At 38.0% G+C, this 71,192-nt stretch overlaps 4 protein-coding genes, 1 long non-coding RNA gene and 1 pseudogene across 11 annotated transcripts in view; 1 reads left to right on the top strand and 5 right to left on the bottom strand.

Moving 5' to 3' along the window:
• LOC146513630 (kinesin-like protein KIF1B) overlaps positions 1–206 on the top strand; it is a 14,336-nt pseudogene extending 14,130 nt beyond the window's left edge. Inside the window, exon 15 of the transcript XR_014875217.1 lies at positions 1–206. This exon is cut by the window's left edge and continues 1,232 nt beyond it. The product of XR_014875217.1 is annotated as a kinesin-like protein KIF1B (transcript).
• LOC146513629 (uncharacterized) overlaps positions 1–12,797 on the bottom strand; it is a 101,816-nt gene extending 89,019 nt beyond the window's left edge. The window contains exon 1 of the long non-coding RNA XR_014874981.1: positions 1,882–12,797. This is a non-coding gene — a long non-coding RNA (uncharacterized LOC146513629). The remainder of the gene's footprint in view (positions 1–1,881) is intronic.
• Positions 12,798–19,781: 6,984 nt separating this feature from the next.
• On the bottom strand, positions 19,782–30,289 carry LOC146513628 (E3 ISG15--protein ligase HERC5-like). 2 transcript variants are annotated; one of them, XM_085165661.1, is made up of 24 exons: positions 29,690–30,289; positions 29,480–29,600; positions 29,280–29,356; positions 28,931–29,152; positions 28,690–28,781; positions 27,714–27,844; positions 27,389–27,513; positions 26,655–26,713; positions 26,409–26,527; positions 26,242–26,301; positions 26,043–26,148; positions 25,731–25,929; positions 25,097–25,245; positions 24,873–24,980; positions 24,646–24,744; positions 24,072–24,239; positions 23,835–23,975; positions 23,562–23,731; positions 23,323–23,386; positions 23,163–23,233; positions 22,883–23,066; positions 21,524–21,626; positions 20,499–20,607; positions 19,782–19,928 (listed from the first exon to the last, which is right to left on the bottom strand). In XM_085165661.1, exons 1-24 carry the CDS (start codon positions 29,904–29,906, stop codon positions 19,808–19,810), a joined length of 3,015 nt encoding a protein of 1,004 aa, XP_085021787.1. In that variant the 5' UTR covers positions 29,907–30,289; the 3' UTR covers positions 19,782–19,807. The 2 variants fall into 2 exon arrangements, with proteins under 2 accessions (XP_085021787.1, XP_085021786.1); XM_085165660.1 differs by having other exon boundaries at positions 19,854–20,607; positions 29,690–30,286.
• A 468-nt stretch (positions 30,290–30,757) lies between these two features.
• LOC146513627 (putative E3 ubiquitin-protein ligase HERC4) lies at positions 30,758–41,020 on the bottom strand. The gene is made up of 23 exons (XM_085165651.1): positions 40,481–41,020; positions 40,264–40,384; positions 39,320–39,396; positions 38,605–38,826; positions 38,416–38,507; positions 37,993–38,123; positions 37,294–37,418; positions 36,902–36,975; positions 36,696–36,811; positions 36,511–36,570; positions 36,240–36,345; positions 35,838–36,033; positions 35,576–35,724; positions 35,357–35,473; positions 35,064–35,162; positions 34,802–34,972; positions 34,084–34,224; positions 33,738–33,904; positions 33,567–33,633; positions 33,415–33,485; positions 32,240–32,423; positions 32,007–32,109; positions 30,758–31,699 (listed from the first exon to the last, which is right to left on the bottom strand). Exons 1-23 carry the CDS (start codon positions 40,704–40,706, stop codon positions 31,482–31,484), a joined length of 3,033 nt encoding a protein of 1,010 aa, XP_085021777.1. The 5' UTR covers positions 40,707–41,020; the 3' UTR covers positions 30,758–31,481.
• A 1,099-nt stretch (positions 41,021–42,119) lies between these two features.
• Positions 42,120–50,507, bottom strand: LOC146513626 (putative E3 ubiquitin-protein ligase HERC3). 2 transcript variants are annotated; one of them, XM_085165650.1, is made up of 23 exons: positions 50,169–50,507; positions 49,952–50,072; positions 49,659–49,735; positions 49,210–49,431; positions 49,021–49,112; positions 48,757–48,887; positions 48,399–48,523; positions 48,241–48,314; positions 48,034–48,149; positions 47,844–47,903; positions 47,367–47,472; positions 46,599–46,794; positions 46,353–46,501; positions 46,131–46,241; positions 45,050–45,151; positions 44,764–44,931; positions 44,506–44,646; positions 44,200–44,366; positions 44,029–44,095; positions 43,867–43,937; positions 43,263–43,446; positions 43,074–43,176; positions 42,120–42,728 (listed from the first exon to the last, which is right to left on the bottom strand). In XM_085165650.1, the coding sequence occupies exons 1-23, from the start codon at positions 50,392–50,394 to the stop codon at positions 42,511–42,513; spliced, it is 3,027 nt and encodes a 1,008-aa protein (XP_085021776.1). In that variant the 5' UTR covers positions 50,395–50,507; the 3' UTR covers positions 42,120–42,510. The 2 variants fall into 2 exon arrangements, with proteins under 2 accessions (XP_085021776.1, XP_085021775.1); XM_085165649.1 differs by having other exon boundaries at positions 42,127–42,728; positions 44,200–44,372.
• Positions 50,508–64,951: 14,444 nt separating this feature from the next.
• The window catches only part of wt1a (WT1 transcription factor a), a 64,069-nt gene continuing 57,828 nt past the window's right edge, over positions 64,952–71,192 (bottom strand). For 2 of the 4 annotated variants that reach the window (XM_085167465.1, XM_085167467.1), the window contains 4 exons: positions 69,835–69,979; positions 68,436–68,525; positions 67,964–68,056; positions 64,952–67,718 (listed from right to left, as the gene is read on the bottom strand). In XM_085167465.1, the coding sequence (XP_085023591.1) occupies positions 67,597–67,718; positions 67,964–68,056; positions 68,436–68,525; positions 69,835–69,979 (450 nt within the window). In that variant the 3' untranslated portion in view covers positions 64,952–67,596. The remainder of the gene's footprint in view (positions 67,719–67,963; positions 68,057–68,435; positions 68,526–69,834; positions 69,980–71,192) is intronic. The other 2 variants (XM_085167466.1, XM_085167468.1) reach the window with 1 other exon arrangement.

Genomic DNA, 71,192 nt, shown 5'->3' with positions numbered 1-71,192 from the left:
AAGTTTATGTATGTAGCACCAAATCACAGCAGGCGCTGAACACTGTAAAGACTCTAGAATAATTATGGAGGCACAACATTTAAAGCTCCCATCCTTCCATCCCACAGACCTAAAAGTTAGTTATATGATAAACAGCCCCGTGTTTGTTTACTTGATTTGTAAAATGCAAAGTGGTGACTTTTTCTCTTCAAGCACGTCCTCATATGGAGACAGTTTTTTTAATGGCATAAAGCAAGTCATAATTGTTTACAAATATTAGCATATTTTATTTGGTAGAATGAGGTAAACAGTGAAGAAAAGTATGAGAAAACAGAGCACGTCTCCGGAGACTGTGGCAACTAGAATTATTGTATACATGTGTGTGTATTAAGGACTGACACAGACAAAGAATGAATCAGACAATGAAGCAATGTCCTTTTTAAATGTTTATTTATAAACAGGATAAAACCATTCAAGTATTGAGTCATGAATAAAACATCAACCTCTGATCTGCTAATTGGGAAACAGAGGATGTCAGTGTATTTTTCAGTGCTAGTCCAAATTGAGTGAGAGGACTTTACATTTGAATAGATTCGATTACAAGTTATATTTGGTTTTAATTGAATGAGTTCAATTTGATTTAAATCAAGCCAATTCACAACATATAAACTTGAAATATATGGTAAGATAAAGGTTGTGCAATAATACAGAGAAAGCCCCAACAATCAAATGACCCCCTATGAGCAAGAACTTGGCAACAGTGGGAAGGAAAAACTCCATTTTCGGCAGAACCAGAATCAGGGAGGGGCCATCTGCCTCCACCGGTTGGGGTAAGAAAATGAAACTAAACTACAGGAAGACAAAGAGGAAAGATGTTCATGATATATATGAAACTTTCCACTAGCCCTGACTAAAATATTGTTTTTGACAGGAAAGTATTGTTTCATTCATGTTTATTCCACGAGGTGGACAGCAGGAATAAAACAAACCAGATACTAAGAAATAAAGTATACAATGAAATTTTCTCGATATGCTAAAATTCCCACTGAGACTGGATAAGATTTTTCTAAAACTGGTCAAAATACAATTCTCTTCATGCACAGAAATCCCACCCAGTCCCACAACCCAAGATGAATATTCCTTGTGTGTTCTTGAGCTGGACAGAAATTCCTCTTGCTGAGCGGGGTCCACGCCAGCCTCGTGTCAGGCAGACGAGGAGCCTCCTGTCCCAGTCTCGTCCGTCCACTGGGCCCATCACATCCCAGCCCAGTTCGCATTCTGCATTGGAGTCCGTCGCTCGATACCACCGCGGCTCCTCTCACGTCATCACCTGTAAGTAAAAACAAATAGGAGCCAGAACCATCATCCCGGAAGCTGCCCTGGCTTGTAGCCATGGCGACCCTCTCCCAACACGGCTGCACCCAGTGAACAACAGTGAGACACTACTGACAAATGCAGGCAGTGGTATACATCTGCCCTGCTGTCAATCACACACGTTGTCTCCTACTGTCGCCGTTCCTGCTGTCGGGACTGGGTCACCACATCACGCTGACCGATCTCCAGACGAGGCGTCGCACCCCCCACGATCACGCAGCGGCTCCCTCTTTTCCACCTGGCCTTCATGCGTTCCACTTCCAATCTAGGGCCTCTCTCCTTCCAGTGCTCAGCTTGCTTCCTTTTAATACGACCTTTAAACAGCTGAAAGGACACCTCTGGACACACCCATGCCTCAACATGTGATCACTATCAGCTAATTTGTCCCGTTGCCAGCCAATCCACAGTGGATTAAAACAATGTAAAATAACACACTGAAACAATGTGATACAAACAGAGTAAAATCATGCAAATAAAAACTAAAATCAGAAAAAAAAAACAATATAAACGATGAATACAAATTTCTACTGTGTGAAACATTTTCACTCTTTGAATATTTTTCATTTCTTACAATCAGAATTCTCCAATAGATTTGTAGAAGAAAATTATTTTCTTTCATGCATCACCAACTGAACCTTTTATGTTAACGTCTCAATCTCCAGCCTAACCTCATTGAATTTTGCTTAGCAAAGTACTTTTCAACTCTAATAATTAGTAAGATTATATTTCTTATCATCTGTTGGTCGTCTGACCTGATAAACTTCAATGAACATTATAACACAGGAGTGATTGTCTCTAAAAATGGGCTCCTGCATTCTTGCAGACATTTTTCCATCACAACTTATGGATGATGAAGGATTTGATTAAAGCTGTGAAACATTACTGATAAACTTCATGTGATGTTGCATTAAAGCCAAATTTCTATTAAAATCAGGGACTTTTCTAACTGACCTCTGACCTTTGAGCAGTAGTGTGTACTGTATGCTTGTATGTAACTGTATCTGACCTGGATTTTATCACCAGTTTCAAATAAGAATCTTCTTTAAAGTCTGTCTTTCAATACAAATGAAGTTAAACTTTATCAAGGCTGATGGTAAACTGTCCCTAACAAGTCCACTTTATTGCGTGCTCATTGACTTTCTCCTATCAGAGCTGTTTAACAAGTCCACCTTATACATGCTTATTAATCTATCACGCTTATCAGTGGCTCATGGTTGCTTAAAGCCTATGTCTGAACTTGAGCACAGAGGCAGAGCATCATTCAATCTTGGCAGCAGCTCCAGGATGACAAACTCCACTTTCTCTGCATCAGACAGCTCATAACTTTTTAACCGTCTCTCCTGATAGTCTCATATCATCTGCTCTAATCAATAACCATACACTATCATTACAATGTAGACTACAGCTCAAAAGTCTGAGGTGAATTAGAAATGTCTTGTTTCCTGAATAGACTCAAATTTGGTTTCAGATTGAATCACAGCAATTTATCAAAATAATCATATAAATGCTTAATATTAACACTGATCACAAATCATGAATGATTTTAATAGAATATCTACAGAGGTGTTTAGAGAGCCATTTTCAGCAATAATCCCTCCTGTGTTCAGTGGTACATTGTCTTATCTAATGCAAGCTTATGTGGGGAAATATTTTGCTGCTATTGTTAATAATCATCATTACCATTGCATTAATAATTAATATTGATATTGTATTCAGATGTTTAAACATATTGGTACCTAATTAGCCTTTATCACAGGTGCAGTTATAACCACGTTAAACATTTGAGTTAAATCAATAATCTTAAATGCTTTTGAATGCTTGTTATAATCTTAAATGTGTATGTGCTGATTCTGTTGGGTTATAAAAGAAAGGCCTAACTCTGAGTACACTCTGTGCCAAAGTAGACACGAAGCGCAGGCTTTTGCAGAGCGTGTTTGTGAAAGTGAAACTAAAGCAGAGTCTAAGTGTGAGTTACTTTGAGGAGCTGTTTGGATGATGCTATTTGAATAACCAGGTTATTCATTATTATCTTTTATACTTTTATATTCTTTGATTAAGCTTTTAGTAGAGGTTCTTGATTAAAACATTTATTCAACATATTACAGATATAGTTTCAGTTAGGTTATTATGCACATGAGAATTGGCCTCTCTTCTCATAAGACAAAGTTCGTGTGAGGTCGAGCCACACATACACACACACACACACACACAGTAGATAGACTCATTTATAGGTGAGAGGTTAATCATGTTTTGCTTGCAACTGCAAAATTATGCTTGCAAAAAAGAACAGTTTGTTGCAGAATGTGTGCCTGATGTTCCAGACGATAAGTGAGCGTCCGGCAGCGACAGGAAGACACCTGGCAGGGAGACGAGGCGAAGTTCTTTTCAAACTGTGTTAAAAGTCATTGTGGTTTTGATTTGACGTATGCATATATTGTATCTGATGACGCATGAGGGGGCGTTAACCCTGATGAATCAAAAGCAATCTGAAGTGTCTTTTTGGGCAGAGATCTGCAGCTGATGTTATGCAGTGTACATCTCACCACGCGTGTTCATTAAAATCATCGTTTGACTCCACCCGGCCGGATCAGTGTTGTTATTTTGGAATTCCTCCTATATCCCTCCTTAATATTTGAACCCTAACACTTAACACATTAAAGCCTAACTTATCACTCAAAACTGCTTTTTAAGAGATTTTTGCACAAACTGAAACTATTGTGGTGATTAAAGAAACAATAAATGTGTCTGGATCATCCCAGTGTTTGTTTTTAACCTCATGAAACCAAGTTTCCATTTTCCTCTAAAGGGGCTGCAACACCCAGCTGCACAAAATCTTCACTTTTTTTTTTTTTAACATTTTCACTCTTTGAATATTTTTCATTTCTTACAATCAGAATTCTCCAATAGATTTGTAGAAGAAAGTTATTTTCTTTCATGCATCACCAACTGAACCTTTTATGTTAACGTCTCAATCTCCAGCCTAACCTCATTGAATTTTGCTTAGCAAAGTACTTTTCAACTCTAATAATTAGTAAGATTATATTTCTTATCATCTGTTGGTCGTCTGACCTGATAAACTTCAATGAACATTATAACACAGGAGTGATTGTCTCTAAAAATGGGCTCCTGCACGCTTGCAGACATTTTTCCATCACAACTTATGGATGATGAAGGATTTGATTAAAGCTGTGAAACATTACTGATAAACTTCATGTGATGTTGCATTAAAGCCAAATTTCTATTAAAATCAGGGACTTTTCTAACTGACCTCTGACCTTTGAGCAGTAGTGTGTACTGTATGCTTGTATGTAACTGTATCTGACCTGGATTTTATCACCAGTTTCAAATAAGAATCTTCTTTAAAGTCTGTCTTTCAATACAAATGAAGTTAAACTTTATCAAGGCTGATGGTAAACTGTCCCTAACAAGTCCACTTTATTGCGTGCTCATTGACTTTCTCCTATCAGAGCTGTTTAACAAGTCCACCTTATACATGCTTATTAATCTATCACGCTTATCAGTGGCTCATGGTTGCTTAAAGCCTATGTCTGAACTTGAGCACAGAGGCAGAGCATCATTCAATCTTGGCAGCAGCTCCAGGATGACAAACTCCACTTTCTCTGCATCGAGACAGCTCATAACTTTTTAACCGTCTCTCCTGATAGTCTCATATCATCTGCTCTAATCAATAACCATACACTATCATTACAATGTAGACTACAGCTCAAAAGTCTGAGGTGAATTAGAAATGTCTTGTTTCCTGAATAGACTCAAATTTGGTTTCAGATTGAATCACAGCAATTTATCAAAATAATCATATAAATGCTTAATATTAACACTGATCACAAATCATGAATGATTTTAATAGAATATCTACAGAGGTGTTTAGAGAGCCATTTTCAGCAATAATCCCTCCTGTGTTCAGTGGTACATTGTCTTATCTAATGCAAGCTTATGTGGGGAAATATTTTGCTGCTATTGTTAATAATCATCATTACCATTGCATTAATAATTAATATTGATATTGTATTCAGATGTTTAAACATATTGGTACCTAATTAGCCTTTATCACAGGTGCAGTTATAACCACGTTAAACATTTGAGTTAAATCAATAATCTTAAATGCTTTTGAATGCTTGTTATAATCTTAAATGTGTATGTGCTGATTCTGTTGGGTTATAAAAGAAAGGCCTAACTCTGAGTACACTCTGTGCCAAAGTAGACACGAAGCGCAGGCTTTTGCAGAGCGTGTTTGTGAAAGTGAAACTAAAGCAGAGTCTAAGTGTGAGTTACTTTGAGGAGCTGTTTGGATGATGCTATTTGAATAACCAGGTTATTCATTATTATCTTTTATACTTTTATATTCTTTGATTAAGCTTTTAGTAGAGGTTCTTGATTAAAACATTTATTCAACATATTACAGATATAGTTTCAGTTAGGTTATTATGCACATGAGAATTGGCCTCTCTTCTCATAAGACAAAGTTCGTGTGAGGTCGAGCCACACATACACACACACACACACACACAGTAGATAGACTCATTTATAGGTGAGAGGTTAATCATGTTTTGCTTGCAACTGCAAAATTATGCTTGCAAAAAAGAACAGTTTGTTGCAGAATGTGTGCCTGATGTTCCAGACGATAAGTGAGCGTCCGGCAGCGACAGGAAGACACCTGGCAGGGAGACGAGGCGAAGTTCTTTTCAAACTGTGTTAAAAGTCATTGTGGTTTTGATTTGACGTATGCATATATTGTATCTGATGACGCATGAGGGGGCGTTAACCCTGATGAATCAAAAGCAATCTGAAGTGTCTTTTTGGGCAGAGATCTGCAGCTGATGTTATGCAGTGTACATCTCACCACGCGTGTTCATTAAAATCATCGTTTGACTCCACCCGGCCGGATCAGTGTTGTTATTTTGGAATTCCTCCTATATCCCTCCTTAATATTTGAACCCTAACACTTAACACATTAAAGCCTAACTTATCACTCAAAACTGCTTTTTAAGAGATTTTTGCACAAACTGAAACTATTGTGGTGATTAAAGAAACAATAAATGTGTCTGGATCATCCCAGTGTTTGTTTTTAACCTCATGAAACCAAGTTTCCATTTTCCTCTAAAGGGGCTGCAACACCCAGCTGCACAAAATCTTCACTTTTTTTTTTTTTAACATTTTCACTCTTTGAATATTTTTCATTTCTTACAATCAGAATTCTCCAATAGATTTGTAGAAGAAAGTTATTTTCTTTCATGCATCACCAACTGAACCTTTTATGTTAACGTCTCAATCTCCAGCCTAACCTCATTGAATTTTGCTTAGCAAAGTACTTTTCAACTCTAATAATTAGTAAGATTATATTTCTTATCATCTGTTGGTCGTCTGACCTGATAAACTTCAATGAACATTATAACACAGGAGTGATTGTCTCTAAAAATGGGCTCCTGCACGCTTGCAGACATTTTTCCATCACAACTTATGGATGATGAAGGATTTGATTAAAGCTGTGAAACATTACTGATAAACTTCATGTGATGTTGCATTAAAGCCAAATTTTTATTAAAATCAGGGACTTTTCTAACTGACCTCTGACCTTTGAGCAGTAGTGTGTACTGTATGCTTGTATGTAACTGTATCTGACCTGGATTTTATCACCAGTTTCAAATAAGAATCTTCTTTAAAGTCTGTCTTTCAATACAAATGAAGTTAAACTTTATCAAGGCTGATGGTAAACTGTCCCTAACAAGTCCACTTTATTGCGTGCTCATTGACTTTCTCCTATCAGAGCTGTTTAACAAGTCCACTTTATACATGCTTATTAATCTATCATGCTTATCAGTGGCTCATGGTTGCTTAAAGCCTATGTCTGTACTTGAGCACAGAGGCAGAGCATCATTCAATCTTGGCAGCAGCTCCAGGATGACAAACTCCACTTTCTCTGCATCGAGACAGCTCATAACTTTTTAACAGTCTCTCCTGATAGTCTTATATCATCTGCTCTAATCAATAACCATACACTATCATTACAATGTAGACTACAGCTCAAAAGTCTGAGGTGAATTAGAAATGTCTTGTTTTCTGAATAGACTCAAATTTGGTTTCAGATTGAATCACAGCAATTTATCAAAATAATCATATAAATGCTTAATATTAACACTGATCACAAATCATGAATGATTTTAATAGAATATCTACAGAGGTGTTCAGAGACCCATTTTCAGCAATAATCCCTCCTGTGTTCAGTGGTACATTGTCTTATCTAATGCAAGCTTAACACATTAAAGCCTAACTTATCACTCAAAACAGCTTTTTAAAGATTTTTGCACAAACTGAAACTATTGTGGTGATTAAAGAAACAATAAATGTGTCTGGATCATCCCAGTGTTTGTTTTTAACCTCATGAAACCAAGTTTCCATTTTCCTCTAATTTATTTATTTATTAACCTTTATTTAACCAGGGAAATCCCATTGAGATTAAAAACCTCTTTTTCAAGGGAGACCTGGCCAAGATAGGCAGCAGCAGGTGTCTCACAGTTACAGAAATTACTCAAACACAGGCAGCAACAACACACATGCAACCTAAGTGAAAGAATACAAATAAAATAAAATAAAATTCAATAAATTTCAAATAAAAATAAATTTAAAAAAAAAATCAGTTAAAATGACAATCAATCTAATTGAAACAGTAGCATGTTATGGACTTGGACTCAAGGATTCATAGTTTAGATTTAAAAGCACTTAATGAAATAAATTCAGTCATTTTCCATTCCTTCTGCAGTTTGTTCCAAGCCGAGGGTGCTAAATGGACAAAAGCTCTTTTACCAAGTTCAGTTCGGGCAAATGGAACAGAAAGCAACAAGTAACCATGCGGACGAAGAGAATACGGACCAGCATGTTTCATTACAAGCAGGGAACATAGATAAGAAGGCAGCAACCCAAGTATCGCCTTAAATATAAAACTGTATAAATGAGAGTTCCTCCGACTTACCAAAGCAGGCCATCCTACCTGAGAGTATAACTCACAGTGGTGAGTCTGAAATTTACAGTTAGTGATGAACCTCAGAGAAGCATGATACACAGTATCAACCATTCGAAGACATTGAGCAGAAGCATTCATATATAGAATATCACCATAATCCAGCACAGGCAAGAATGTTGCAGCAACAAGCCGTTTCTCTGTATTAAAAGAGAAACACAACTTATTTTGAAAATAAAATCTCAGTTTTAACTTTAGGTTTTTCACAGGATTCTCTACATGTGGTTTGAAGGTAAGCGAGTCATCAATTAAGATTCCCAGATATTTATAGGTGTGAACCAACTCTATTTTATTACCTTCAAGAGTGGTTACTGATGGGATTGTTTGGGCTCGTCTCCTTGATTTGGAAAACAACATGAGCTTTGTTTTGTCTGCGTTGAGAACAAGTTTAAGCTGAAGTAATGAGTGCTGGACAGCAAAAAAGGCTTTCTGCAAGGAGTCAATGGCTTGGACAAGAGTTGAACCACAGCTGTAAATAACTGCATCATCAGCATAGAAGTGCAAGTTTGCATCTGGCACATGTAGACTAAGATTGTTTACGTAAATGATAAATAGAAGGGGACCTAATACAGAACCCTGTGGCACTCCGTTGTGCACTGTAACAAAGTCAGAACATAGACCGTTAGATTTAATGCACTGAGTCCTGTTACTGAGGTAGTTTGAGAACCATGCCACTGCTCTCTCAGAGAGTCCTGACTGGAAGAGTCTAAGTTTTAAAATACAATGATCAACAGTGTCAAATGCTTTTGACAAATCAATCAAAAGGGATGCACAGTGTTGTTTTTTATCAAGTGCAATAGTTACCACTCTAATTGCAGCTGTGATAGTACTGTGATTCTTCCTAAAGCCTGATTGATATTCAGATAAAATGGCATTGGTGTGTAAAAACTCCTTTAACTGCTCACACACAAGAGCTTCAAGAACTTTGGCCAGCACAGATAGATTAGATATTGGTCTGTAATTAGTTAAATTACAGATTAATTAAAGGGGCTGCAACACCCAGCTGCACAAAACCTTCACTTTTTTTAACAGTTTTACTCTTTGAATATTTTTCATTTCTTACAATCAGAATTCTCCAATAGATTTGTAGAAGAAAATTATTTTCTTTCATGCATCACCAACTGAACCTTTTATGTTAACGTCTCAATCTCCAGCCTAACCTCATTGAATTTTGCTTAGCAAAGTACTTTTCAACTCTAATAATTAGTAAGATTATATTTCTTATCATCTGTTGGTCGTCTGACCTGATAAACTTCAATGAACATTATAACACAGGAGTGATTGTCTCTAAAAATGGGCTCCTGCACGCTTGCAGACATTTTTCCATCACAACTTATGGATGATGAAGGATTTGATTAAAGCTGTGAAACATTACTGATAAACTTCATGTGGTGTTGCATTAAAGCCAAATTTCTATTAAAATCAGGGACTTTTCTAACTGACCTCTGACCTTTGAGCAGTAGTGTGTACTGTATGCTTGTATGTAACTGTATCTGACCTGGATTTTATCACCAGTTTCAAATAAGAATCTTCTTTAAAGTCTGTCTTTCAATACAAATGAAGTTAAACTTTATCAAGGCTGATGGTAAACTGTCCCTAACAAGTCCACTTTATTGCGTGCTCATTGACTTTCTCCTATCAGAGCTGTTTAACAAGTCCACTTTATACATGCTTATTAATCTATCACGCTTATCAGTGGCTCATGGTTGCTTAAAGCCTATGTCTGAACTTGAGCACAGAGGCAGAGCATCATTCAATCTTGGCAGCAGCTCCAGGATGACAGACTCCACTTTCTCTGCATCAAGACAGCTCATAACTTTTTTACAGTGTCTCCCTGTCCTCATACTTCTATATATTCTTCTGTAATAGATAACTATACACTATCACTGCAATCAATCTACACTACAGCTCAAAAGTTTGAAGTCAATTTTCACCTGGTTTATAACCATGTGATCGGTCCACACAGGAGCGATTGTTACTAAAAATGGGCCCATGTTTAAGTGTGTAGACATTTCCTAATGCATCATGGGTGATTTAACGTAAATGATTCATTAAACACACATCTGTGAAAACATTACTGATAAATTTCATGTAATATTATGTTAAAGTAAATGTAAATTATTAATTAAAATACGACTGATTCAATCTGACCACAAACTTTTGAGCAGTAGTGTGTGTTGTATGCATGTGTCTGTCTGTATCTGATCAGGATTTTGTCATCGGTGTCAACAAAATGCTCATTTTTTTAGCTGTGTCCATCATCAAAATTGAGTTGGAGTGTTTTAACTCTGATGGCAATCTCTCCCTAACAAGTCCACTTTATTGCGTGCTCATTTTCTCCTATTAGTGGCACATAGGAGTCTAACTAATGAACTGTATGCATGTTTCCTAATCTGTCACGCTTATCAGTGGCTCATGGTTGCTTAAGGCCTATGTCTGTACTTGACCACAGAGGCAGAGCATCATTCAACCTGCCAGCTGCCTATCTTGGGAGCTTTTCAAGGATGACAGACTCCACTTTCTCTGCAGCAAGACAGCTCATAACTTTTTTACAGTGTCTCCCTGTCCTCATACTTCTATATATTCTTCTGTAATAGATAACTATACACTATCATTGCAATCTACACTACAGCTCAAAAGTTTGAAGTCAATTTTCACCTGGTTTATAACCATGTGATCGGTCCACACAGGAGCGATTGTTACTAAAAATGGGCCCATGTATAAGTGTGTAGACATTTCCTAATGCATCATGGGTGATTTAACGTAAATGGTTCATTAAACACACATCTGTGAAAACATTACTAAAATTGAGTTTATGGCAAACTCTCCCTAACATGTTCAGTTTATTGCGTGCTCATCAATCTACTCTACAGCTCAAAAGTTTGAAGTCAGTTAGAAACGTCTTTTTTTCTTAAAAAACCAAGATTTGCTTTTAGATTTTGTAAATTAATTGTGAATGCAAATAAATATTATTCCTTAAAACTTGCATAGATCACCAATTATGAATGATGATTGATTAAATATTAACTGGTGTATGGATGCAACAATAATAGCGAGTGTGTAGATTATATTACCTTTCCTCAGTTTATCGTATTAAATCTCAGCTTACTAGTGACCCAGCAGTTTTCCAAGTACAGAAGCGCTAATCAACATATTTTTTTCAAGTAATATAAAAATCAATTTTATATATTACCTTTTTAAACATCCCATTTTTCTTTCTAATGTCATTAAAACAAGTTTGCACATTTGTATAACAACAGTTGGACCTCCAGATCTTTCAAGCTTTCAGTTTTTTTCTCAGTGTCACACATGGATTAGTTTTCGTCTCTTTCAATAAGAAAGTCAAATCTTCAAACCCTAAAGCAATCTTTGTTTCTTTCAATCATTCCAATATTTTTCATCTCCTGTTATATAATTGCAGTTAACCAGGGCTTAGCTACTCTGATCTACAGTGATTTTGGGGGTGTGGATACCTATTTTTTTTCACAGGTGCAGAGCCTTTTTCTACAAAATTATGAATAAACTGCATTTTTTAAAAGTACCATTAACATAAATGTAGACTGACAAGTAACTCAACCTTTAACACAGTGATCAGTAGAGAAGAAAGAAAATAACCCATTTCAACATTTCTAGTTCAGATCAAAATTATTGTTCTGATTAAGGAAACAGTAAATCTGGCCGCATTATTGTCCTGATCCTCCAATTTTCCCTTTCCAATGTGACTAAATAAAATTCAACTTTTTTTTTTAAAATAAAAGCAGTTGCACACCCAGATATTTCTTACAGTAAGAATCCTCCAACAACCTTTCAAAAGAAACATTTTTTGTCTTTCCTCAATTTTGAGACCAACTGAACCCACAAAGCTGAAGCTGCAGACCCCAAACTAACCAAATGTAATGTTTCCTTAATCAGCACAGTCATTTTTAAGTCTTTATGTGTTATGTTTACTCACAGTTTTGATGCTTGCTTCTTCGACTTGATCCACGATTAGCTCTGCACCATCGCTCTGCTGTTTCCTCTCTCCTCATGCTTCTCCTTCATGCGTCCTGTCCTCAGATATAATCCAACCAGCCTCCTTGTTTCCTCCTTGACTTGTATTCGCAAAATTTCCAGTTAAATTAAGAGAAATCCAGAAAAGTTTTCTTGCTTCAAAAGCTCTTCCAGTTGCCTGTCTTCTTGTCCTCCTTCAAATGTGCATTTTTCTACATTTGTATTTATTTGACTTCATATTGCCATGACAACACAAAAGCAGGTGGTTCTGTCCTCTGCTGGTGTTCCATAATGATGTAAAAGTATGTTAATAATCTTTAAACAGACACTCACTGATCCTGTAAGAGCAGGAATTTAACTACAAACCCTCATAGTTCCCATCAGTATCATTCGTTCTGCTCTGCTTTTCAAGGATGACAGACTCCACTTTCTCTGCATCAGGACAGCTCATAACTTTTTAACAGTCTGTCCCTGTCCTGATACTCCTACATTGTTTTTTTTTTTTTTTTTTTATTGATTAGCATTCAAATATCTCAGTGAAGACAGAACAAAGATCTACCACAAAGCAAGAAAGCATGAGACAAGGCTAATCAAAAGGTATTGGCTGAAGCATTTGCTTATTACGCCAACCCTTTTAACAAAAGATCTTTTAGCATGCAGCTCCTGTACACAGGGCTCGAAGCAAATAATAAAACAAAGCAAAAACAAAACAAACAAACAAACAAACAAGAAAAAAACAAAAAAACAAAAAACTTTCCACCTTAGATAAGTAACTACATCAAAGCAAAAGAATCAAGAGGTTTTTTTTGTTTTTTGTTTTTGTTTTTTTTGCTCTTTTCATTCTTGATATATATATTTTTCTAATACTCTATTTTTAAACATATTTTTAAACAAGGAAAATGAACTACACCTTTTTAAATCACTGTCATAACTATTCCACAGGTTAACTCCTCTAACAGAAACACATCTCTGCTTTATATTTGTCCTTATCTTGTTTTTTTTTAAAGAAATCTGTTCCCCTTAAGTCATATTGACTCTCTCTGACTTTGAACAGCTTCTGAGTACTGGGGCAAAGCAAGTTATTTTGTGCTTTATACATTATCTGTGCCATTTTATATTCAACTAAATCATAAAATTTCAGGGTATTCAGATTAATAAACAAAATGTTAGTTGGTTCTATATAGTTTGATTGGTTTATAATTCTTATAGCTCTTTTTTGCAACTTGAAAATAGGAAGAGTGTTCGTTTTATATGCATTACCCCATATCTCCAGACAGTAAGTCATATATGGAAGCAACAGAGTACAATAGAGTGTGTATAATGATTTTTTGTTCAGGACATGCTTTGTTTTATAGAGAATAGCAATGGTTTTTGACATTTTTGTTTTCACATGGTTTATATGAGACTTCCAACTCAGCTTATCATCAATTATCACTCCAAGAAATTTATTTTCGTACACTCTTTCAATTTCAATTCCATTAACCCTGATTTTAGATACATTTTTAATTTGTCTAGTGCCAAAAATAATCAATTTTGTTTTCTTTATATTTAATGATAACTTATTTACATCAAACCAGTTTTTTTTAATATATTTAACTCCTTTTCCGCTGTAGTCAGAAGCTGTTCTAGGTTTTTACCTGAGCAATACAGAGTAGTATCATCAGCAAACAATACACATTTTAACAGTTTGGAAATGCTACATATGTCATTTATGTATAATATAAATAATTTAGGGCCCAGCACAGAGCCCTGAGGAACACCACAAGTTACCTTCAACTGCTTAGATTTTACATTATTGAATTCGACATATTGATATCTGTCATCCAGGTAACTTTTCATCCACTTGTATGCTAACCCTCTTATGCCATATCTCTCTAGTTTATTCATTAATATAGAATGATCAATCGTATCAAACGCCTTTTTTAAGTCTATAAAAACACCAACAGTATATTCCTTATTATCTATAGCATTAGATATCCCTTCTACAAGTTCCATCACTGCCATCGAAGTGGACCTTTTCACTCTAAAGCCATATTGGTTATCACTTAGGAGATTATGCTTCTCAATATATTTATCAAGTCTATTAACAAATAACTTTTCTAAAATTTTTGAGAACTGTGGGAGCAGTGATATTGGCCTATAATTGGTAAACTGACTTCTCTCTCCATTTTTATGGATTGGAATAACTTTTGCTATTTTCATTTGTGAGGGAAATACACCAGTTTGAAAGGACAGATTACAAATGTATGCGAAAGGTTGCACTATATATATTCTATAATACTTTTAACTAATATCATGTCAATACCAAAACAGTCAGTGGACTTTTTATTTTTAAATGTCTTCACAATGTTAATTATTTCTCTATGAGTTACAGCACCAATAAACATGGAGGACACATTCTGAGTAATATGTTTATTTAGGTCGTTATTATTTCTTGACTCTGGAATTTCTTTTGCTAAATTAAAGCCAACATTTACAAAGAAATCATTAAATTCATTTGCAATGTCTTTAGTTTTATCAAGCACAATATCTTTATCTTTTTTAAAATAATCTGGATAATTCTTATTTTTTGAGCCCTTTTTGATTATACTATTTAATATCCTCCATGTTTCTTGTGTGTTACTTCTACTTTGCTCCAATAATTTGTGGTAATATTCTTTCTTACTTGTTCTTATAATATTTACTAATCTATTTTTATATAACTTGTACTTTATTTCAGCATCTTTTGTCCTCTGTTTTATGAATCTCTTATATAGATTATTTTTCTTTTTACATGCATCTTCTATCCCCTTTGTGATCCATGGCTTATTTGATCTGTGATGCTTTCTAGTGATTTTCATTAAAGGACAATGTTTTTCATATAGTGAAATTACAGTTGATAAGAATGCATCATATGCACTATTTGAATCTTCATTTGCAAAAACCTCATTCCAATTGTGTTCCTTTAAGTCCACCTGGAGGGCAGCAATGGCTCTTGTTGTTCTAAGTCGTATCATATCAAATATTTGATTCTTTTGTTTAGTTTTAATCCCAAAATAATTTTGAAAAATTGCAAAAACAGGAAGATGATCGCTTATATCAGTTATAAGAAGTCCACCTACTATTTCATGGTCAATTTTATTTGTGAATATATTATCTATCAATGTAGCTGTATCAATTGTTATTCTACTTGGTTTTATAATTACAGGAAAAAGGGAGTTACTATACATTGTATTTATGAAATCTGTTGTTTTCTGATGTCCATTTGGGTTTAGCAAATCTATATTAAAATCACCACAAATTATTTGCACTTTTTTATCATTTAGGTTGCTAAACATAGCAGCAAGTTTTTCATTGAATGTCTCAAGGCATGAACCTGGTGTCCTATAGATGCAACTTATAATTATATTGTTATATAATTCTTTGAAATCCATGCTTTTTCAACATGGATTTCAATAGTGACACATTCCAATACGTTATCTATGGTGCTTGACATACATTCAATCAGACTACATTTCAAAACTTTATCTACATATAAGGCAACACCGCCTCCTTTTTTATTCACCCTGTTCATTGTAAATAATTCGTATCCTTCCAGTCCCATTTCACTAATTTTCTCATTATCGAGCCATGTTTCTGATATTGCAATTATATTAAACTTTTTTAACTTACTTAAACATTCTGTAATTTTAGAAAAAAATTTATACAGGCTTCTACTATTGAAATGTATGACCGACAATGCATTTGCCATTTTAATATTCATATTGAATTGGTCATCTGTATAGTACTCACAAGTATTATTGGTGTTATTGTAGAAGTGGGTATCTGGGTCAATGTTACTTTCAGGGTCATGCATGTTGTGCTCTGCATAGTTAAACGTTTTGAAGTTCGTTTTCTCAGCGTGTGTGGCAAAATAACCACCTTGACAGTCCTTTTCATAATCAAATTCTTCCTCTTCAATATCTCTGAATGGAAACCTATAATCTGTGTCCAAACTTGTCATTTATGTGTTTTTGTTTTTGTTGTTGTTTTTTGAGCCGTAAGGCCAGAAACACTTTCCATACCCATTGTTCATTATCCAATCGTCACTTTTCCAATAGATTCCAGAGCAGATTCCTGATTATTTATATTGCTCTAAGTCTACATCATCTGCTATAATCAAAAACCATGGACTCTCACTGCAATGTACGCTACAGCTCAAAAGTTTAAATACAATTAAAAACGTCTTGTTCTATGACTACAATTATTTTTAGTTTAATGTTGAGGAACACAAAATTAATCAGAGAATTAAAGCAATATGAACACTTAATAGTAACACTGACCATAAATCATGAATGAGGTTTAATGGAATATTAACACAGATGTACAAAAGCCCATTTACAGCAACAATGTCTCCTGTCTTCCAGTGGTACATTTTGTTATCTACTGTAAGTTTATCGTGTTAAATCCCAACTTATCAGTCAAGAAAAGTTTTTTCCAAAAATATCAGCACAGACCAAAACTACTTTGCTGATTAAGAAAATAACACATTTGGACTCATGACTGTGTGGATCATCCCATTTTCTCTTTTCACACTGATTAAACCAAGTTGGCACTTTTCCATCAACAATGTGAACATTTGGGTGTGCCACTGCCTTCAACTTTTTATCAGCTTCATTTATGAAAGAATTTTCATGTCTAAACACCATTTTTTTCTGATATAAAATTTAAAAAATCCTTTACTTCCACCTATTTTAAGACGATGTGACAACAAATTCAACAGATGCCAAATGAAATTATTATTTTTTAATTACAATTTCTTTTACGTTTGTTATTGTATTTCCTGTCGTTCAAAGGGCTAAGCAACATTGAACGACTTCAGAAGCTGTCTTTTTTTTGTGTTTGTCTTCAGAGTTTAGGAGCTGTGTCTCCATTTCACTAAGGCCTACAATTCTTCAAATAAACTACATTAATTAAATGTACCATTACAATGGAAGACTGCCGAGAACTGACTAAACATTTAACACACTGAGCATAAGGCAACCCATTTCCAAATGTTTTTAGTTGAGACCTAAACTGTTGTGCTGATGAAGGAAACAAGACATTTTTTGCCACATTAATGTCACGATCATCCTATTTTCTTTTTCTGCTGTGAATAAACCACCCAGATCTTTAAAGCCTTCTGCACTTTCACACATAATATTTCTCCAATTCTTTTTGGAAATAATTTCATCTTCATTTTGAAAACAACTGAACCCACACAGCTGGAGCTTCAGAGCCCAAACTAACCAAATGTAACTTTTCTTCAATCAGCGCAACAATTTTGAGCTCTTAGTTTGTTTTGTCTGCTCACAGTTTGCTGTCTGCTTCTTCTACTTGGTCCACGATTATCTCTGCACCATCTTTCTCCTGTTGTATTTCTCCTCATGCTGCACCTTCATGTGTCCTGTCCTGAGATGTATTTTTCCTCCTTGAAATCATCTGGGTAACAAATGAAGCCTTCATACTTATCAGGCTGCAGGAGTGGGCTCATTAATGTGTTAGCTATTATCTCCATCTCATCCAAAGCTTACATAACACGGGCATTTTCTTCTTGTTCATTTTAATTGACTTTCTTTACATGCACAAATCAAAAATGTTGTCAGGTCAATCAAATCTGCAATGTTTTCTTTGATTTCTGATGAACACCTGTCTGTGCTCATTTTTACTGTACATTTCATGTTGACATCACCCAGAACAACATGTGTGTGTGTGACAACATGTGTGATGGCTCTTAGACATCTATATCCACTTCCAGGGTTTGGTGGCTACTTGTACTAGGGAGTGGCTTGTTTAGAGCAATATTTGTCACCATGCTTAGTTACTCAACTGAGACTATATATGGACGTCTGCAACCTCAGTTTCTATCGCTCATTCTTCCAGGTCATTTGGGATTATTAGAATTTTATTTGCCTTACACACCCATCCACACACTTCACATATTACAGACATTGACTTTGTTTTTTAAATACATTCATTTTTTCAGTGAGGTGTCCATTTCTGTCTTTCCCCTTCAGCCAGGGGTGTGACATGAATGGTGGATGATGCATGTGATGACAGTCACACATAATTAAGGGTAAACGCTGAACTTAATCACCTGAAATCATCATAAAACTTAGACTGAGAGGCAACAAAGACATTTATTATTTGTAGAGTAGTTTAAAAATATGTACAGCGCCCTCATTTAATGTAATTAAAGGATGAAAGAGAGAGGGATTGGTTAATCCATAATGTTACAGATTTAGGGGCTTTCACACAGGACAGATCAACAATTGAATGACTCTATAAAATATATTGAGTCTTTGTATGCTCTAATGAAGCTCTGAGGTGTGCTGGATTTGATCGCTGTCAATAGACACAATTAATCTGACTGACAGAGAGAAGGCCAAGACCTCAGGAGGACAGTTCATCATCTTCTTATTCAGCTTGTTTTAGAACTGAAGATGAAGATGAGAGGTGAAATGTCTGCATGCCCTCTGCTGGGAGTGAGTGAAAACACTTTTACTGACGGCTGGATCTAAATACTGAGTTTGGTGCCAAACGCACCATTAAACAGGGAACATGTCTATAGAAGAAGAAGATCTTGTCTTGTTAGGAACTTAAATTGTAAATTTCGAGTGTTGGAGCTGTTTGCCTGTCAAACCACGGACCATGAGCATGGAGCGGGAGTCAGGAGCACGTTCACCAAAACCACTTCTTTCCTTCTGTTTCACGATTGTTCACATTTCTCACTGTAAATAAACACACTGACTCTGATGGGAAAGTCCTGCATTTGGTCCCGGTTCTTGCCACAAATAATAAACACTTTGATTTAGAAACTGCATTTTGTGTTCACTTGTGTTATCATTGTCTTATATTTAAATTTGTTTAATGATCTGAACCAGTTTTTCACATCACTGTACGTACGTAGAAGTTCTGCTCAAACTCCATGAACAGAATCATTCTAACAATGTGAACCAAGCTGTCACTGCATCTGTACTAATGCTCAGTTTGTAAGAACAGACATGCTACAAAACAACCCCAAGACATGCGGGGTTCTTCAGAGGATAAAGTGCTGGTGCCGTGTTCCACCGCCAGACTTGCACACAATGTTGCAGAGATGTGCCAGCCAGGAATGCACAGGAGCCTTAAAGCCATTTCCAGAACTTTTTTTTTAAAGTTATTTGAAATTGAAATGTTTAATCATGTAGATTAAAGAAAATAAGAAAGTTACAAAGTATATTTATATGAAACATGTGAACACTTACTGCATTTGATGTATTTTAACGATATATAATGCGTGTTATGGAATGAAACACCTGAATATGTGTAATTTTGCCACCACATTTGTTTTTTTATGCCACCCTAAGAAAATTTCTATCCGCCCCCTTCAGTGTTACAATGTTATGTCTTCTGTTCAGTACAGTAAAAAAAAAACCCATTTATTTTTGATCACTTAAGGATCCACTTATTGTTGCTCAGGGCCTCTGTGAGTTTGGTTTGCATGATCTCCTTAGTTGAATATGACGGCAGCTCCAAGGTTAAGAAGCACGTGTGTGTGTTTGACTTGCATCTTGATTTTGTCCATACTGAGAATGGGCACGCGGTCAAATCCTGTCACAAACCCCAGAGGAGGAAAAAAGTCAAACTCAAAGAATAAAGTGATAAATAATACAGAAGTGCTCTATTGGATTGTATTACATAGTCAGATGTTTATAGCAATATAGTAGTTATAAAGCAATACATTCTCCTGTTCATGTTTGTCTGAGCATAAAAATTAGATTTGATTCATAAGAATTATAATGCAGCCGTAACTTAAATTATTGGATAAATTATGACATATTAAGAAAAGTCAGATAATTCTAAAGTGCCTTATGATGCTGATGCTGTTACACAGCTGTCTTATGTAGGGATGTTGAATTTTTTGCATTTGCTATAGTGTAATATTATTGTAATGCACAGTGTAAATTATCCTGAAATTATCCTCAGCACAGACACAGTGCACGCTCCTTTAGAGCTGCATATGATCCACCATCACAGTGTGAAATCTGTATCTGCTAGCAGGGCCTCTGTCAGTCTGTCTCGCAGGATCTCCTTAGTTGAGTAAAAAGGCAGATACAGATTAGAGTGACATGTCTCTGACTCAGGGAAGTGCTGATCACAGGTGCCGCTCTGAATTTGCTTAACCCGAACCTCCATATGGACCTGGTCCATGCCAAGAATTGGAGCTCTTCTAAAACCAGTCAGGAACCCTGAAGAACAACAATGGAAAGAAAATATAAGTTTACTTAATTAATGATAGTTAGACAGCTATCAAGGTCAGTATATTGTGAAAAAGCTCATCAATATCCAAAAAATTCTCACAATTCTATATGAAGATAGCACTGCTCATCATTTTTGGTCATTTGGTTGGCTCACCTAAGCTAGCTTATACTAAAAATGTTATCTCATTAAGCAAATAATTAACAACTTTTTAGTGAATTTGAAAACTTTTGCATACATCTTATCATCACATCACAGGAAAAGTATTTTTGCATATTTGTCACATTTATGTGTAATAAGTAAACACAATTGTTAATTTATAATTTCCTTCATTAAGGGAAAAAAATATTCAAGCCTAGCTGGCCCTATGTGAAAAAGCAATTGACCTCTAAATGTATTAACTGGTGGAAGCATCCTGGCAGCAAGAACTGCAGTCAAGTGTTTGTGATAACTGGTAATGAATCTTTACAGAGCTTTGGGAGGAATTTTGGCCCACTTTCCTTGGCATACGTTTTTGTACTTTGAACAAGCATAATAAAAACAGAATCAGGGCCCAGTGCAAAAACACATGGCTTTTTAAAAAGGCTTAACCAGGCTATGAAGAATCTTTAATTTGACTGAAATATTGTTATTAAGGTATATTCGTCAGATCTACTGACCTATTCAAATTATAGTAAGAGAGTCACTACGTTGTCATTATACTTAAAATCATCTGTCAGAATTTGAGGTGTTGTGTCTCTTTTGCATTTGATGACTAACTCAACCATAAAGCAGCTTTACAGTATATTAATCAGAACAATGCTGCTCTCTAATATATCTTGGTAAAGTGCAGAAAAATCGAATGTTTTATATGATACAGTGTGATTTCAGTAACATATCATAATGGAGGCTTCAGCAAGTACTTACGAAGGAAATCTTTCCTCTGCTCTTCAGTTAGTTCATCAAATACCTCCCAAAACATCTGTATGGTGGGGTGGCGGTCATGATATTTCCAATCATAACTTGTGTTCTGAAAACAGTGAAAATGACTGTTATAATCATAGAGTTTGTAAGGTCAGGCATATATACACTATGTTGCCAAAAGTATTCTCTAACCCATCCAAATCATTAAATTAATGTGTTCCAATCACTTCCATGGACACAGGTGTATTAAATCAAGCACCTAGACATGCAGACTACTTCTACAAACATGTGTGAACGGATGAGTCGCTCTCAGGAACTGAATGAATTCCAGCATGGTAATGTGATAGGATGCACCAGTGCAACAAGTCCAGTCATGAAATTTCCTCGCTATTAAATATTCCATAGTCAGCTGTTAGTGATATTATAACAAAGTGGAAGTAATTGGAAATGACAGCTAGTCAGCTGATGCTAAGGCTCATAGTGCACTTAAGTCACCAATATCTGCAGTCTGCTATTGTTACAGATGTCCAAACTTCATTGGTTTCCATGGCTGAGCAGCTGCATCCCAGCCTTACACTGACAAACACAATGCAAAGCGTCAGATTGAGTGATTTAAGCATCTCAACACTGGACTCTAAAGCAGTGGAGATGTGTTTACTGGAGTGACGAATCACACTTCTCTGACTGGCAATCTGATGGATGTGTCAGGGTTTGGTGGTTGCCAACTTGTCTGACTGCACTGTGCCAAGTGTAAAGTGTGGTGGAGGAGCGGTTTTGTTGTGGGGCTGTTTATCAGGAGTTGGGTTCGCCCCCTTAGTGCCGGTGAAAGGAACTCTCAATGCTTCAGCATATCAAGACAATTTCATGCTTCCAGTTTGGGGATGGCCACTTTCTGTTCCAACATGGCTGGGCACCAGTGCACAATACAAGGTCCATAAAGCCATGGAAGAGCGAGTTTGGTGTAGAAGAACTGGACTAGCCTCCACAGAGTCCTGACCTCACCCTGATAGCACATATTTGGGATGAATTAGAGCAGCAACTATGAGCCAGGCCTTCTCCTCCAACATCAGTGTCTGACACCACAAATGCACTTCTGGAAGAATCGTTTAAAAATTCCCATAAACACAATTAAATCTTGTGGAAAGCTTTCCCAGAAGAGTTGAAGCAGTTATAGCTGCGAAGGGTGGGCTGACTATTATATTATACTATCATACAAAAGTCTGGATTAAGACTGAGATGTGACTCAAGTTCATATTTGTGTTAAAGCAGCCGACTGAGTGCTTTTGGCAGTATGCAGTACACAGTTATTGTGCTACAGGACAGCTGTGAAACTACAGCCTGTGTCTGTTTGGCTGACTGTACCTGTTTGAACTTTTCCCAGTCATACACGTCCTGGCCGACCAGCACTCCCTGCAGCTCCTCTGGTCGAAACAGCCTCACCAAATCCTGGTCACACACCAGGAAGAAGCCTCGCTTGAACTCCTGGAACAGACTCTCCACTGATGTGTTGAAGGCATGATTCACATAGGCCTCCACAAACTCCTTCCTGTTTAGTAGGGAAAATTTTAAATCAGCAAACATTTCACAGAGACAAAGGTGCTGCAGATGAACCTCACAAGCATGTCATGTTTTATATGCTTACTTATTTTGACCTGTCAGTGGCTTTCCAGGAGTTTGAGGATCCAGGTCAACTTTTATCCCATCCCAGTTTATCTGTAAATTAGTTATAAATCAGATGAGTTTAGCTGCAAAACCTGAGAATGAGACAGATTACTGATCATCTTCTATAGTAAAACACATACCAAAAAGTCCATGTAGAGATTATCCAGAACATCATCTTCATAGTTTAAGATGGTCTGCAGACTCCTTTAAAGAAATTCAAACAAAAAGTTGTATTAAAAGAAGTTCAACTATGTACATTTTACAGCAGTCACAAGTTACTGTAACCACCACAACTTGAAATACATTTTCTTCTGCTTGTCCGGGGCCAGGTTGTGGGACCAGCAGCAGCTTGTGTTACTGAAATGAAATGGATACTTACCGTCCAACAGTCGGGCTGAACTCCATCATATCCTCCAGTGTCGGCTCTAAACTGAGTAGCTTCTTGAACAGAACCAGTGGGAATGGTAAGTGTATGATACACTGGTTGTACAAGGCCAAGCCACACAGTAGTCCAAACAGGAAGAAGTTTCTCTTGCTCTCCTCTGTTGCCTGCATTAATAAAAGTTCACTTTGGTTCATTATTGCTTATCGTTAAAACTTTAATCCTTTAACCAATTTTATACAGTTGGTGGGCTCAGTTTTAAAGTCTTACATTGGAGGGAAACCATGCCAGGGTTTTGGAGTCATTGAGCATGAACATCCCAGATTCTTCTGACACCATTTTAAGAAACAGGTGGTGAAAAAGGTCTCGTTTGTAGACATCTTTGATGTTTGGATCCTCATCAAAATGGACCTGAGAAATATAAATATTAGAGATGCTTCTGGAAAGAACAGTTGCAGAAGAATGGCTATGCATTAATCATCAGGTGAAAATCACTCAAATATTCACCACAAGTGGCTTCTTGAAGTCGCTGTGAGCAGCAGCTGCCAGCTCTCTGAAGGTGCTTTCGAAAAGTGATGCGCGCTGCAGCTGCAGTTTAAAGAATTTGGGTTTTGGCTGAGGAATCCATCCGTAAGGAAAAACAAAAACCATCTGTGGAGGCGCCTGCTGTTCCTTCTGCAAGACAAAACAAAGTGTCATGATTTTAAAATAAATTCTCTATTTAAATTCCAATTGTGATGTATATAAGGCAGCTGGTGAACCAAGTGAGCTAGACGGGCTCTTGCTTCTGTTCTGAGGTTCTGAAACTGACGCCTGCCTGAACTGTGAGAGAACTAAAACAAATAAAACAACAAAATGTTGGAATCTTTTGCAGCTCTGAGGGCAGCTGCTGATTTATGATTGTATTCTGTTAGTTTATTTTCTGTTGTGACTCCTTTGTTTTTTATAGATGGTTGTTTTGTCTGTTATATAAAACTGCTGAATAGTGTAGCTTTAAAGTGCGATCACTAATACACACTAATGCAGACTGGAAAATTACAAATTCTGCTTTTGTTTTCCTATAACAGGGTGGTGAAGTTACCTGAGTGAATGCAGAATTCATGTCAAAAACCAGTTTCTTTGATTTCAGATCCATCACAAATGGGTACTTGCAAAGAATCACAGGCAGATCATCTGCATTCTGGAAAACAAAGAAACAACCCACATAAACAGTTAGTGAGCTTAACAGTGTGTTAACATGAATGAGTCGTTTTCTGGGTTGACTGCCATCTTAGCAGGTTCAACGTACTTGTTGTCAGCTGACCTCACCTTGAGTTTTGACTTTGTTCGCCAACGTTTGAGATCCTCCTTTAGAAACATCTGGCTAAGCTCGAGGCAAAAAGTTGTTTCTGGGATTTTCTTGTTTATCTCATTGGTCTTAAAACAACAAGTGGTAGTATTTGTTATACTGGCTGTGTGAAAATCCTACTTTTTTTGTTGAAAAGCTGAGCAGTAATACATTTAATTAAATTTTGATAATTTCTGATACTGACATTGTACATATGCTGGAGGATTAGCAGTACGTTTCTGGCTTGAGAGTTGCAAGAAGCAGACTTAAAGATTGGGATCCACGAGAGGGCCGTCTTCCACACCTGAACATATCTGATCGTGTCGGAGGGTGACAGTGAGGACCACCATTCCCCTGAGGATGACAAAGTTACAGTCAGCTCTTCACTGGCTGATATCATGGATTAAGAAGTCTAGAGTGTTCGTTAGAATAAAATGCTATCATTTAATACATTGATGCATTTAAACAATCTATATTAATCCAATAAATACACTTTTAATAGACATGCTGAAGATTTTAAAGTTGTTAAAGTCTGCCTAAATATATGCCTGAACAACAGACTTTAAAATTGCTTTAAAAACAATTAAATTACATTAAATAATAATTGAGTTGTGACATAATTATGAGCTCTAAATCGCAAAGCTTCAGCAAGGTTTTGAACTAATTCCTCAGATTTGTTAAATTAGTTGTTAGTTTAGTGTTTTTTGCATAGGTGAGATTGTGTTAGGAGAAATGCATTAACTGCTTTGAGAACTGTTGGAGTTGGATAGAATGATGTTGATGTGAGAACGGCACTAAAGTCGGGACAGCCAGTAAGAAAATAGTAGGTGTCACCGTACCTAAAATCTGGACGCTTTCATTGGGGAGTCGTTGCATGGTAGCAGCGACTGCATCAGCAAGCTTTTTGCTCTGTTGCCATCTGCATTTCTGTATGCATGCATGCAGAAGTTCATTGAGAAGCAGGAAGATCCTCAATCCTTCCACTCCCACAGGGTTCATATCAACAGATGGAAGCAGCTGCAGAACAGCAGTCTCAGCCTGCTGATGCAACTTGTTATTAATTAAAGGTTTAATTAAAGTCCACTTCTTACTTTTTTAGTTAATTACTCATCAGGTTACAAACGTGTGTTAGTCACATTCCAGTTCGATACCTCTGCAAAAACAACATCTTGCATCACCAGCTTCTCAAAACTTCGCCGTGCAAGTGACAAGTCCAAACCGGAGTACGTTGGTGAAGTTTGGAAATGTTTATCTTTGCTGACATGAAGAAAATGACAAATGTGTATATTCAAATGTTAAATTCAACAGACATAAAGAAGTCATGATCATGCTCATAAATGGTGTTCTTACCTCCTGTCAAGAAAGCTTTGATTCATACAGGATGGAGATGTGAGCATCCTGTGAATTTCCCTGTGAAGAGTTCATGAGGTCAGTAACACTAAGGCTACAGTGTACATGCTGTGCAGCAAACCAGTTACATACAACAACAATAACAGCTGCTTTTGTGTTAGACTTACTCTTTTAGATTTTTCCACAGCTTTGGATTATATGCAGAGACCCATTTGTCAATCATGTTATCAATAGAGTGTTCTGTCATCTTGTTCTTTGTGCCACTGCCTGACTCGTTATCAGCGCCCTGTGAAAGAAGCAAAGGTTCATGTTTGGTTTAGACACATGACCTCACATGTAGATATAACTGGTAAAGCCATGTTTACATCCTCCCACAGGTATCCTTACTGCACTGTATGCATTTGTGCTGGTACCTCATTAGGCGTGCATGTTGCAAATGAGGTGTTTCCTCCTGCATAGATGTTAGAAATGTCTAGAATAAAAACAGATGAGAAATTATCTACCTAAGAGTCAACTGTACTGTATGGGATGGTTTTTCAGTTCCAGAAAGAAAGATAAGATATAGCGACTTGCTCTTACAGCTTAATTTGTGACATTTAGGCAATAAACCTTTTTGTTGTTAACTGTGGTTAACTTGGTTATTTGGATCAAATTCAGGTCCAGTTTTATTTGCTTAATATATTTTTTCATCAGCACTTTAAAAACATACAGCAGAAAACCTAAAACGAGTTCATGACATTTATTTTTAGATTATTTTGAGTTTTCCAGTATTTGATGCGTGGCCAAACATTTTGTCTATGATTATATTCAAGCCCTTATAGTCAGAATTACTAATTATTTTAAACTAAAGGTATACCCAATTATCTATTGGGCTATTGGCTCATCTGTGTTACACCTGCAGCAAGTGCAAAGCCCAACAGTGCAGCTCCTCACTGGTTTCAGAAGACTCAGTACCCCTGAGTAGCACTTTTTATTGCTGCATAGTGAATATATGTGTGTGTCATTGTCAGGTTTATAACCTCTATCTATACAGTTGGATGTGACACACCTTAATTATTACTCTAATAATAAAATTCTGTTATTGTTACTGTTATTTTTGTGTAATTGTAAACTGAATCGACTCTTCTGTTCAGATAAATGTATTTACCATGTGGCAGTTGCACAGGTAGTGGCACTGATGCCTGAGTCTCTTCTCCACGTCCCAGCTGCCCTTGTTCATTACACCCAAACGAGTAAACCTTCTTGGATTCTGTCAGTACCAGTGTGTGATAGCTGATTGAGAAAAGAGTGCACGAAAAGGAAAGTCCACAATGTAAAACATGCTTTTTCAAAGGTTTTAAACATCTGTGTTGTTGGTGGACCTCAGTGTGATCACTCTGAAGATATAAGACAGAAGTTGAAGTTTCCGTTCGCTCAGCAGTAAACGCTTTTCTTTTTCAATTATTTATGATATAATTATATTTAAATGTTACCTCCCACATGCAACCTTTGTGACCTTTGCCCCCCAGAGCTCTGCAACAAGCCGAGGACGCAGTTCATTTTGTAACAAGTTGTGGCCAAGCTGTCCATATTGACCAGAGCCAAATGTAAACACTGCACCGTCCTGAGAACCAGACAACAGTCCATATTCATTTTTGCCATTTACATATAGTTATCTCAGGAGTTTGTGGAAAAGCAATCAGAAGCCAAAGAATAAGAAACAAAACGGCTCTTTCATAATTAACCTCCTAGGACCTGGCGTCCATATATGTGGACATCACATTTTATTTAGACCAAAATACTCAATTTTGCTCTACAAGGGCCTGATATCCACTTACGAGGACATTATACTGCCACTGATCTATCGAAATTTTAAACGAATGTCCTCATATGTGGCTCTTATTTTTCTTAGAAACAAAAATCAGGTTAAAAAAAAATCTGGTAATTCTTTGTTTTTACATTAATCAGGTCCCAATCAGCCCAAATATCAAAGAGAAATTAAAAATGCATGCCGTGGAAGAGTTCGGGTCTTAGGAGGTTAATGCAAAATGATCAATGATGGCATGAAAGTACTGGAATTTCTTTCAAATTATAAAACAGACAAATAAAAGAAACGTCCATATAAATAACTGGAGTCAACTTTGAACAAACAAAATAAGACACAGATCGAGTGTATATCAAATATCATGCATTCATCTATTATTTCTTCCTGTAAAACAACCTTCAAATTAAAGCGTGAAGTAATTTGAAAGATGCGCAAAGAAAACAAAAAACAAAGATTATGGAAATAAACAAGGAAACAACGACAAAGACCACAACTGAAATACCGAGTTCAACACAAAATCCATCTTCTGACATCTATCAATGTTTTAATCACAGCTCATTTAAATCATAGTCAGCATTTAATTGTTTCGCTGCTTGTTCTGGTGGTAAAATTTTATGTGAGTCTGTTAACTGTTGTTGACTCACCTTTGTCAGAGCGGCAGTGTGGTCCTTCCCACAGGAAATGGAAACAGTTTTCTTCATGTTTAGGTAATGAACCGGAGTCGGTGTATGTCTGTCTATGAGAAAAACAAAATACTGAATACTGCATGTATATTTTGATACCTGCACCTTGAGTACATATACATCAGATTCCTTCTGGGAACCACACTTCAGTGCGATATTGACAGATACTGAGAGTGAGAGATTTAAACTTTCATTGTAGTACCTTTGGTGTCACCCAGTCCAAGCTGTCCACAGTCGTTTCTGCCCCAGCTAAACACTCCTCCAGAGACAGAGAGGGCGAAGCTCTGCTCTCCACCTGCAGCGACCTGGACCACTGGGATCGCTGACAAAGATCTGACATGCTGGGATGAATTCACGTATTGCTCGTTTGTGCCCAGACCCAGCTGCCCCCTGGAGTCCTGGCCCCAAGTATACAACTGACCATCTGTGAGGAAAATCAACATAATACTTCTCTATCATATTAAACCCCTAAATCCACTAAACCTGTGAAAAGGATTCATTTTCATTCAGGTTCACAAGCCAGTTATTGCTTACTACATACTTCACGCTACCTTTTGTCAGGGCGACTGTATGCTGGCTCCCACAAGTCACCTGAGACACCCGTTTGTTGCGCAGTGCTTCTGGTGTGCTGACAGAACACACGCAAGAAGTGATCAAACTCTTCTGTGATTACAACAGCAGGTTATTGTGAATTTAACTGGAAATTGAAGGACGATCCCTTAAAAACTGAAGCTGCAAATCTTTGACTCACCTGGGACTGAAAGGAGGGCGATCTTGATCCACACAAAAAACGATGCCACTTTCAGACAGAATCCTCACCACATCTTCACCACAACTCACAGCTTCAATCTTCTCTTCGCATTTCACAATCTCTGCAGATTTACACACACAGAGCAGGTCATAGTGGATCAACACAGGCAGAGAAGTGAAATTGAGACAGAGACATAAAGCTGATACTCACTCTGTTTCCCTCTCACTCTTCCCTCATCTTGGCTCTCAACTGTGTGAATGATGTAAGCATCCCCATTTCTTTTAATGAAGGCAAGCAGTCTGTGACCTGCTGAAAGATCTGTGACTTGAAAGCTGAGGTTTAAAGAGCGTACTCCATCAGCAGGTGAAATATTTGAGGGTCTTTTCAAGCGAAAGCCCTGCTGCCAGTCCTCTCCCCATGAAAACATGATGCTAAAATGACTCTGCAGTACAAGCAGCTGCTTTTTATGACTCAGGTGGAAGTATGAAACGAAACCTGACTGGTTTATTGAGCAAAGTCAGCTGTGAGAAAAGGAAAACAAAACTTACAAACAATAAAAACACCACACCTAGTGAGTCACTGGCACGTGGTTTATTACCTTAGCTGGAAAACCAAAAACGAAACTGGAGTTGATGTGTGCAGATTTTGCATGACAGCAGTCCCACTGAACATGCTACGCCCACATGAACATATTAACCTGTGTTTTTTTCTGAGTCCATTAGAGTTCAGCTGTTATTTAACAGACCTGAACTCTATTATCGTAATAGAATATTGCAATAATATTGATTAGATTAGATTAGATTAGATTAGATTAGAATTGCAAATGAAAGTAATGTAAGTAAATGAAAGAAAGTGTTTTCCACCAGCAACACAGCTCATTATATTACTTTATATTACTCTGCATTTGGTGTTTTCTGAAGGAGGTGTGGCTTTTACCCTAAATAACAAGAAAATGTGTGAGGCTGTTAACTGTTAAGTATACCAGGTGTGCAAGATATCATTTGTGCTTTTCCTTATTTTCTGTCATACATACCATCACAATGATGGATGCTCATATTGAACATGACCTAAGATTCAGACAATGGTGTCATTATATGTACAAGTAATCGCTGTTCCAGACTGTTTCTTTAAACTCTTGGCTCTGTATGATGTCAGTGAGACCAGGTATTCCAAATATTATCATCTCGGGCACACAGCTGTGGCTGAGGATGGAGACTCCACCCACCTATTGTTCAAATCTTTTGTTTGTGGAAGCAGCCAAACAGAACGATCCTGGCTTAAAGGGAAGGGGTTGGATTATTCTGAAGCAAGAATAACAATATTGAGAAGGAAATGAGCAAAGTGGGTCACTTTTCAGGTAACTCCAAGTAAAACTTTAATAGTAAATCCACATCTGGAAAACAGAACAGTGTAGTTTATGTTGAAAACTAACATTCTTTTTTACACAGTGCAAAGTTTTTCATAAAATGTTGCAAATCTTTACTTGCATATGTTAACATTGGCAACACTGGCAACATTGTACAAGTGTGGCTGATTATGATTTAGTCAGTGCAGTTTTTTTGTGTATTTTCTGAGCTGTAATATTTAGGGGGAAAACTATGAAATACTGACAGACTTTCTCCAAATTGTATAATCTAATATTACCTATTTACACTTTTTAAAAAAAAAAAAATATACACACAAGCATAGATGCCATATCATCATCATAAATTGTTTATGTTCCAGAAACTAAACTAGCAGGCAGAACACACAGCCGGAGAATGGACGAGATCATGACGCTGCACAGAGGGAGACACAAACAATATATACACACCCAAGAAGGAGGCAAAGATCTCAACCTCAGACTATTAAATAAACCCAAACCAAAAGTCCAAAACGCTGGGTAGAAGACGCAGGATCATGACAGTAACAGTAAGTATGTTTCAGTAACAGCAAACGCTAGACTTGGTCAACAATTACTTTTTACTGTTCAATACAGTAAAAAACTGGCGTTTAATACTGATCACTTATGGATCCTCTTATTGTTGCTCAGGGCCTCTGTGAGTTTGGTTTGCATGATCTCCTTAGTTGAGTATAACGGCAGCTCCAAGGTCGAGAAGCATGTGTGTGTCTCAGGATAGTACTGGTCATAGGAGAGGTCCTCGACTTCTTTAACTTTGACTTGCATCTTGATTTTGTCCATACCGAGAATAGGCACCCGGTCAAATCCTGTCACAAACCCTAGAAGAGGAAAAAAGCAGAAATCGATGAATGTCGAGAGTTTTTGTTTACTTTTCTGCATGTTGGGGTGCTTTATCCACAACCTCAGCTGCTGTGCAACTGATGTTTCTTACCACATGTTCATTGCATCGATTAGCAAATGTCAAAACATTCCTGAGTGATCAAAACTTTAGTAGTCACGGTGATGAAGCAATGTTGCAAATTTACAGTGGTAAATTCCTGCTAATAAAGCAGATTAGTAACGTAGCTTCCATTTACATGTTAAAATTTGACTAGTTTTTATGATCAAATTAAATGAAATACTTACAAAGGAAAGCTTTCTTCTGGTTCTCAGTCAGTTCATCAAAAACCTCCCAAAACATCTGTATGGTGGGATGGTCTGCGCTGTATTCACCTTCATAATGTGTGTTCTAATCATAGTGAAAGAGACTGTTAGATATACTAAAGATAATTAATTTAAACTATAATCAAAGTATGCGCAAGGATGTGATAAAAGAATTGCAGACAAATTACATCTTTGTGTCACTAACAGCTGTTTACCTGTTTCAGCTTTTCCCAGTCACTGAAGTCTTTGCCCACCATCACTTCTTGCAGCTCCTTTGGCCTGAAGAGTTTCACCAAATCCCGCTCACACACCAGGAAGAAGCCTCTCTTGAACTCCTGAAACACATTCTCCACTGATGTGTTGAAGGCATGATTCACGTAGGCATCCACAAACTCCTTCCTGTTTGGAAGATAAAAGTAGTGATTTACAATCACACTTTGGTCAAATCATGAACTGTTCTGTTCCATTTTGTTTAAAGAGTGGTCGCTTTATTTCTCTGCCATGGACATTTCCCATTAATTGCTTAAATTACTTGCCTATAAACAGGCAAACTGAGGGTGGTGTATCGCACTGGACCTTGTTACCTTTTCTAACCTTAGCAGTAAAAATAAGGAAATTGGTTGGTTGATTATGTCCTTGTTGTAACTATGCTTCTTGGCAAATAAACTTAGACTATTGGAAAGCCTGATTATTCACCCTCAAATTGTGTCACATTTGCAAGGAAATTGCATTTGTGGGTTGAGCAGCAGAGTTGAGCATGTGACTTTCATCCGTGACAAACTTTGCAGATCATCTCTGCTAATGCCAAACAGCTTATTCTGCTATTGGCTGGTGTTATTTGTTGGATTGATTGGATCATTTGCTGGCATACACCCTACACATCACACTGTTTCCACCAAAACCTAGTTTTATCCGCACTTTGACCCTGTGATCATACAGTAAAATTTTGTGGTGGTGTCTTCTTGGTTCACCTGTCTCTGATATCTCCTGTTTTGGCCTTCAAATTTGGAGGTGGTGCTAGGGCTCACTCCATCAATGTGCCTTGATTGGCACAATCAGGTGCCTAATAAGCATCTGATTGTCAGCACTGCAAGTACCAGAAGCCTAAAAATGAGAGTCAATAGCAGAATAGGCTGTTTGGCTTTGGCAGAGAAGATCTGGCATGTTTAAATGGGCGCCACGCACAAATGTGCACAAAAATGACCCAATTTTAGTGGAAAAAAACATGCCAATTCTTTCCAAGAAGTGCTGTTACAACAATGAAATAATTTATTAAATATAAATATTCTTTTATGTGATGACTTTTTATTATGTCTAGCTTCTCTCTGTCAGGATAATTCATAGTTTGATTTTCAAAAACATGATATAAAAAAACTTTAATTGTCCTCACTTATTTTGACTTGTCACCAATTTTTCCGAATTTTCTGGATCAAGGTCGATATCTTTCCCATCCCAGTTGATCTGTTGAAAAAAAAAGGAGAAGATTTTACTGCTGACCATTTTGAAAACTGTTTTGATTTATGTTGTGTGGAAAACGCCTACTGAAAAATACATGTCCAGGTTTTCCAAGTCATCATCTTGGTAGTCCTCCAGAATGTACTGCAGACTCCTGTAAACATAATATAGTTTAGGATCATTTGTATAACCAATCAACACCTAAAACTACAAATTTGTGTGAAGTAAATATAAGTATTATTAAATTTTCTGCCTTACTCTCCAACACTTGGGTTGAATTCTATCAAATCCTCCAGTGAAGGCCTTACACCGAGCAGCTTCTTGAACAGCACCAGTGGGAAGGGTAAGTGGACGATGCACTGGTTGTACAAGGCCAATCCACACAGAACTCCGAACAGGAAGAAACGCTGGTCTTCCTGAGTTGCCTGGTGTCAACGGTGAGGACAAATTAAAATCAAAAATAGGTGGTCGAAGACTGTATTGATGACTATGATCTGTATTAACTTATATATATAAGTTATATATAATATATATATATATATATATATATTATAAGGAATCAGTTAAAAGTCTAATCTTATTTCCAATCAATAGGAAGGCTTACTTTTGAGGAGAACCATGCCAGTGTTTCAGAGTCATTGAACATGAACATCCCAGATTCAGCTGAGATCAAGTCATGAAAGACTTCATAAAAAAAGTCTTTCTTGTAGACCTCATCGATCACACAATTTCCATCAAAGAAAACCTACAAGACACAGGGGCAAAAAAGGTTTAGATCAAAACTGCACGAATGCACGAGTTTTTAATATAATTTGTGCCTTGCTGTGTTTACAGTACGATACAATTTTATTTATATAGCACGTTTAAAACCAGGGGGTACACCGAAGTGCTTCACAGTAAGGAATAACAGTAAGTTATTAAAACAAGGTAAAATAGAGAAAATAGAGAAACAAGCAAAAGCATTAGTAAGTAGAGATAGGGAGAAATCATGATTATCCAGAGAAATGAGCAGCGATACAGCAATTAATGAGCGGTGAGAATTAGCGAGTCGGAATAGCCAGGTTGAATAGGCCAGTTTCCAAGCGTCTCTAAAGGATTGAATGGATTCAGAGGCACGAATGGTAGAAGGAAGACTATTCCAGAGGTTTGGTGCTACAGAGGCAAAAGCACGATCAGCCCTAGTCTTCAGACGGTGCCTGGGCTGGGCCAGATGATGGTAAAGAACGGCTGGGAGTACAGAGACTGAGGAGGTCGGTGAGATAGTCAGGGGCAAGGTTGTTTAGACATTTGAAAGTAAGCAGCAGAACTCTAAAATACTTTACCACGAGTGGCCTCTTGTAGTCTCTGTGATTCGTATCAGCCATTTTTTTCATGGTGTCCTCCAAAACTGATGCTCGCCTCAGCTTCACTACAAAGAGAAAGTCTTCCAAAACTGAGGGATTGCAACCGAATGTCCTCCACAAATTCAGACAGGCTTTCATCGCCTCTGTAAACTGAAATAAAGTGAATGATGTCACTTTTACGCTTTCTCAAAGAGAGAGAAATAATCTATGTCACATGTTTTTGGAAGGTTTTTTTTTTTACCTTGGCATGGTAAGCATTCATGTCAAACACTGTTTTCTTTGATTGCAGATCCATCACAATAGGGAACTTGCACAGGATGAGTGGCTCAGCATGTGAATACTGAAAGGGAAAAACCCAAAGAGGTCTTTAAGGTTTGATTGCGCATAAATAAAACATACATTTCTTCATGTTGTTTATTTGAACACTGGGTATTGACTAAAAAGGGACCGAACCAAAGGTTAGAAGAATGGAATAACAAAGTATGACACAGTAGATTACACACAGACACACTACTTTAGACCAGAACATTTTACCTTTCGTTGTGACTGTAAAAGCCAATGTTGCAAATCCTCCAAAAGGAAATCTTCATCAGCTGACACACAAAAATCACTTTCTGGTATCCTTTGAGTTTCTGCAACCCTTCTGTTTGCCTAACAACAGAACATCTTATTATCTATTTATCGTCACAGAGAAAGGGTTACATTTCACTTTAGGAATGAGTGAAAGGACTGTTTTAGGATATTTATACTAACATTGTACATATATTGGAGGACTAGCAGCAGATTTCTGACTCCAGAGTTGCGAGGTACAGGTTTAAAGGACAGGATCTCTGATAGGGCCTGCTTCCACACCTTAACGTATCGAACCATGGTGGAGGGTGACAGCGAGGACCACCAGTCACCTGAAGAAAAACAGAGAACAGATAAAAAGGACATGCCATGAAACTTTCAGCACTTTGTCACCTTCTAGATGAAAACTAGTATTGTGATATCATGTAGACAGCTGTGACAGTACCTATGATCTTAAGACTTTCATTCGACAACCTTGCTACTGCACCAGCTACCGCCTCAGCGAGCTTTATGCTCTGTTGCCGTGTGTGTTTCAGCACTGCATGCAGAAGCTCATTGAGAAGAAGGTAGATTCTCAACCCCTCCACTCCAACTGGTTTCTGCTCGAGGGAAGGAAGCAGGCGTAGCACAGCAGCCTCGATCTGTTAGTTTGGCAAGGATTGCAAGAATCGATCAGCAGCAGTTAGGTCCAGGTACTGTTACATGTGTCTTTCGTTAGACAGAAGAACGGGAACTTCATACATTATGGACAGATGCTGCTTCCTCAACTTATTAGTAGGATATTTATAAAATAACAAGCAAACAAGAAGACCTTTTGCTACAGATTGCATGTATTCTAGCAACATACCTCTGCCCAAATATTGTCCTTTGTTCCCAGTTTCTTGAAAGCAAGCCGTGCATGTTTTAGGTTCAAGCCGTGGTACTTCAGTGAAGTTTGATGATGTTTATCACCGCTAAGAAGACAAAGAACAAAGTCCACATATAAGGATGGCACTTATCCATAAGCAAACATTTACCAGCTAAAACAATATTTCAGTTCTTTCAATCCTGAAACACCAGATCTCCCACCGTTGAAATGAGAAAAAGAAGAATGTGGCGCACAGAAACTCTGTATTTACCTTTGTTGAAGGAAACTTTTATTCAGACAGGATGCAGAGGAAAACGCCCTGTAGATTTCCCTGTGAAGATTTAATATTTTCATTCAATTGCATAAAAAATGTTTTCAAACAAATAATTTGAATGATAGAAACCATACAACACCAGGCAAATCAACAAGCTGTGACTGCCAGTGCATCATACTTACTGTTTAATCTTTTTCCATGACTTTGAATCACATTCAGAGATCCATTTGTCAACCATGTTATCAAGACAGTGTTGTGATGCAAAGTCACAGTCTGTGTTTGAACCCTCGTCAATGTCCTGTGAAGGAAAGCAGTGACTGTTTACATATTCACACATATTCGCACCTCCTCCCATCACAGTCTGTACTTTATGTGTTAGTGTCAGTACCTCATCAGACGAGCACGTTGCAAATGAACAGTTTTCTCCTGCGAAGATGTTTCTGATTTTGGGCTCATTGGTGCCTTAAATGATAAGTAAATTCAATTCAATTCAATTTTATTTATATAGCGCCAAATCACAACAAACGTCGCCTCAAGGCGCTTCATAGATACAGAGAAAAACCCAACAATCATATGACCCCCTATGAGCAAGCCCCCCAGAGCTTAATTCCAAATTACTTTTGGAATTAAGGAATTACAGCTCTAATGCTCCTTGGCACAACCCATGTTTTGTTTTCCTTCTTTATGATAAGGGCAGTGTGGTTTGTGGTTAAACACGTCACTTCTTTCATAGATAAATTAATTTAACCCCAAGTTGTTTATTATCAGAGGTGTGGTTACCCTGTGGCAGTCGAACAGGCAGCGGCACAGATGGATTACTCTCCTCTCGATGTCCCAGCTGCCCTTGATCCTCACAACCAAAGGAGTAGACCCTCTTGGATTCGGTCAGCACTAAAGTGTGATTCCTGTGTAGATGATAATATACTAAATATTTATACCTCAAACCCACATATACACTTTACTAACTGCTTTACTTTAAGCATTTTTTATTTAAGCAGCTTGATGTTGTCTCTGATATCTGTTAGTCTCTTCAGTGATAATATAATAACTTATGGTGTTTTATATTAGCATGCTGATGTAACTGTACAACCAGTGATCTTTAAATTAATCATTTTTAAAACAAAAAATTAACTCTTTATAAAAAATGTATTCTAAGAGAATTGTGATACATGTAAAATGTATAATTGCTTCACATGGATGTAAAAGCTGAAAAAATAAACAAAGAAACCTTTTTAAAGGATGAGACTGATTCTGCAGGATCAGATCTCGGGTCAGGATGCATCTTGTTCAGATTAGGTCACAACAGTCAGTGAAATGTCCTAGCTTCTTTTCTTTTTTTTTCTTACTCTATATAAAATAATAAAATAATAATTCCTGGGATACATTTAAAACTTTAACCTCTGTATCTTTGATGTGAAAGCTGAAAAATATTCTAAATAGCCTGAATATTTCATGAATTAAACACTATGTGTGTCGTACCTTCCACATGTAATCTTGGTGACCTTTGCCCCCCAGAGCTCTGCAACAAGTCGAGGACGCACTTCGTTGCGTAGTGAGTTGTGACCGAGCTGTCCGTGTTGACCGGAGCCAAATGTAAACACTGCACCATGCTGAGGAGCCAAACACACAACCACAATGTAAAGTCCCACAGCCATTTACTTTTACATGACAACTGTTTTAATGTGTTTTCAAAAAATAAGGAATTAAGTTGTTTGTTCTTTTTTCATGTTTAGAACTTGTAACTTCTATAGGAAGATGTTTTTAAGTATGTTTTGAGACAACATTCAAAATCCTTTTTTTTGCATTCCTTGAATAATTAATTTTTTTTTTGTTTAAATCCACATTCTTTACAATAATATATTAGTAAGAAAGGAGAGCATCAAAATGCTCCTGTTGTCTAACCTTTGTCAAAATGGCCGTGTGGTCCTGTCCACAGGAAATGCGCTGAGCTTTCTTCATATTCAAACACTGAACAGGAGCTGGTGTGTGTCTGTCTATAAGGAAAAGGATTGTCAGTGTTATTATGTTACCAGATTATAATGCTCATTAACATACAATAAAGTTAGGACATTTATTGTAAAGCCACAGTACCTTTTGTGTCTCCCAGCCCGAGCTGTCCACAGTCATTTCTCCCCCAGCTGAAAACACCTCCAGAGACAGAGAGGGCGAAACTCTGGTCTCCTCCTGCAGCGACCTGGATCAGGGGGATCGCTGACAGTGATGGCACATGTTGAGGTGATCTGCAGACAGACTCTCTCGTACCCAGACCCAGCTGGCCCCTGCAGTCCTGACCCCACGTATACAGCTGACCATCTGTGGGAGAATCAGCTTGTCTCTGTGAAACACTCTCACTCCTGATATCTTCAAGATCATTAGATCTTATTTTGATTGCACCAATAAACTGCTTTAACCTGCCCACAGTAGCTAAACACACAGTGGCAAAATATTGTTTGTTCCTACATCTAAAATACTCCAATCACTCATTAGATAGATCGATACCTTTATTTGGTTGTTTACAATTGTACCGTGCATGTGTATTATAATTATACAATTTAAAATATGTGGAGGAATGTATATCTATATAGACATGTATACAAAGACAAATAACATGAACTACATGACAGATGTTGTTAAATTACAACCTTAGGGTGCATACAATTATGAAGTGCAAGTTGGATGGACTGATTCAGGGTCTCTTAATCAAACATAAAGTGCCCTGATGTGACTGTTGTTGTGATGTGGTGCTATATAAATAAAACTGAATTGAACTAAAAAAATCTGTAGCGCTTGCAAAATTCTACTGTACCTTTGGTCAGTGCAACTGAGTGCTGACTCCCACAAGCAACCTGAGAAACCTGCTTGTTAGAAAAAGCTCCCAGTGGCCTGAAAGAGAAAGAGCAGAAGAAGAGAACAGAGCTGAAACAGCCATTTATCAGCGCTAACTATGAACCCAAATAAACATGAATCACACTGTATACACTCCGAGGACTACGATGGAGTATTAGGACCACATTAAGAAAAAGAAATTGTGTCAATTTTGAAAATAAAGTTGAAATTTCAAGATTAAACTTGAGGAAAAAAAGGAGAAATGTGGAGATTACAGTTGCTGATTCAAGACAAACTGCCATTGCTCTTATAGTCTCTATGAAATTCCTTGTGTAGATGATTTAGTAAAACAAGCTGATGTGCTGCCTTTTTGTAGAAATATTTCATCTGCTGTGATCAGGAGCTCTACAGGCCTGCAGGATCCTGAAGGACACACCCACCCAGCACATCACCCGGGTACCCACAGGAGGGCGGTACAGGACAAAAAAAGCCAAAACAAACAGACTGAAAATCATCACATATTCCAGGGCTGGAATAGAAATATACTGTTTATACTGTATCTAATTATTAGAAACTATTTAATATACGATTTTTAAATGTTTTGCCTTCTGACCAGATGCAGCTGGTCACACACGGTGTTTATGTAAGGAAAAAAATGTCTTGTAACTTAAACCGATTCTGCACGATTTCACTAACTCATCTACAAAAAGCATTTTGTAAAAGGTAGGATATAGCAGCACTGGCAGTTTGTCTTGAAACAGCTGTCATCTCCACATTTTGACACATTTTTGACTTTTTTTAATAATATTTTTTTCTTAACGTGATACTAATACTCCTTCTCACAGGACCAATAATAATAATAATAATAATAATAATAATAATAATAATAATAATAATAAAAGTTTGCACATCTGTATCTGTTACCTGGGAGTGAAAGGTGGGTGTCTGGTGTCCACACAGAGAACTTTGCCGCTCACAGACAGCAGTGCGACCACATCATCGCCACAACTCACAGCCTCTATCTTCTCTTTGTGTTTCACAAACTCTGCAGATTCACGAGCCACAAACACAGCAGGTGTGAGTGGACACAGTTCGGTTAAATGTAGCAGAGAGTGAACTTGTTAGTGACACCGATACTCACTCTGCCTGCCTCTCGCTCTTCTCCCATCCTCGCTCTCGTTTGTGCGGATAATGAACGCGTTTCCATTGCTTTTAACGAAAGCCAGCACGTTTCGACCTGCCGACAGATCCGCGATGTGATGGCTGATGTTTAAATAATGAACTCCATCATCAGTGGTCGTGCTGTCGGTACCGGAGCCGTCTTTCACGTAAAAGCCGCGCTGACAGTCCTCTCCCCAGGAAAACATGTTGTCGTGTGTTTAGGAGCAACAGCTGATCCTCACTGTGTCACTCTGCAGTCTGTCAACAAGAAACGAAACTTAAACTCAAGCATGCCGCTGAACAGCATCCGGAAAGGAAACAATAACACGAGTCAGCTGATGTGTTAAAGTAACGAAACGAAAGTAAAACTGATAAGAGATAATCAATAACAAGGAGAGGTCAATTGTGTAGCTTTTCATTGGGTTTCGTTTCACACGCAGAGGAGGAAGTGGACAAAAATGCATGTTTGTATTGTACAATGTGGGAAATGTTGATACTGCGTTTAGCTGGTATCAACTTTTTATGGAACAAACCTTAAAAAAGAGAAAAAATTAACTACTGTATAAATTTAAAGGCTTTGGCAAAAATCATGAAAGAGAGATTTCTAAAAATAACATGATTTATTGATGCACGCAATTGAGATAGAGGTATTTGGCTCATACACTTGAGTCTTGGCATAAAAGAACCCCAGCTGTGATGGGCATTAGAGCAGGATGCCCCGGAGTCTGGACGCTGGTGGTGGAGATAAAGACGGAGGCTTGAATGGAGTCTGAGTAACGATAGGCGGTGATGGGGAGAGGGTGGGTTGCACGAAGGCGTCTGCAAATGAGAATGACAGATGCGAACTAAGACTTAAAGTGCTTCGTGTGACCTGAGACACGAACCTGAAAGGATGATTGGACAAGACCAGTGATGTCATAAACAGGTTGACAGCGTGAACAAGTGGAAGTGACGTGAAGAATAGACTGAGAGCAGAGAGACATCATAGATCTACCTTACTGAACTTATGTATAAGCTTCATAACAGTTTCAGTCTACCTTCAATGCTCCTGACCTTTCTTCCCTGGCCTCTCCTATGCTAAAAATGTTTTATTAATTAAAAAAATATATTAATACTACTACTACTACTAATAATAATAATAATAATAATAATAACAATAATAATGTATTCAGTATCTTTCTCTCATTATAAAATATCAATAACGGATGAAATAACAATAACTGCAGTTACTGTTAAGCTTTGCCTGGCAGTGTGCAATATATCAAATATGCCTGGAAAAATATATACTGTATATTTCATGTATAATATATATCTTGGCTCTGTATGACGTTGCTGAGAGCAGATATTCCCAATATGATCATCTTAGACCTGCAGCTGTATCAATGAGCTTGGAGCTCCATCCACTTACTGTTTAAATCGTTTGTGGAGGCAGACATCCAGAACAAACTCGGCTTAAAGCCAAAGGATTGTATTTTGGACTCTGAGACTTCCACACAGTCCAGCATTAACAATTTGGAATTGGAAATGAGCAAAGTGCATCGAATTTCAGTTTCAATTTATTCTAAGCAAAGCTTTAATAAAATTTAATCCACATCTGAAAAACTGAACGGTGAAAGTTTTGTTCAGAACGAAGATTAATTCTTTTATGGTGTAAATACTTTTCATAGAATTTTGATATTTAATAAATATTACACATGTCTACAGTGACAACATTGCATAGGCTCAATATGATTTACTGAATGCAGTTATTTTGAATATTATTTGGATATTTGAATATTTTATGAGATGTAACAATAAGGAACACTTCCTCCAAACTATATAAAAGCATGTATCACATTTTTATTTTTAGTAGGTGGGATTTCTTTAGTATACATATTTTCACTCTACATCACAATCAGCAGCATTACAACTAACTACCAATGCTACTCTTTGGTCAGCAATTCACAAAGTGCAGCATTACAATGTTATGTCTTCTGTTCAGTACAGTAAAAAATTGGCATTTTTTGTTGATCACTTATGGATCCTCTTATTGTTGCTCAGGGCCTCTGTGAGTTTGGTTTGCATGATCTCCTTAGCTGAGTATAACGGCAGCTCCAAGGTCGAGATGCACGTGTGTGTCTGAGGATAGTACTGGTCATAGGAGAGGTCCTCGACATCTATAACTTTGACTTGCATCTTGATTTTGTCCATACCAAGAATAGGCACCCGGTCAAATCCTGTCACAAACCCTAGAGAGAGAAAAAAGTGGAAGTCAGTGAGTTTTATTTTGTGCATAACATTATGTCCTGATAGCCCTCTGAAGTCACACTGTCAGTTCATTCATGACTGCTCATCCACCTCAGCAGTTCATCAAATGCTTTTTCCTACCAAAGACCAGATACCAAATGCACAAATTAGGAAATGTAAAAACATTCTGGAAACATATGAACTCAGGTCACAAAACATGAATATTTTATTTTATTAAATTTTTTGGCTTTGTGGCTTTTTGTGGCTTTACTTTAAATCTTTTGGACATACTGAAGAACAAGATTAGCACTCATTGTTTTATATGATCAAATAAGTCAAATACTTACAAAGGAAAGCTTTCTTCTGGTTCTCAGTCAGTTCATCAAAAACCTCCCAAAACATCTGTATGGTGGGATGGTCTGCACTGTATTCACCTTCATAATGTGTGTTCTAGTCATAGTGAAAGAGGCTGTTAGATATATTGAAAATAATTCATTCAAACTGTAATCAAAGTATGCGCACTAACAGCTGTTTACCTGTTTCAGCTTTTCCCAGTCACTGAAGTCTTTGCCCACCATCACTTCTTGCAGCTCCTTTGGCCTGAAGAGTTTCACCAAATCCCGCTCACACACCAGGAAGAAGCCTCTCTTGAACTCCTGAAACACATTCTCCACTGATGTGTTGAAGGCATGATTCACGTAGGCATCCACAAACTCCTTCCTGTTTGGAAGATAAAAATAGTGATTTAAAGAAACACATCCACACTTTGGTCAAATCATGAACTGTTCTGTTCCATTTTGTTTAAAGAGTGGTCACTTTATATCTCTGCCACTGACATTTCCCATTAATTACTTGCGTATAAACATGCAAACTTGTGGTGTATCTCAAGAATATGCACCGAGTCTTGTTACTTTTCCTATTTAAATGCTTCTGCTTGGTCACAAAACAGTTTAATGTATGTTTCTTTGCAGATGACATCCAGTTATATCTTTCTGTCAGTTCCATTGTCACTGTCACTGTTGGTAGAGTCGTTAGATATTATGTGATGGCTTGTTATTATCTATAGCTTCTCTTTGGCAGGACAATACTATATTTGGTTTTAAAACGCATGTTATGAAAAAATGCTGCCATTGTCCTCACTTATTTTGACTTGTCACCAACTTTTCAGGACTTTCAGGATCAAGGTCAATGTCCTTTCCATCCCAGTTGATCTGTTGGGGGGAAAAAAAATAGATATTATTGATTAAAGAAGCGTGTTGATATCAAAGCCGTTTTTGACTTAAAGTTGTGTTAAACACCTACCGAAAAATACATGTCCAGGTTTTCCAAGTCATCATCTTTGTAGTCCTCCAGGATGTACTGCAGACTCCTTTAAACACAAAATACTTTAAGATGATTTGTGGAACCAATCAGCACCATAACACTACAAATATTTGCGCAATACAGCAAATACAAGGGAACTTTCCCCCTTACTCTCCAACACTTTGGTTGAATTCTATCAAATCCTCCAGTGAAGGCCTTACACCGAGCAGCTTCTTGAACAGCACCAGTGGGAAGGGTAAGTGGATGATGCACTGGTTGTACAGGGCCAATCCACACAGAACTCCAAACAGGAAGAAACGCTGGTCTTCCTGAGTTGCCTGATGCTGACAGTAGAGACATTTGAAATTGTTTTCTTGAATTAAGGAATAATAAATCAGCAATCACAATTGTTAAATAGTTTTAGAAATCAGTCTCGGTCTATTTAAATTATATTTTTAGTAACTTAGTAACTCTTACTTTTGAGGAGAACCATGCCAGTGTTTCAGAGTCATTGAACGTGAACATCCCAGATTCAGCTGAGACCAAGTCATGAAAGACTTCATAAAAAAAGTCTTTCCTGTAGACGTCATCGGGCATTGGATTTTCATCAAACAAGACCTACAAGACAAAATTATAAAAAAGTAAACAAAATTTGTTGTATGACAAAATATTGTTTATATAACAATGTGTACACAACAATGCATTTTGAGTTGGCTTGTGCCTTGTTGTTTTTACCCTAAGTGGCTTCTTGTAGTCTGTGTCACAAGCATCCGCCAGTTGTTCAAAGGTGTCTTCCAAAATGGTTGCTCGCCTCAGGTCCAGTAAAAATACATCTTCATCGTAATCATCAAAAATGTACAAAAAGTCAAAGATATTCTCCAAGTAGTAACTTATCTGCATTGTCTGGAAAAAAAGTTCAAGATTCAACACATTTTTGTTTTGCCTACCTGATTACTTACTTTAAAATGTATTTTAAACAGAGTATTGTATCACACCAAATTCATATAAGGATGTCATTTACCAGCTTGGTGTATTCAGAATTAGAGTCAAAAACCCATTTCTTTGATTGCAGGTCCATCACAATTGGGAAGTCACAAAGGAGAAGTGGCTCAGCTTTAGCATACTAAACACAGAAAAGAAAACATACAGTTCTTTTGAGTTTAACGACATTTAGCAATGCAAACATTTTCAGTTTGCACCACTCATTTTTTATAATATGTTACATGCTGTAATGTGATTGTCATGATTCGGCTGTGCAGCAGGCAGGAAAGGACCCAAATGCAGACTCACGGAGGTGAAAGTAGACTCAGACACAGCTTTTTTTGCTAAATGGCAAAACAACACAAAACCTGACTGGGAAATTATATAAACCGGGCACACGGGGACACACACAACCATGAGGGAGATGCTGACATAAATACACAGGAGGATAACGAGGGAAGTAAGAACACACGGGGAACACAGCTGACACGAATGAACCTTGACGCCACAGGGGAAGCACAACTAGACACACCGAACATGGAAATACGAGACTTTCACAATAAAACAGGAAATGAAGAAACATCACACAGGAGCCGACAGGAGGGAGCATCAGAGGGAGAGAGAGAGAGACAAGACACAAAGGGCGACACAACATCATAACATGATCGGTGACTGGGAGGACACAACACTCAGAGAAACGAGAAGGTCTAGGAAGACAGATAAACACAATAGATGGAGAAAATATGGAATGACACACAAGGATGGGAACACATGCACAGAAGAAGGAAATAACGCACAAAGACTAACACACATAAACACATACTGAACAAAAGCTAACAGAATAAACTCAGGGAACCATAACACAAAATGTCATAAAAACAGAAGAAACTCAGAATGCTGGGACCCAGAACCAGGACAGTGACGGTAAATATAATGTCAGGCTGCATAATGGGATGTTAGTATGAACAGATGGTGAAGAGTTAATGAATGATCACACCCAAGGCAAATGACAAAAGAAAAAAAAGAGAAAACAGCTATCACAAAAGCAGACCCAACCCCATGACAGACACATCACTTTAGCCTAAAACAGAAACAAAAGGCAGGGTTTTTGTTTTGTTTACCCTGTTTTCTGAACGCCAGTGGCCCAGATCCTCATTAAGAAATGCTTGATCCAACAATAAATAAAAACTGCTCTCCGGTATCCTTCGAGATTCCGCAACCCTGTTGTTGGCCTTTAAAAGAAAAAGTTTACTTACAATTTATTTTTGTTTTCAGGTTAAAAAAAAAGAGGCATTGAGGCTTAAGAAGGAGTAAAATGACTGGTTTAAGATAATAACACTGACGTTGTACATGTATTTGAGGACTAGCAGCAGATTTCTGACCCCGGAGTTTCGGGGAACGGGCACAAAGGACAGGATCTCTGAGAGTGCCTGCTTCCACACGTTAATGTGTCGAATCATGGTGGAGTGCGACAGAGAGGACCACCAGTCGCCTGAAGAAAACAATAACGTTAGCAAAAGTAAAAACAGCAGATAGAAGGGCTTTAAAATTTCCATGTATAATAGTGGTGGTGGGTATAGGCAGCATACCTATAATCTGGAGGCTTTCATTCGACAACCTTGTTACTGCATTGGCTACCGCCACAGCGAGCTTTATTCTCTGTTGCCGTGTGTGTTTCAGGACTGTGTGCAGAAGCTCAATGAGAAGAAGGTAGATTCTCAACCCCTCCACTCCCACTGGTTTCTGATCGAGGGAAGGAAGCAGGCGTAGCACTGCGGCCTCGATCTGTTAGTTTGGCAAGGATTGCAAGGATCACTCAGCAGCAGGCAGATCAAAGGTGGATTGTTTTTGTGCAGGGTGGCGTTCAGAGGAAAAATGTTCGGATTATTTAGGTATCTTATAAAAACCAGGATTCTTACCTGGTCACTTAGAGTGCATCCAGTTACTATTAGCAAATATCCCCTAAATGACTCATATGCAAGTGTTTTTTTAAGGCAACTGTGCCTGTTCAATATGTGGCCACAGATAACAAGTACATTACAATAATATATACAATGTATGAAATGATAATGATGTGTCTGCTTGATTAAGCTATATCAGGTTTTAGACTGTCTCAGTGATACAAATGGGTAGAAACTACATGTGAGTGTCTGAGATAGTCTGAGTTTTGTACATACTGCAACAGTCAAAATAACAATTGAAATACTTCCCCCAAGTATAAAAAGGATCAAATGAATGATTGTCAACATAGACAGAAAAACAAGGAGTCTTGAGATTTCTCAAATTATTGGAAAGATTATTTATAAAAACAAAAACATAGCCTTTTCCTACAGATTACATGTATTCTAGAAACATACCTCTGCAAGAACATTGTCTTTCTTTCCCAATTTTTTGAAAGCATGCCGTGCATGTTTCATGTTCAAACCGGGGTACTTTGGTGAAGTTTGGAAATGTTTATCACCGCTGAGAACACAAAGAAAAAAGTCCACATTAAAGCGTTTCTTCTTCTGCATCAGCAAATATATATAGCAGCTAAAACATTACAAACAAACAACCGTTATCACCCAGTTAAGTTAAGAGCATGTTCACATTTGCTAATTAATTAACTTTTAACACTGAAAGGAATATCATTAGTTTGGCTGCTATTTTGACATCAACCAATGCACCAGACAAACCCACACTGTGTCCTCTTATTCATGCTAATAAGAATCATCAATATCATTACAAATTAGCACAGAATAACCATAAATGGCAGCGCTAAATTTCACAAGCCAAAATATATTAGACCTACCACCGACAACCTGCCATGACATGGACATTAACTCTGTATTTACCTTTTTTCAAGGAAACTTTTATTCAGACAGGATGCAGAGGAAAATGCCTCCATGATTTCCCTGTGAAGATTTAATGTTTTCATTCAATTACAGAAAAAAAAACTTGCTTTCAAACAAATAATTTGAGTCACAGAAGCCATAAATCACCAGGCAAACCAACAAGCTGTGACTGCCAGTGCATCATACTTACTGTTTAATCTTTTTCCATGACTTTAAATCACATTCAGAGATCCATTTGTCAACCATGTTATCAAGACAGTGTTGTGATGCAAAGCCACAGTCTGTGTTTGAACCCTCGTCAATGTCCTGTGAAGGAAAGCAGTGACAGTTTACATATTCACACATATTCGCACCTCCTCCCATCACAGTCTGTAACCTAATGTGTTAGTGTCAGTACCTCATCAGATGAACATGTTGCAAATGAACAGTTTTCTCCTGCAAAGATGTTTCTGATTTTGGGCCCATTGGTGCCTTAAATGATAAGTAAACACGTCACTTCTTTCATAGATAAATTAATTGCATCCTCAATTTGTTTATTATCAGAGGTGTGGTTACCCTGTGGCAGTCGAACAGGCAGCGGCACAGATGGATTACTCTCCTCTCGATGTCCCAGCTGCCCTTGATCCTCACAACCAAAGGAGTAGACCTTCTTGGATTCGGTCAGCACTAAAGTGTGATTCCTGTGTAGATGATAATATACTAAATATTTATACCTCAAACCCACATATACACTTTACTAACTGCTTTACTTTAAGCATTTTTTATTTAAGCAGCTTGATGTTGTCTCTGATATCTGTTATATAAAAACTGTATTCTAAAAGAATTGTGATACATTTAAAATGTATAATTGCTTCACATGGATGTTAAAGCTGAAAAAAATTAGATCATGAATTAAACAGTATGTGTGTCGTACCTTCCACATGTAATCTTGGTGACCTTTGCCCCCCAGAGCTCCGCAACAAATCGAGGACGCACTTCGTTGCGTAGTGAGTTGTGACCGAGCTGTCCGTGTTGACCGGAGCCAAATGTAAACACTGCACCATGCTGAGGAGCCAAACACACAACCACAGCATAAAGTCCCACAGCTATTTACTTTTACATGACAACTGTTTAAATGTGTTTGCAAAAAATAAGCTATTAAGAAGTTGTTGGGGTTTTTTTGTTCGTTTTGTCTGACCTTTGTCAAAATGGCCGTGTGGTCCTGTCCACAGGAAATGCACTGAGCTTTCTTCATATTCAAACACTGAACAGGAGCTGGTGTGTGTCTGTCTATAAGAAAAAGGATTGTCAGTGTTATTATGTTACCAGATTATAATGCTCATTAACATACAATAAAGTTAGGACATTTATTGTAAAGCCACAGTACCTTTTGTGTCTCCCAGCCCGAGCTGTCCACAGTCATTTCTCCCCCAGCTGAAAACACCTCCAGAGACAGAGAGGGCGAAACTCTGGTCTCCTCCTGCAGCGACCTGGATCAGGGGGATCGCTGACAGTGATGGCACATGTTGAGGTGATCTGCAGACAGACTCTCTCGTACCCAGACCCAGCTGGCCCCTGCAGTCCTGACCCCACGTATACAGCTGACCATCTGTAGAAGAATCATCATGTCTCTGTGAAACACTCTCACTCCTGATATCTTCAACTTTTACTCAGAGTTTATGTTTAATGTCATGACATAGACCCTAAATGTGTGGACTATTTGTAAGGCAACCAAATGTGTTTCCTATGAATGTAAGTTGGATGGACTGACTCTGTCTAAATTATTTGAGTTTTTCATTTACATTTGTAGCAGTTTACTGCAGAACTGTACTGTACCTTTGGTCAGTGCAACCGAGTGCTGACTCCCACAAGCAACCTGAGAAACCTGTTTGTTAGAAAAAGCTTCCAGTGGGCTGAAAGAGAAGGAACAGGAAACAGAAGAAAAATTCAAATAAACAGGCTACACACTGCAGGGTTAAAGGCTAATCATAACAGTCATAATAAACCATTTTGCACATTTAGTCTATGGAGCATACTTTTTTTCTTAACATGATACTAATACTCCTTCTCATAGGACCAATAAAAACAACAACAATAATAATAAAAGTTTTCACATCTGTATCTGTTACCTGGGAGTGAAAGGTGGGTGTCTGGTGTCCACACAGAGAACTTTGCCGCTCACAGACAGCAGTGCGACCACATCATCGCCACAACTCACAGCCTCTATCTTCTCTTTGTGTTTCACAAACTCTGCAGATTCACGAGCCGCAAACACAGCAGGTGTGAGTGGACACAGTTCGGTTAAATGTAGCAGAGAGTGAACTTGTTAGTGACACCGATACTCACTCTGCCTGCCTCTCGCTCTTCTCCCATCCTCGCTCTCGTTTGTGCGGATAATGAACGCGTTTCCATTACTTTTAACGAAAGCCAGCACGTTTCGACCTGCCGACAGATCCGCGATGTGATGGCTGATGTTTAAATAATGAACTCCATCATCAGTGGTCGTGCTGTCGGTACCGGAGCCGTCTTTCACGTAAAAGCCGCGCTGACAGTCCTCTCCCCAGGAAAACATGTTGTCGTGTGTTTAGGAGCAACAGCTGATCCTCACTGTGTCACTCTGCAGTCTGTCAACAAGAAACGAAACTTAAACTCAAGCATGCCGCTGAACAGCATGAGGCAACAAAATGACAACAGTCGGGAACACGATAGTGAAACTGATCACAGATAATCATATCAGACAACAAACACCAGCGCAAGACGATTGCGCTGTTTTTCAGATCCATGAGTAATATTGATGGTATTAATATGGCAACGGTAATGTTTATAGCTTTTATACCTAATGCTCCATTCAATTCAATTCAATTTTACTTTTTGTAGGGCAAAATTACAACAGCAGTCAACTCAAGTCCCCTTTTGAATGACAGCAGGAGAGAAAAACCCCCAAATAGATGAACAACGCTGAGACAGAGGAAAAGAGAGCTGACATTTCATTATCACTAATGATTAAATACTTGGATTACCACAATTTGATGTAAGCTGGTATGTTTTGATCAGTGGTTTGAATTTCATTTAAGTTAGATTAATTATATTGTTGACAAAAGAGAAAGCTGATGATAATGAAAACTAAATCAGTTAAAATGTTGAGAGGGTCAGCAGATACATGAGCTTTGACACTGATGTAAGTGTGTGTGAATATTTCTGTTAACTTTGACAAAATGGCAAAATAGTCAAACGAAACTTATGGGAACAACAACAGGTTTAGTATTAACCAACCGGCCCATTTAACAGACACAGCAGCGATTACATTCCTGCACTCTATGATACTGGCTCATAGTGAACACTCTATTACAAGTTGGTCCTGTACGAGCTTTGCTGCTATTGGGCCAATCGAAGTATGCTACAAAAGAGCATTGAAAATATTAGATAAGAAACCCTTTTCATATCACCATTGTCAACTTTGAGATGAAGTTATACACGGCTGAGGGACACACAAACATGTGATCGTGTTTAATTAATCATGCTTTATGTTGGACATGAAAAAGAGTTAATGTTTTACAAAAAGGGAAACATAGCGTAATGTGTCAGTGCAATATCACCACAGTCAGAGCATGTGTAATACTGGGGTTTGTGCAATATAATTGATGTTTCCGTTATTATTATCTATATTGTCCTCTGTAAGAGCCAAAGTCAATGTTTATGTTTTGCCTTTTTGTTATGGTGGCACAGGTGTATAGCTTTACCTGCGTCTCAGGTGATGGCATGTGGGTGTGGTCACAGTCTATTTACCTGATCTCGGTGTTCGCAGCAGGTGTTGTTGGGTGAGTGGTTTGTGGGCAAATTTTGCTGTTGACCGTCATTTTTTGGCACACCAGTTAATCCACAGCTCCGCTATTTGTAAATTGATTGAAAGCGCAAACGTTTGTTTTTGTTTTGTTCTTAAAATAAATGCGCAAAGTACAAGTACGACTCATTATGGATTATTGGAGGCGCGTCACAGGGACACAACCAACTCAGCCGGCCACGGCTTTATTTACGGATGAAAGTCGCAACATCCTCTGTTGTCCACTCTTGTCATTGTTTGGTTTAATATGATGTGATCACTGTTTTTGTCCTTGTCACATGATCTGTAAATATTATCTCTGTATGTTTTTACTAGCTTGTGTGTAACACCAACCTGCCAGAGGGTCTGCAGATGAAAACTAGCCCAAGTCTATAATCTGGCATATTTACATTTGTGTAAAATGCTTATTAATATGTATTGCCCCTCTTTCTAAAATAAATAAATAAATAAATAAATATATTCAACTGATGTGAAGCTGTGTTCACCCCAGAAAGCTCCCAGAAATTTGGACAAATGTCTGCTGTGAAATTTTTAGCCAAACCAAATTGCAGGTCAGTTTAAAGCTGAAAAGTAGTCCAAACTCTAAACCGTTCCTGAGATGCAGAAATGTTTTCACATAAAATTCAACGACTGTACTTCCAAACAAAAATGTTACAACTATCCCCAGTCTCCCTACCAAATTATCATCTAAAGCCAGAAAGCTTGAGTTCATTTAAGACACCACAAGCCCTGCCATTTTCAAATCCAGTTCACTAAGTAACAGAGGAGGGTTAAATCGCATATTTGCTACATTTGAGATCTAAGTGGAACTAATAAGCGTAAAAAAAATGCAAAGATGGAGGACAATTTATTGAAACTATCACATAATTTTGTTTGCATGGAGCTGTATGCAGTTAAGCAGTTTAAATACACAGAAGAGAACATAAATAGACTCAAAATGTCTTTCTCTTTCTCATTAACTGAAGACTGATTAAACGTTTAGGTTGCAAAACTAAAGTTCAGAAAACAGTACAATGTGATTAAATCTGATTGGTCTGAACAGCAAGGCTTAACAGACGTAGTTTAATAGTACAACGAAAAAAGTTATACACAAAGAACATGTACAGTACCCACCTGGTGATTCGGGTCCCACACTTAGATTGTCCTGTATTTAAAACAAAGAAGGTAAAGATAAGGAAGCTTATACCTTATAAAAAGCCTTACAATATAAAAAGCCTTATAATTTAACTTATACCTTTGATTCTTACAAGTGTGGTGTGTATTGCCAACATAAGAATGTACCGCATTAGGATTTAATGCCTCATTTGACCTCTGACCTATCTATTTGACTTCTCATCTAGACTATAGTGAGGGTCTAAAAGATCCTAATGTTATTTAGAGCTATATGTTCCTTACTGCCATTGCTTGTTTTGGCAACATTTGGGAGATTATATACCAACATATGTGGATTCTACATATCACATTATAGTTTACATACAAATATCCTGTCATTCTGTATCATTGTGAGTGATGTGATTTTGAATAGAATGACAACCACACGTGTTCAGTCTAGGCTGAAAATGTAGACATTTGTGTGACAATGAAACATGCAATATTCACAATATAATCTTTTAGATAATTTTATTAAATTAATTAAATTAATAAAAACATATCTTATTGAGCACTCAATTTACAGTGCCCAATAAGATAAGTTATGTATTAGTTGACAAAAAAGAAAACCCCAATAATCTGACATTTCCCTCTGAGCAAGCACTCGGCGACAGTGGGGAGGAAAAACTTTCTTTTAAAAGCAAGAAACCTCCGGCAGAACCAGGCTCAGTGAGGGACGGCCATCTGCCTCGGCCGGTCCTGGGGTTTTTAAAATGACTTGTTAGCCAATTTAAAAAGTTACTTTGATGTCAACTAATACACTTAAACTGTCCTAATAATTTAAAACAAATATTTACAGGCAATCCTGATGGATTGCTTACAGAACATTCATTTTTGTTTTGTCTGTGTGGAACCCCGTAGCTCGACCCACATAGGAAAAGAAGCTGCTGATGAAAGGTTCACTTTCCAATATAGTTACAACATGCTCTTTGAAGACCTTAATAATGAGCTCATGAATGTATCTGTGGTCAAATGACATGAATGTCAGAATTACATCTGGATCTTGCCATTTTTCTAGGAGAGACTTGTAGACCATGTTACTGAGTAATGGTACATATTCAACAGGGATTTGAATTCTTTTGATTCGAGGCCAGACTTTACTGAACAGCCGTTTGACGATGGCATCGGCTTTTTCAGAAGAGCAGGGTGAGTCGGCATTTTCGACGACATGCTTCACCAAGTCCTCGATACAGATTTCCACAGAAGACCTGTATTTCTGAACCTCTTCAGCCGCACTAAGGGCTGGATTCTCCATCGACTCGATCAAGTGTTTTTTAATTGTCTGGATCGTCAAGTTTTGCAATACCGGATCCTTGTCATTCAATAACATTATCAAGTGTTTGTCTTTACAGAATGTTTTGTCGCGGATCTCTCGGTAAATTGCCTCATCAAGACCTTTTAACTTTTTTTTGTCTATATACAGGTCTTTGATGCGGTCATCAGACACCACGCTGTCAAAGAGTCGCTTGTGCAGTTTAACTGAAGGTTTGTAGTGTGACGTGTGTGCGTGTGAGAGCACATCATGAATAAGTGTGCTCAAACGCTCTTTAACCTCAGCATCATGAGATGTCCTACTACCAACAGATTGGGATTTTTCATTCGGTAATGGAAATATATTTTCCTTAAACTCTTCTAAAAGTGTTTGGGAGATATTTTTAGTTTGGTCTCCATCGTCCTGAGTTTTTCTGCACCATGCGAACAGCCTTGTTAGTAGGTTTCGCTTCTTTCGGAGGAGGCGATCTTTGAATATAGAAATTACCACTTGTTGGTCCGGCTGAGCTACTCCCAGTGCAATGATTACCAGGTTTGGTGGAATTTCCAGCAGCTTCTGAATGTCTTTGAAAATTGATTTTTCAAGACTTTTCACTGTATTTCGTTTGATGTTTATATTTTTATCCTTAATTTGCGCCCACAGAGATATGAAGAGTTGCTGTTGCATCTCATCAGACGGCGTCACCTTTGCCTCTCTCGAGGCGCGTTTAATCACAGCGTTTACGAGCTCTTTAACAAGCCGCTGTTGTTCCAACAGTCGAGGTTCCACAGTCACATCACCAGAAGGGGCAGTGGGCTCAGCCTCACCCACCTCACACTCCAGAGAGGAATCACTCTTTTTGGAGTCCTCGGTGGGCTCAGCCACTGGTCCACTTTCTGCCCCCTCTGCTACTTCTGAAACGGATTCCAGACCAGCTGACTGTGGATCCTCCTGATTCAGTTGCTGGGTGCACGAATGGGGGCAGCACGCACAGTGCTTCCGTTTCTCCCCGACTCCCTGTAAAATTGTCTCCCCCGAGTTGACACTCTCCCCTGTGTCGACACCACCCTCACAGTGCCTAATCATTGGCATGACTTCAGTCATGGTGATGTGAAACATCTCTGATGTAAACCTACCAAGTGCCTGCTTGGTGTTTTCATCTGAGCACCCTGTTTTCAGTGCACGCCACTGGTCTTCTGTTATGTTCATAAACAAGTCCCTAATTTTGGATTTTATAGTTTCCCTACATTCACTCAAAGGATTCATGTCTGTTTTTGTATTGATGCTTTCTGTTAGCTGATGCGTTCGGCTGTGAAACATTAATTCTTCTTACTGAACTGAATGGATGACTAACCCCTATTTAAGGATTTTTCTAATGTGATGTCACGTAAGACGTCAAAGGATCAAAGGGATTCTAGGGCTAAGCTCCGCCTACATCCGGGATGACGGCGACATGACGTTACCTAGCAACCGCTATAAGCACAACGACGATCCTCAGTTGTTGTGATTCAGTTTTGTGGCCTACTGGTGCACTGCTTTAACCCACACCAACTACTTTCAATACTTTAAAATACTTTAAAATCCTTCGTTTAAAGTTAGAATGTGAAGCGAGCCCCACTGTGTTGTTATCGGGTTTCCATGATGGCTGGTGAGCTATGCTAATTCAAATGTTTATGTAGCTTCACTCATTCACCTGCAGATACAGACAGCTATCAGAATGGTCACATGTCTGTCTTATTAAAGAACATTACAGGTGATCACGCGCAGTGAGTTACAGCCAACAAGGATTCACGCAGTTTTTGTGTACATGTCTGTGCACGTGGACATTCATTGTAGCTTTTTTTTAGCTTTTTAAAATGCTGATGGAAACAAAACATTTGCCAGGTTCCCACAACTACTTTTACTTTGAAAGAAGGCCCGGAAGTTTTATTTTTTGCCTGCAGTAGTCCACAAGTCACATCGCTGCTTGGTGCCAGAATAATTATGGTGATGCACTAACCAAAAATGAAACTTAATGCTTCACAATCCAGTTGCCTCCATATATGAAAACAGCCCTTTAAGAGTAAATATTCAACAGACATTCCCATGTCAGAATAAATGTTTCAAGCTTTCTGTTAACCTGTCACCAAATTTACATTTTGAACATTTGATTTGATTGTTCAGGTTTAGCCAGCAAAATCTATAGATTTTGCATCTCTATCATAGATAACATGGCCAGTAATTATTGAAGTTTGGGGGTATTTGCACATCTCTCTCTCTTACGGTTGCACCAAAGGATTTCCATCAGGTTGAACTTGGTCTGGGTCATTGCATTATAATCTCTCTTACTGTAGAATGATGGACTTTAAGTTTTTTGGAATGGTCTTATAACCCTCCCCAGATTGATGTGTAGCAGCATTTGCTCCTTCAAGGCCATCACTGATGTCCTTGAAGTTTTTGTTAACACAACTTTTGAGTTGTGTTAATACATCATAAAGCTTCAGACCAGCAAACTGGAAAACCTTCTGATTTTATAGACATGTTCAACACTATCTGACGATAAGTCAATTTGGAGCATTTGCATTAAATCATTAGCAGCAAATGACTGCTTCTTACCCTTTTAATTCCAATGGAAACAGTAAGAGTGTAATTTTTCGCATACTGCTTCTGCATTTTGGCTCAAATTTTGCTAAATAGACATAGGTGTAGTGCAATATGTGATGATCTGAGGCTGTGTTTACTCAGTTTAAAACCAGATCACTGATACTAACTCCTGAGCTGACTGTAAGTTAACATGCGCCACAAATAAGGGTCATATTTGGATTTAAAACAATCAAGAAGAAGCTACCACTGAATGCTACTTTCCCCTGCGTGACACTGGAATCAGTAACACATACTAAATAAAAGAAAAGTGAAAGTTACTCCCTCAAATTGGACCCTCCATACCCTGTAGGAAACTCACTTCATTGGAATAACATTAAACGGGGAAAGAGTTGATCGCAAATGTCCTTCTCTTGAACCTTCTTTCAGTCAGACAAGTGTCACTTTGGGCTTTTATTTGCACAGGAGAGGATTAACAATGGAGACAAAAATGAGCTAATCAAGCATAAAAACTGTAGAAAGGACGTATGGCTCCTGTGTCAGTGAATCCAAACGACCTCTATGTTTGAATAATTCCAGTTACACAGCTCAAGAAATATAAAATTACTCTAATGGAAGAAAATGGCAGTAATTAATTAACAATATGTGTATCAGTAGTACTAAAAAGCTATTATATCAAAAAGTAAAGGGGAAACAATCTGATGAGCTGAAACTTATTGTTGAAACTGAGACTTATTGTAATGTCTGTTTGCTTTTTACAGCTTCAGTTCTTTTTTCACTCAGTAGGTGGAAGCAAACTACAAACAATGGTTGCAATTTACGCTCATCTGTTTTCATTAGAGGTAGAACCCAGAAGCACATCCAGGTTTAGGTCTACTGCTTGGTGCTACACAAAAACAGGCTGAACAGACTGAAAATTACTTGTATTTGGATAAATCCAAATCAGATGTCAGTGAAGCTCCATAACCACTTCTGCTTTTCAGTTTTCTCAGAAATGGATTAAGCCTACACCCAAACCTACGGATGTGTTCACTGACTTTTTCTCTTAGTCTGGAAATAGACTTAATCAACCCATTACTCAACTGAATTGATTATCATGACCCTCACTAATAGCCACTTAATAAGTTAAGAGTGATGTGCAAAACCCATTAGCCAGAGTAGTATAAATATTTAAACTTTTAGCAAATCCAGCAGGTTAATTAAGTGATTTCACATCATATTTTCAAACAGCTTGTCCATTATCAGTCAGACAGACAAATTCAGACAAAAGCACTACTGTCAGTGACTCAAACTTTAACTCTCAATCTGGGGCAGACAACACTTGGATTGTATGCCAGATTTACAGAAATCCTCAAGTTAAAAGAAGACAGATTATGTTCTCAGGTAAAGCAAGCAAAGAGGGCGAAGCAGAGAAAGTACCTGCACAATACATCCACATAAATCATAATGGAATTTCTTTTTTAGAACACAGGAACATCTGGGGAGTAAACATCTGTTTTAATGTCTAATCACAGATTGTGCTTTCTGTTGTAAACACTTTTAGTAAGGCACAATTAACAAAAAGGCTAGAGAGATGAAAGGATGCCAAGCTGATATCAGGCCTCAGTCATATGGATTGTTTCTTAAATTCTGAAATTAAGTGGTCATCCAATAAAGATCTGACACTTCATATGTATGCTGATGATACTGTAGTTTTTACACAAGCCAAAACTGCTGATGATGCAGCCCATCGGCTTTCATTGGCATTACATGTTTTACAAAAATGACTGAATGACTCATGCCTTAATGTAAAAAAGACTGTGTCCTTGTTTTTTAGTAAACCTAAAACAACTGTGGCTGCAGTAAAAGTTCACTTGGGTGCACAAGAACTAATTAATGTTGAGGAATTTAAGTATTTGGGAGTGCTACTAGACTTTAAATTATCCTTTAAAAACACATTGAAAAGGTAGTGAAAACCGTAAATGTTAATATACAGAACTCTAGACATATCCACACATCATTGAAGGGACCACAACAGTCTTATGATCCACTCAGACGTGTTACATTCAGATGGTTTCAGCCTAAAAAGAAACAATGACATTGATCAACCACAAGGGGGAGGTAGAGTTCCTCCAATGTCCACACATTGAACGCAGAGATACCCACAAACACAAACACACATACTTTCAAAATGTTACTTGGCCTTGACCTTCCTGTAACTCAAGAAGCATCTGTCACTTTTACAAAGTGACTTATTTGTTTCCAAGAAAAGACTGAGGAGATAAATCTGATAAAATGCTGACTAAAAGGTGAAAAACTGACAGAAAGAGCCAAGATCAATGTGCTTCTGTTTAGCCCAGTGGAAGCTAAAAATGCAAAAGGTTATCTTGAGGACATTATTCGCTTTAAAAACAACAAGCCCCATCTGAAATGTTAGCTTTGGAAAATGCTCACACTGAGACAGAGGGCACAAGCTATCTTGGAATTCATTTCCTTATAGGAAAAAAATCCACTGACTGTGGCTCAGAGCATGTTTTTTTTTTAAATCTTTACAGTGTCTTAAAGAGATACATGTTCCAAAGTAGCAGACAACAAAGAGGGAATTCAGGTGTTCGTGGACAGTGTCACTGCATCACATCCCTCTACTGAAACTCCCACTCTCAGCAAAGAATGTAATATTCTCTAATAGTATTTATAAATATTAAATATTCTTTATTTATTTATAGACAACATGAGTATTTTTCCAGTTATCCCATAAGTTGCACAATTTGCATAAGTTTATGCAAATTGTGTGTGCAATTGCAGAAAGTCAAATACACCAAATACCTCTTAACATATTATTTCTTTATGTATTGAAATGTATTTGTATGCTTCTAAATGAAAGGAATTTGATCTGTTTTCATTTTATTTTCAGTGAACTTTAGGGTTCACTGAAGAAGGGGGCAAGAAGGGGGTTGGGGGGGTTAGGTTAACCCTAACCCCCCCCAACCCCCTTCTTGCTGTACATGTAACTGGTGCAAAGGGTTGTGGATCAGATAGCCTGGACAGGAAAGCTGGTTTGCATGCTTGAAAAATTAAATGGGAACCACCAGGAAAGCCAAATGAAGCAAGTTGCACACTTATGGCTGGTTCCATAGACTCCCATGATAAAATGGTTCAGCTATAAAAACAACATGTTCAGAAAACAGTTTTAGATCCGTGTGGATTTTTTTTAATGCTTAAAGTTGGGGATGTGGCTTACTTTGATTGGCAGATGTCCTCCCAAAGACCGCTGAAGCTGCTAGCTATCTGCGAAACATGATCTCGGTTAATCTGAGTGACTGAACAGCCTCTCTCCACAGTGTTTGTGTTGCTGGTGCCTTTAGGGGCATTTTAATGGCATGCCGTGAGGTCCAGCCTGTCCAAGAAGTTTGTGCTCCACCTTCGGTGAGTCGCCACCAAAAAGCAGCTGAGGGTTGCACATAACGCCCATTATTACTTCGCTTTGCTGAAGTTTGTCAGAGCTGCTTGGTGATTGGGGGTTTTGACTTCTACCTGTTATTATTTTTTTAGTCTGTGCTTTTTGGGTTGTATTGCTTAAACTTTTACACTTTAATGATTAAATCAAGTGAGGTGATTTTTAATATGTGGATTTAGGTGCTAAATCCAGGGTGCTAAAAAATATTCTCAATCAGATGTTACATCCATGTTACATACACCTTGATAACCAAGCTGGCAAGCAATAGCTGAAATCTTAAAAGCCCTTCTTCTGGTCTAAATATGGTCATTTTGCTAATATAATGGCCGTGAGTCCAGACTAACTTGTGATGTTATGGTGGCTACATTATTCTTCTATATACAGTCTATGTGCAAAAAACAACAACTTGATTTTTCTTTTTTCTTTTTTGAGTAATGCACATGACAAATCCTGCAGATATACTAAATCTTTATCTGGTGTACTTAACTGAATGGTAGAATGGACACTTCAATTCCAACTTTAATATTTCTCTTCAGTTTATAAAGAAATATATATAAAACAAAAATAATGCATTTCACCAGCTTTAAAGACAAAAATCTCAAAATTTTGACTCTCTTAGTCAGCCTAGACTGCAGTCCATTTCTTGTTTACACCATTTCTTGAAACGACTTTGTTGTTCACTTGGCTTCACTGGAGAGGATAACCAAGCTGGAAGTGATTTTACTCCTCTGGACGACCACTGCCAGAAACTGTCAAAAGCTTTAGCTCAGTCTGAGCTGGAGGAACATCATCTTCTTCCTGTTTTGTGCCATGAAGCAATAAAACAGATTCCCCTTTAAATCCTACAGAGAGGCACAAAATGTAAAAGACAGAGTAGATCTGCTGGTAGAATCTGACAAACATCACTTCATGAAGTCTTTATTAATGTAGAAATGAGCTCGCTAAAATTCACCGGCGTGCAAAACAATAAGACAAGTAGCAACGGCGTGATAAGTGACTGTTTTTCTCCTGTTTATTCAGCACTTACGCTGCACTTTTTGATATTCATCTCTCCTGTGCCTGCAGCTTTGCTGTACTCATGTCAGGATTTTTATCCTCCTGAAGCAACTTGAATCTCTGACAGTAGGTGAAGGAGTGCAGCCTCTTGAGAAACAAACTGCACTGAGTACTTCCAGTACTGTGTGCATGCACGCATGTGTGTGCGTCTGTGTGTATGTACACGTGTGCTTTGCAGCGCTGTGCTGAGCCGTACCAGGACCTAAACAGTCACGGTATCGTCTCTGCTTCTTTGCTTCCACAAAATACGGAGCAACATGACCGCAGAGGATGCTATTTTTCCTATTTTTCCTCTTACTCCCGCTTTCTTTCTTCTTTCTGTTTCTTTCACAACATTGCTGCTTCTTTTTCCTTCAGCTCCAGAATAAGCGCTGCTCTCCGCTCTTATCTTCAGACACGAAATATGATTTAAAAACAATTTTCTTAAGTGAGAAAGACCCACGGGGCCGTGAATAAGACAATCAGTGCACTGTCAGCACCATGACTGGATTAACTCAAAAGAGGGCAAAAGTTTACTTTCTCAACACTTTATCACAAGCAGGGTCCTCATGTATGCACCCAATGTTTTAAATGAGATCAATGGTATGCTATTTAGGACAAACAGAAAAAGTCATAGTTTTAAAGTGAGATTTAAATTGGATTTGCAAAATGCTCAAATATTCTCGTGCACTTGGCAATAAAGTTCTGAAATATTTTATGTTTTTTTTTCTGGAAAGAAAAAGAAGGGGGGGACGATATTTATGTAATATGCAAATGGGTCTGGGACAGACGTGGTAACAAGAAAGTACACACTCTGTCAATTCTAAAGTTTTACATATCAGGACCTAATAAAAGATTATCTCGTCCTTACCAGCTCTGAAAATTAGGTAAATAATTTGGTGCACAGAGAAGTTCATGTTCAACTCAATAACTGTGAGGTATCCAGGTCCTGTGTCTTCAAAACAAGCCCAAATCATCGCCACTCCACCACTGTGCCCGACACTCGGTATGAGGTGTTATGCTGTGATGCTGTGTTTGGTTTTTTTTAAAATATGCCGCTGTGCATTATAGCCAGACATCTCCACTTTGGTTTCATTTGTTTGTTCAGATGAAAGTTTGCAAACCTAAGCTGTGTTATTTTTAGGGAAGATGCTTTCTCCTTGCAACCCTACCAAACAAGCCATACTTGTTCAGTTTTCTTCTAATTGTGCTTTTATGAAATTTAACCGTTGCTAATTGAGGTTTGTAGAGTCTGAGATGTAGCTCCTGGTTTTTTTGGGGGGGGGGTTAAGTTTTTCTGAGTATTGGACGGTCTGACCTTGGGGTGAATTTGCTAGAACAGCCACTCCTAGGAAGACTGTGGCATTATGTTGATACACAGCTGAAAGCTCTGGTTTTATAGAGGCGCTCACACTTGCTGATGCAAGCGCCTCTATAAACATGCACATGGCTGCTACTCAGCCTTTTAATTCCTAAGCGTGTACTTAGTTTTCCACACACTATATCTGCGTTTTGGCTTAATATTTTTTAAATAAATAATGACACACAGTAATATGTCATGTTTTTTAGTTCATCTGAGGTTGTATTTTTACCCAATCTTCCTGCTAAGGACCAGATGTCCTGACACATAAAACCTCATAACCTTATTCAAGAGGGTGTATAATGGAATTGCTTATTTGGAAACTAAATGGAACTTTGCCATCAACAAAGTTACTATTTCCACTCGTGTTTTTGCTGATATTAAAGGGCAAAACATTTCATGAGATCAGAGTATTTCTACTAATGTGTAAGATCACTCGTCCATAACACCTTTAACCTTTGTATCCTCCAGTATGTGATGTTTTTTTAAACAATGCTGATTTAAGCCATAGACTGTATATAAAAGATGGATGTAGCTACTGTGATGTTTAAAAAAATATAAAAGAAGAAAAGAAGAACTACCACATTTGAATAAAAGGGCAGAGTTTGCAGTGTTACCAGCTAATACTAATGGTAGATCTGGTGACGTCCCATTTACACCCTGTGCAAAAGAAATCAGCAACAGAGACGTCGGTTTGCTTGCTCTTAAACTGCACACTCATTGGCCAAGAACTTGGGACAGACAAGCTGCTAGCCAATGAGTGTTCCCTGGAAAATCATCCTTTATAAAATGTAGAATGACCAAAATGTAAAAAGTAGATTTAATGTTTTATTCATTAAGATCTGAGACAACAAACTCATCAAAAGAATGTCTACAAAAGTCTGTAACCAGGAAGATCCGTGTTTGACTCACTTTTCAGTGAATCAAAAACATCCATCTTTTATACGTTTTCTATGTTTTCTTGAAGCCTGATGTGGTCATTGCAGGGACTACAGTTGTCCAAAAGGACGAAGAGACTCGTTGTGCCATGACTAATGCTCTAACGCAAAAACATTTACATCTCCACAATACAGCACCTAAATAGCTTGGACTAATACAACTGCTAGATTAAAATATCTGACTCTTTGATTACTCTGGATATATAGAAAACACATCTTTTTCCTTTTTCAGTTAAAAGCATCGGCCTGCTGCAGCTCTACAGGCGGTGGCAGTCAGAGAGCAGTGAAATTAAACTAGAGCAGTTTTTGCACCCTAAAATCAAAACTAGCATAAAAAACTGGTTGACTTGACCTCAGAAGCAACTCATTGCTTGACACTGAGCAGAACATTAGCTCAAACTGAGTAAAGACGTGTTTGCCATTAAGGAGCTAAAATGTAAAGCGCTTTATGTTTGAGAAGCACCGCGAGGCATGTTTTTCTTCTCCACCTCTAATGGGCCAGATCCCTGTGTTTTGCTAGGACATGCAGATATAGCATCGAATGTGGCTACCGCAAGTGGACACAAGTTGTTACACTGACCAGCTTTGTTACTTCAAAGGGCCTTAGCGGCATGAACGAACACACACACACACACACACACACACACACACACGCAGTAAGGGTAGAAGGAGAGATGAGAGATGTAGGTCTCGTCCGACAGCTGAGATATAGCACAAGAGCCCTGGGGAGTTTCAGGGGATTTCCACCGAGGGAATCGGACACGTTGTCTGATTTACTCTAACACTTTGGCTAAACTTATGATAAAAGTTCACAAAGGAAGCAGCATTACTCTGTCATTATCCGTCTCTACACTCATCTGTCTGCTTTTTCCTCCATGTTGTTGTTTTTTTCATGTGACTGTTGAGGACTGTCGTCTTTCTTAAATAATAAATAATAATAATAATAATAATACCAAAAAAAAAAGAACAAAAGAATGTCTTTTGACCTAAAAGTGAAGCTAATGGTGCACGAGGAAGAATGAGAGGAGTGGAAGCAAAGCAGCAGGAGAGAGGGGCTGAAAGAAAACACGTTCATTTTTATCTGGCTGCTTCTTCTTTTTTTCACTGAGAGTCAAGGAATGCATCCAGGAATCTGGTGAGAGATAAAGAAAGGAAGGTGGATGGTACTGTACTGTACTGTGTGTGTGTTTTCTTATTGTGCAAGTCTGTGTCAGCTGGAGCGCGTACACTCGATAATGTTTCATTCATTAAATTTTAAGTTAAAAAGTGTTGTTTTAGCCACAAACTGGGCAGGATGTATGTAGGGAAGAAGAAACAGGTCTCTTGTGTGCTCTGGGAGGAAACCCCGGTCAAGGTCAGCTAATGTATAGTCTTAGATTTTGCACATATTTCACTTTAAGTCTTTTGGGTCTTTCTACAACTTATTTTCTGTTACCTAATGTTTTTTAAAAAAAGACTTGTAGATTATTCTTTGTGAGATAACACCACAGCAGAAATTGGACACAAAATGACAAAAAAACAACCACAGAGGCCAAATCTTACTGTATCAAAACAGTCACAAGACATTTAAACAGAGAGTAATTTTCAATCTCACACTTTGAGTACAAAATGTTTCACTGACATTTTCTGTTTTATGACTCCAATATTAATACACTTCAAAGAAAAGAAAGAAAAATATAAACAGTTTCTCGATTCATCCAAAGAGAAGTCTAATATATATCAGTTAATTTACATCTTTCCCCCTATGAAAACAGTTCAGTTCCCATGATGAAGAAGTATTATTTACATCTTGACCATAATGTCTCGGCCACAGAGCCAGTGTGACCCGGCAGACATATTTTAAAGCTCGCAGTGCTGAAAACACTGCCAAAGTCCAGCAATATTTACACACCACAGGGACAAGAGACGACTGAGCTCCAAGAAAGAAAAAAAAAGTCACATTAATCAACAACAACAACAAAAAAGTTCAGCTTTTTAAATACAGCCGTAAAGTCATGTTTGTGGCAACGAGACAAAACACCAAAAGCTTTCACAGAGCGAGTGCTGCAAAGATGCAAGTTATTCTCTTGATTTGATTCTTTCAGATTAAAAGCAGCTTATTGTTAATAGGACGATAAAAAAAATCTCTCTCTGCATTTAATCCGTCCAGTGAAAGCAGGTTTTATATGCAAAATGGTAACATGTGCGCCTTCTTAAAGTAGTTTTGCAAAATAAATATTTACAACAGCTGAAAAGGCGCTAAGCTGTAGGTTAGTAGGCCGCTGACTATAACCTTTGACCTCACTCTGCAGCATTGAACAGTTAGGATCTGGCGTCCTCTGGAACACATCCTGGGCATGGAAATGTAAAATGAAAGATTTGCATACATTTTTAGAACATTTACACCCAACGTTTGCCTGAAATGATATTTTATGCAGGTGGAAACACGTTTTACTTTCAAGCAAAACTATCAGGTGAAGCTTTTTGTTTTTGTTATCTCTTCTTGGTTCTCCTGAAACACAGAGAATCTATATAAAACTGATTATGTTGTATGTTATTTACTGTCAACAAATCCCATAAAAAACACCATCATCCGGGGAAGCAGGCTGCACTCAAACATTACTCCTCTGTGTCACAGAGGCCACAATAATTAAACATATCAGCATTGCACTGACTAGCATGCGCCATAATTAGCGCCCATTTGGAGAGATTGCAACGCAGGTCATTTTTTTATGGCTACAGTTTACGAACGTCCCCTAAAGGCATCACAGCCATGAAGTTACTGAGAACAGCTACAAGGATACACTCGCTGAAGCCGTGTGTGTGTGACTGTGGCAGGTTGGAGCTTCTCCTCCAAACACAGAAGTCATCTGTGACTGGAAACCATAGAAAATAGAGCTATCTTTGTGAGAAGCATTTTAAGACCAACAGCGTGATGAAGGATTTTTATTTTTTGCACCGTTCACACTTTTTCTGCGTCCGAGTTTTAGGAGTATAGTTAGAATTAGGGCAAGGGTTTGGTACTTGACTGTGAAGGCTAAACTTGGAGGTAAAAGGCTTTGGATTAGATTTATGTTAGCCATGTATATGTGGCCCTCCTCTTTAGACACCGAGTGGAGCAGGCAGCAACTTTTAGCTAATATATGAGGCTGAAACATCCAAACAACCTCAACCGTGACACTGCAAATTCTCACAGAAAGCAGCTGTCAAGCTATGCGTAGATCGACATACAGAGATTTCTTTATTTTTTTAGTAATTTAATTTCATACACTCGCTACTGAGCCGGATCCTCAGCAGACATCAGTCTGAGAACTACGTATTGCTGTTTGAGAAAAACCTGCTAATGCTCAGGTGTTTTAGGAAGTTATTCCACATTAAAGAAAACATACATGGCCAAATGTTGTGAGTTTGGAGCTCAGAGTAACATAGATATATTGCAGAAATGATAATATAGAGAGAGCATGAAAATATGTAGACATGCTGGTGAAAACAGTGCGTTTGAAGTACTTTGTTTAAGATAAAAAATCTCAGTGGGAAATAACCATTGAGTACTCTACCAGGACTATGACCGGCCAATGTAGCATCTTACCAGATGACATAGCAGCGTACTAGCTCTGCACGAGGGTGTTTGGGGAGGTCGCTGCGATTTTCACACATTGATGATTTTGTTTTTGGATTTTTTTTGCATTTCTTGACAGAAGCAAAAACACATGTCAGTAAAAGAAGATTAGCATTTCCATCAGCAGTGATTTATATAAGAAGTATGGCACTGTTCTGAGACCCCTCCCTGTTTCATGCTCACACAGCAGGTTTTAAGAACGAAGATGAGATGCTTAAGTCAGATACAGCATAAAAGGTGAAGCAGTTATCGGTAGGTTGCAAGTGGAGAGCTTAAATGAGAGAGCCAGCTGAATGCGGAAGGTATGAGCTGATCTGAGCTGGCCTTGAGATCAACTGAACTGATGAACTAAGTAATATACAACATCCTGAAACTGCAGTTTCCAAGACTACATCCCCTTTGTCAGAATTCTCCTTGATTTTAAACAGCTTTGCATTTCACCTCAGAGTGCAGACTGTGGTGTGTAGCTCGTAAAATTTAAGTCCTAAATGTCCAATTAAGACTCCCACGGAGGCTTTTTTGTTTTGGGCTAAGCAAAATAGCATGTTAATATTTTAGTCTTGGAAACGGGCTGCAGAGACACACTCAGATGGACAGCTGGAGCTTGGTGAGGTTCCTCTGGTGCATATTGTGGTGTCGTACCAGCTCGTCGCTTCGGGCAAACTTCTTCTGACAGTTAGGCCACCGGCAGTTAAACGGCTTCTCACCTGAGAGAGAGGTGGGTGGAGGACGGTGAGGCAACGACAGGAGGGGGAGAATTAGCACCAGAGGGATTTAAAATCAGGGATTTCTTAGAATATTTTGCTGCTATATCTCTTCATGCATAGTAGCACCAGTCTATTAACATTATTTTTATTTCATAGGAATTAAAATGAACATTTTCAGCTATAATATACACGTGTATAAATATTAAATGGATGAAGAAGAAATGAAAAAATAAAAGTTTACGCACTTGTTTTACCTGTATGAGTCCGTGTGTGTGTCTTAAGGTGGTCAGACCGAGAGAACTTTCTCTGACACGTCTCGCATTGGAACGGTTTTACTCCTAAACACATGTACAGTAAGCATGCACACACATTCAGCACGAGTTCACATAAACACATACGGAAAACACACATTCAACATCACACACAGACACACACACAGAGGGAGATAGAGAAATACAGTAGAGCAAAGGCTTGCAGAGAAGCCATTCCAAAGTTTGGCCAGCATTTAGCAACTTCATCTGAAGTGAGTTCAGTACAGTGCACCAATGAACGCAAAACTTTAAAGACGGCACTGTCTTTAAAAATAAACAAAACAAAAACAAAGCTGTCATGCAAAAAGCAGAGGAGAGCGAGAAGAGAGAGAGAGAGAGAGAGCAAAAGGCCAGGAAGAAATAAAAAATGAAGTCAGACAGCCCGCGGGAGTAAAACCGGTCAAACCTGTGTGCCTCCTCTGGTGTCTTTTAAGCTGGTCAGAGCGCGAAAATCTGCGGCCACAGTCTGTGAACTCACACTGGTAGGGTTTCTCCCCTGGACAGACACAAGAAAAAGAACACAGAGGATTAATTTAGACATCCTTTCAACTTATTTTATCACATACTCACAGCTGGTCACTCTTGCACTGATGGAAAAAAGCAGCATCTGTACAGATGAAACCAACAGGCCAGTTTATCAGCCGTCCACAGAACATTGTTGCAACGTGATCAGTCATGCAGGAACACCAACACTCATATTACCAAAGATCACTTATAAAAATATTTTTCAAAAAAATAATACAATCCAATTAAAACGCGTTGCTCAAAATATGATTTTGCACGGTCGCAGTCACTGTTCAGTCACACTGAATGAATGAGAGGCAGCAGCAAAAGTCCCAGGCAGCTGCCTGACATGAAAGCACAACAACAATATTTAACCACATAAGCAATTAAACAAACAAGCAAATAAACAACAAAAGAAACCAATAAAAGAGTCAATAATTAGATAAATAAAAAATCAGGATCAGATGAAATTGAGGGAAAAGATTTAAGGAATAAATTTGCTGGTTCTGATCAAACCTTTGACCCGACTACATACAGCATATAAAGATCACCTTGGGCTCTGGGTATTTCCTGAAATCCAACTAAATGAGTAAGTAAGAACACGATTAAAAAAATGTATTAATGGGTAATTAACAAAATAATTATTTAAGCTATAAAATGTGTGTGCAAAGGCAACCACAACACAAAAACCAAAGCTTTTAAGATTTATATCAGGGTAAGTTGTGGACAACATTTTTTTAATGCATTTTCAAATACACTTTGTAAAAATAAATAAATAAATAATAATAATAATGAATAGTATTGAAGAGATTAATTGTCTCATTGTGGCTGTTTTATTGTTTATAATAGCAAAAAAAGCATATACTCAGAATAACACTGATTATTTTTAACTAGTGCTATTCTGAGAGTATGCACAGTGACATGTTCTAAAGTTTTAGGTAATTTAGAGATTATATGTAAAATCTGAAGGGCTCACATCTGTTAGTTCATGCATGTTTGCCTTTGTTTTTGACTTTTGAGTCATTGAAAATAAAATCATCACAGTGAGAGGCAACAGACCCAACTGAAAATCTCTTTCTCTATATTTCACCAAACAGGAAATATTTCCTGGCAAGAGGAGACACGGAAATCCGAGCCAATGGAAACTTCATTTGAAGAAGTTTGTCCTCCTGAAGCTCAAAAAACGTAAGTGAAGTAGAAAGCCTTTATTGAAGTTAACAGCGCTGCTGGGAAATGCGTGCAGAACGCCGCTGCTGTCGGCAGTCGTGCGATGAATGTGTCAGCAGAGCGTGCGTCTTCACCTGTGTGTTTGCGGCTGTGCATCTGCAGATGGGAGAGCTTGAAGTAGCGCTTGTTGCATCCTGGGTAGGCGCACATGAACGGGCGCTTCTCGCTGCTTTCTGACCGCACGATGGCTGGAGCGATGCTGGGCACCCGCCGCACGTCCTGCACCCACCCACACACACACACACACACACACACACACACACACACACACACACACACACACACACACACACACACACACTTCTATTTAAAGCTAAACTGCTCAATGCAGAATTAACACAAACTCTCCCAGGACATCAATAACCGAAGCAATAAAATGTAATTTAGAAAACAGGCAATTAAATCTGTCCTGCATGTAAATGAGTGCATGAGATCTCCATGTTGGGGTTCATTATGATGAAATGGTCATATATTCATTAGATGGGAATTAGCAGTAAAATGACCCCAGGCTGAGTGCAGCCCAAAGGGAGCCGTTAGTCACGCTTTTTAGACCGACCCCCTAACAGTGGCCCCCACGGCATCGCTCACAGCCGGAGGAGAAAACAGGAAAACACACGTGGCCAAAGGGACAAATTCAGTGTTTACATTTATTTACACTACCAGACGTCTTGGCGTTTCATTTCACCTGCTGCTGGTTATTTAATCTACATTGACACGCTCTTCATGTTTCCTTTAGCCGTCCGTCTTCTGTTTCCACTTTACACCCCTCCACCTCATTCTTCCCTTTATCACTTTCTCTTTTCTCCCTCTTTCCCTCCACACTGCCTCCCGTCTCTCCTCCTCCTCCCCTGTTTGCAGCATCTGCTCTTCATTTCCTCAGCGTTTAGCATAATGACCAGAGATTAAGAGGTCAGCCCTGTTCTAATTAGAACTGTTAACATTAGAGCTGTTAAGAGTCACCTACCGTGCCCATGTGAACATCGAGACAACCACGAGCTGTAAACTGATCAGAATCCACAGCGTGTCGGGCTGACACACAATACAAACTCTTTGCACTGATAGTTTATTATGTGTTAATGTAGGGAGTCCTGATGTGTTTAACACTGGATAAATGCTTTAAAAAATATGCATATGGTTAAACATACAGCACTAAATACATTTGTTCGATGAAATCTGACAGCATTTTATGGTTCTGCACTGAGATGATGAACGTTTAGGATTCTTCTTCATTTTTATTTCGGGTTATAATTTAGGCTCACAACCCTGCATAGCGAGTTACACAGCTAGACAGTTTAAGCTGTCTGTGCAGTGGTTACAGCAGTAGCCTCATTAACTTTGGTAAATGTTTTTGCTGTGGCTCAAAGGAGTAACCTGCTTGCATTGGGTAGATATTGGTAAATCTTCAGAGATGTAGAGGACATGGCTGATTAAA

The sequence above is a fragment of the Neolamprologus multifasciatus genome, chromosome 7, assembly GCF_963576455.1.
Source record: "Neolamprologus multifasciatus chromosome 7, fNeoMul1.2, whole genome shotgun sequence".
NCBI classification, from domain to species: Eukaryota; Metazoa; Chordata; class Actinopteri; order Cichliformes; family Cichlidae; genus Neolamprologus; species Neolamprologus multifasciatus.
This window is presented reverse-complemented; position numbering and strand designations above follow the sequence as displayed.

Excerpts from the sequence above, each read along its gene's own strand:
- LOC146513627 (XM_085165651.1), bottom strand. The coding sequence starts at position 40,706 with ATGTTTTCCTGGGGAGAGGACTGTCAGCGCGGCTTTTACGTGAAAGAC. Across the intron at positions 36,571-36,695 it reads TCATGGAAAAAGATTAAACA|GGAAATCTACAGGGCGTTTT; the intron begins GTAAGTATGATG and ends AAATCTTCACAG. Across the intron at positions 35,163-35,356 it reads TTTTACAGTCACAACGAAAG|TATTCACATGCTGAGCCACT; the intron begins GTAAAATGTTCT and ends TTTCCCTTTCAG.
- LOC146513626 (XM_085165649.1), bottom strand. The coding sequence starts at position 50,394 with ATGTTTTCCTGGGGAGAGGACTGTCAGCGCGGCTTTTACGTGAAAGAC. Across the intron at positions 47,473-47,843 it reads AAAAGTTTCCTTGAAAAAAG|CGGTGATAAACATTTCCAAA; the intron begins GTAAATACAGAG and ends TTGTGTTCTCAG. Across the intron at positions 42,729-43,073 it reads CCAGAAGAAAGCTTTCCTTT|GGTTTGTGACAGGATTTGAC; the intron begins GTAAGTATTTGA and ends TTCTCTCTCTAG.
- LOC146513628 (XM_085165661.1), bottom strand. The coding sequence starts at position 29,906 with ATGTTTTCATGGGGAGAGGACTGGCAGCAGGGCTTTCGCTTGAAAAGA. Across the intron at positions 27,514-27,713 it reads ACAAAGGTTGCATGTGGGAG|CTATCACACACTGGTACTGA; the intron begins GTAACATTTAAA and ends TTTCTCAATCAG. Across the intron at positions 21,627-22,882 it reads ACTGGGAAAAGTTCAAACAG|AACACAAGTTATGATTGGAA; the intron begins GTACAGTCAGCC and ends CACTGTTTTCAG.